General features: G+C 45.9%; 2 protein-coding genes across 6 annotated transcripts in view; both read right to left on the minus strand.

The window, feature by feature from the left end:
* LOC139760889 (vesicular glutamate transporter 3-like) overlaps positions 1–151 on the minus strand; it is a 12506-nt gene extending 12355 nt beyond the window's left edge. Inside the window, exon 1 of the mRNA XM_071684631.1 lies at positions 1–151. This exon is cut by the window's left edge and continues 10 nt beyond it. Within this exon, the coding sequence (XP_071540732.1) occupies positions 1–6 (6 nt within the window). The 5' untranslated portion in view covers positions 7–151.
* Positions 152–20310: 20159 nt separating this feature from the next.
* LOC139760890 (uncharacterized) lies at positions 20311–47709 on the minus strand. 5 transcript variants are annotated; one of them, XM_071684633.1, is made up of 10 exons: positions 47613–47709; positions 46815–47013; positions 39259–39493; positions 36745–36879; positions 33655–33772; positions 29285–29415; positions 28273–28350; positions 26122–26248; positions 25761–25916; positions 20311–21665 (listed from the first exon to the last, which is right to left on the minus strand). In XM_071684633.1, the coding sequence occupies exons 2-10, from the start codon at positions 46832–46834 to the stop codon at positions 21532–21534; spliced, it is 1134 nt and encodes a 377-aa protein (XP_071540734.1). In that variant the 5' UTR covers positions 46835–47013; positions 47613–47709; the 3' UTR covers positions 20311–21531. The 5 variants fall into 5 exon arrangements, with proteins under 5 accessions (XP_071540734.1, XP_071540736.1, XP_071540733.1 ...); XM_071684635.1 differs by having other exon boundaries at positions 36745–36849; positions 47618–47706; XM_071684632.1 differs by having other exon boundaries at positions 47618–47706.
* Between the last annotated feature and the right edge of the window lie 24380 nt (positions 47710–72089).

The raw sequence follows: 72089 nt of genomic DNA on the forward strand, positions 1-72089 counted from the left end.
GCTCATGGTCGTGAGCGATGAGTATGTTTTCCCTTGGAAAGACCGTTGACACGAGCCGCACCAGTGGTGGAAGCCGTCGTGCCGGGCGATGAACTAGCGGTACGATCGATATTTGACCCTGCAGAGATACACGTCGCCAAACATATCACACAAACGCAACGAGATCGGCCAGACCACAGGCAGAGGAGGACTCCTGGTATCGTGTGATAAGATTAGGCTCCCGCCATGAACAGCCCTCCTTTCATGTAGTACACACAATGGGTAGTAAATATGTCATGCTGGTTTTTCTTTATTGTAATCAAATCCGAAAGGTGCAATTAGCGCTGTTTCTGTTATATTTCTCTCCTGTGTCTCCCCTGATGATGTGATTATTACACGAAAGTGCACTTGGGAACTTATCGTGTTTCATTTTCCCCGTCGTTAAAGGAATACGTAAGAATTTCCAGTAAACATAACTATATGAATCTAAGCGGCATAACGGATAGGAATTATACCGAAGGTACTGACATCAAAAGATAATCTTCCACATATAAAATAAATTGTATGTTATTCACTGGCATAACAGTGTTCTAGTCCAGAGAGAAGGAAAAAGTCCCTCCTGTTTTTGTCGTATGGAATAAAATCATAGAAAGTGGCACAAAGGCAGCTCAACTTCACCACAATATAGAACCCTGGCAGCAATTTTTCCCACAGCCAAAATGTAATTTGGTATCTGGTATTGGCAGGAGGAGGGCTGCCCGGATACCATCTGCCTCCAACAATAACCCGCTGTCGGCAATTCACAAAATCGGAATGCATTTCCCGCAAGGACATGTATTGGATTTGGCATCAAAGTGCGTGGTTAAGAGGGTAGCCTTCTGACATTAGTGCAGGGAGGTGGGGGGGGGGGGGGGGTGGTCACTGAAGGGTCTGGGATAAGGTGCGGGGGGGAGGGGTAATGGAATGGGGGAGAGGGATATGTGGTCACTGGAGGCAGCAGGATTGAGGTGCCGAGTAGGGGGTGTGAGGGAGTGGAGGGGGTGATTATTGGAGGATGGAGTAAGGTGGAGGGGAGAGGTTATGGAGAGGAGAGGGGTGGTCATCGTATGCTTGGCTAGGGGTAAAGGTGCGGGGAATGAAGAGGTGAGGGAGTGTAAAACTCTCCACACGTACAGATACATCATCACAGTCATGAGTACGTTCTTTTTTAACTTTGTATTTGAGTTTTCAATTCTTAAATAATTAATTACCATCTTTGCCTCAACATTCTTCTTAAAAATGATAATGACATGGAAGATAGTATTGTAATAAGGGTGAATTAGTGGGTGACTTCAAGTTTTCGAAATGTAGTCTGTTCCAGAGGACTGTGTTATAAGTGCCGTGTTGGCATTATGTAGTAGAAAGTTGTGTTATAAATGGTGTATAGGCATTATGTAGGAGAGAGCTGTGATATAAGTGGCGTGTGGGCATTATGTAGCAAAGAACTGTGTTATCAGTGGTGTGCGGGCATTATGTTGCAGAGAACTGCGTTATGAGTGATGTGTGGGCATTATGTTGCAGAGAACTGTGTTATAAGTGATGTGTGGGCATTATGTTGCAGAGAACTGTGTTATAAGTGGTGTGTGGGCATTACGTAGCAGAGAACTGTGTCATAAGTGGTGTGTGGGCATTATGTAGCAGAGAGCTGTCATATAAGTGGGGTGTGGGCATTATGTTGCTGAGAACTGTGTTATAATTCTTGTGTGGGTATTATGAAGCAGAGAACTGTCATGTTAGTGATATATGGGCATTATGTAGCAGAGAAGTGTGTTCTATATAAGGTGTGTGTGTGAATTCCTTTTCAGGAGAGCTGTGTTATAAGTGATGTGTAAGCAGTATGTAGGAGGGAGCTGTGTTTTAAGTGTTGGGTGGGTATTATGTAGCAGAGTTGTGTGTTGTAAGTGCTGTGTGGGTATTATGTAGCAGAGATGTGTATTGCAAGTAGTGTGAGGGCGTTATTTAGCAGTAATGTATGATGGGTAGCATACCAGTCAAGATAAATTGTTTGAAATAGTTTATGTCATAGTTTTACTCACATGTTAGCCATCTTTGGAGAGACTCAACAATAAACGAAAAGATATTCTAGTGTATGTGTCCCGGATGTGCAATTGCGATCATTGCTTTCCTTTCCTTTCATGTAAAAATTACTACAGCAACATCACTTGCGAGAGAATAATCACATTTATAATATGTGGAAGAAACCGTTTGCCTTCATATACACTGCCTTTAGGATTCCAGTCATTGTGTTCGAAAATGTTATGATAAATCGCTAAGTAAGGAATAATTAGATTAAGTAATTTTCTACGTATGATTATTCTGGTTCATGTTGTATACGTAGAGTGTACCCTAACATTATAAGATTCTCATTTTCTCTGAAGAATGTATTTATAGGGGTAACTATATTATTAGTTTTTCCCCGTAAATAGATAATATATGTAGGTTAGTTTGTGTGTAAGGTGTTGTAACTCTTATTATCCCGATTGCCTGTCAAGTTTTAGCATAACAATGGTCTGATAAGAGTAAACGTTGTCCACCTCTAGCTAATCACTGGAAGCTGACGAAATGCAAGGAAATATAAGGCAAAAGTGTTGTCATCTTCAATATGTAATTATTGTATTATTGATAAACATAAATGAATAAGTAAACGTTCATTAGACTATTTATTTGTGTGAATATATGAAGGTTTAGCTGGATGGTGGGTGCGATATGTTGACCTAGATATCCTCTGTCTCCAAATTCTTGAATAGTATTCCCTCCTGGATAATATGCGAGTATATACAAGCCAGGACCAGGCTCCTCTTTTATGATACTTTTACATCGTCATACTAGTGGTATCGCGTAACAGACTTCAGTGCCAATAAAGCTTAATGTAAGACTTTATGTGCTCCAAAAGTTTGGCTTCGTGACGTTCCTGTACTTAGAAACCTTTGACATTTTTCCTTTTATTTATTTTTTTTAATATTGTCGTTGTTAACGCTTGTGGAAGGCGACCTATACGTATAGTCGATACCCTACAGCTGGTATTGTGCTCCCGCTGACGCCGCCAACGGAAGCAAGAGTGGCAGTAGGACCGTGTGTCCTGACTCCCCTGTGTCTGTGGTAACCACAGAGTCTGGGGGGGAGAGTGATATAGACAGGTGACTAGACCACTCATGACTGAGGTTGGTAACGTGCCCGGGTAACGTGTGTCCTAAGTGAACACCTTCCCTTTATTGGTTCGCTCCGTCAGGATATTCGAAAGCACCGTGTTACACAGTACACATCCCTCTCCCTACTCCTCTCTCACCCACGGAATGATAATTGCCTCAGTCTCAAGACTCGATGCCTAGTGGCCATGGACGATTGTCTTAAGGCTTGAAAGTACATTAGTAATCGCGTTTGATGGTGGTTAACCATCTCTGTCAGTGATACGTTAGTTGCCCATCAAGTGCTGGAGGTGTGACACAGGCTCTGGCACCCGACCTATGGTGTAGTGCCGCACGTAGGGCTTGATGAGCCGGCATGTGGGCTTCCACAGGGGTGGGATTTGCACTTTATTGCTGGGAGGAGAGGGTGTGGCTGAACGGTCTTTGGGGGGAGGGTGTGGCTGAACGGGCTTTGGGGAGAGGATGTGGCTAGACGGGATGTAGGGGAAAGGTGTGGCTGAAGCTACTGGACGGGGTATATGGAGGTGTTACAAAGGAGAGGGAGGTGTGAGAGAAGAATACGTGAGAAAAATGAAGGGATGGTTGGGTTAGAAGACCAGTGTATAATAGGAATACGAGTAGGGGTGAGGATTGGGGTGGGGAGTATGAGAGAATAACGTGTGAGAGCAGGGTGCACAAGGGAAGGAGAGGGAGTGCGTGTGTAGAGGAGGTGGAGTGGGAGTGTATTTGTGTGGAATGCATGGGTAGAGGGCAGAATAACTCCTCTACGTATTGCACATTTACTGGGAGTCTGGTCGGTCACATGTCGACTCTAGTGGCGTCAAAGGAGCTACAGAGGTGAACACCACAGTCATTAAACTACACCTGTGGAGAAAAAATGATTTAACTCAACGTGGTAAAGAAATCTACCCGAACCTAACTTTATCACACCCAACCCGTGAAAACGCCTAAACCTCACCTTACATCATCTGATATAACGAGGTGAATGTACCTAACATATAACCTAACTTAATCTCGTTTAATCTAAAGCTATATATATATATATATATATATATATATATATATATATATATATATATATATATATATATATATATATATATATATATATTCTCGAACGTATATAAAACACCCCACGTTGTTTTTCCAGAGTTGTTTTGTTTCCATGTTTGGCGCCCTCTAGGCACTATCAAAGCCGGCTTCTGATTGTTCATTTATTTTGCATAGTCCCATTGTATGCATTCTCTGTAAAAGAGATCCTGTGAAAGTCTATGTGTGGTGAGGGGGGGAGGAGGTATGTGTGGGTTTTTGTACGTGTGTGTTTGGGACGGAGTGCTAGACTGGGAGAGGGATGGGTGTGTGTGTGGGAGATGGGGTTGGGTCGGGGCGTATGTGATGTTACAGGAGATAGGTTGGGACTGCTTGTTCATGTCTTTGTATGTGTTTCGTGGACGAACTGAAGCGGGCTGTAGAAATACTTCCAGGATGGTGATACAAACGTGAGACTTGGCAGAAATGTCCCTTAAACGCTGCTATAAAGAATATAGTAGCCTCGTAAATACTTCCCATCGCCAAAGGGACTCCATATCATACCGAGGTACCAGCTTTGATGTATTACTCAAACTAACTTTCTTGAATGTTATGGAAAAGCAACTTCATATAGGAAGCATCGTCTGGTAAATTCAAGGTAATTTAGACTTGTCATAGGGGCTTGTAATTGGTGAAAATTAATCAAGCAGATGTAGCCATTGATTAATATTTCGTAAGGGGTAATGATGGGGTTTATTTACGCACTTTCACCAAGGGAATGACTTTGAAGGAAAACTGTTTTTAGAGGAGAAATTTTGATTACATGTTGGGTCGTGGGTAGATATGCCCGGGTGAGTTAAGTACTTCACTATTGGTAATGCTGGTTCTCTCTCTGTCTCAGGCTAAGTGGTAATATATGACGTCAGCCATGACTAAATGGTTTAACGTAGCATTCATGTGTGGTGAGTGACTCTCGCCCCATTGTTCCTTCTTGCGGTGCTGGTGTTATAATGTTATATCATCAACAGAGTCAGTGTAATGCATGTGCATTTTGAATTCATGCTGAGTGGGAGTAACAGTCTTCCCACACACACACACACACACACACACACACACACACACACACACATTAAGGTAAGGCACACATGAGCAGTATCATGTGAGGGTGCTGAAATATGGTATGTAAAGAATGACATATACCTGCAGGACCCGATGACGATGCGATGTGAGGAAGGTTGTCTTTGCTAGGAGCCTTTATGTGCTGTGGGCACTGCTGGTACTCCTCCACCACTTGTCTTACCTCACCTCACCTCAACACCTTTGACATACGGGTTCTTCACCACACGTTCGTCGAAACTGAACCTCAAGCCTCCTGCAACAAACTAGGTTAGTCTTCGTCTGTTTTTTTTTTTTTTTTATCTCTTTAAGTTTAAGTGTGAGCGTTCGAGTTCCGTAGCGACGGTTTGCTTGAAGGCGAGAGAATCGCTTGTCCATTTTAGCACTACCTACCTAAGAGTAGATAATGCAAATGTATTCGTATTAGTGAAGAGTCGACTTCGTATTTAGCAGCATATCTCTCTCATGTTTAGAGAAACGACGAGCCTTTCCTGAACAATGATATATCTGTATATGTTTTTGTATGGGATTTGGGTGCAAGGTTGCATAATGCTGTCGTGATTACTAAAGCTGGTATACAAGGCGAGCCAAGTTCTTTATGGGCCCACGTCCAAGTATGGATGTGAGAGAGGCCTCTGTTACCAGGTCCTCACACTCTCCAGCGATGGGTGTGAGAGAGGCCTCCCATTACAAGGTCCCCACACTCTCCATCACTAGGTTCCCATACTCTCTTGCGATGGGTGTGAGAGAGGGGAACCTCCATCACCAGGCCCCCACACTCTCCAGCGATGGGTGTGAGGGTTAAGGGAACCTCCATCACAAGGAATCCGTACTTTTCCATGTCCTCATCCGCCTCTCTTATATTCGTTCTGTTCTTTCGCCTCTCTTCTGCAAAGACATGAGGCGAGGAAACAATGGGAGGAACCCATTACTCCCCACAATCGTGGGTGAGTGCGGAGGAGGAGGAGGAGGAGGGAGCAGCGCTCCGGCAAGGAAGAGAGGCAGGGGGGAGGAAGCGAAAAGGTAGGGAAGGAGGGAGAGTGAGGGAAGAGAGGTAGACGGAAAGAAGAGGAAGGGAGGAAGAGAGATAAGAATGGATGGGAGAGAGTAAGGGAACGTAGAGGGAGGGGAAAAAGGATTTCAGAAAGAAGGAGGGATGAAGAAGGAAGCTTGAGTGGAGAAGGAAGAAACAGAGAAGAAAGAGGAAAAAGCATGAAAGAAGTGAGGAGGATGAAAAGGGAAAGAAGGAGAAGGGGTAATGAAGAGAGGAATGAAGAAGGAAGTAGGGTTGAAGAAAGGAGTGAGTGGTGAAGGAGGGAGGGAGGGAGCGATAATGTAGGGAGAGGTAAAGGAGTAAGTAAAGAGGTGAGGGAGGGAGGGAGGGAGAAGTCTGCAGCCTGCACGGGTAGCAACACCTAACACGACCAGAACTTATAATCGGTTATTCTCTTGTTGGACCGACAGTGTTGGGCTCGCTCCCCTCCTGTGTGTGTTGGGAGAGAGAGAGAGAGAGAGAGAGAGAGAGAGAGAGAGAGAGAGAGAGAGAGAGAGAGAGAGAGAGAGAGAGAGAGAGAGAGAGAGAATAACTAGAGTAGAACACACACACACACACACACACACACACACACACACACACACACACACACAGGAAATATGATAACTTTATATTTAACATCGTAGTCACCTCCTCCTCCTCCTCCTGCGCCTGGTATGATAGCGGTATGGGATTAAAACTCGCAGGGTGGACGTGTCCGGCAATATATGACCATGTCGGCTGAAGTGAGGCGTCCGTGTCCTCCACTTCCTCTCCACCCACGTACACACGAGTGCTCGCACATGCACATGCATACAGTTTTACGTTTTAGACGCATTCAACGGACGGACACGTAGGATGTACACGCGGACATGCATACAGTAACGCGTTAATCGCTGTAAAACACACACACACACGCGCTAACCGCTGTACTTAGCTCCCAGCCTTTGCTTATCTGTTGAATCTGTCTTTCAATACCCCAAGCGTGCCATTTTTGTGACCCATCACTAAGAAGGAGACCCCCAACTAACTGTAATTATCGTCCCATCGCTTTCACATGTGCTGTCTTTAGAGTTATTGACATCCTCATTAACGCTCATAAATAGAAAGGATCTCATCATTCGCTTATCTCATAATCACCTGCACTGCTTTCGCCGTTTAACGGACCATCTGTGTAAGACTCGCCTCTGGTCCTCCCGCCTCTGTTTTTGGTGAATATCTTGTCATAACCTTCGACATCTTCGAGGCATTTGATAAGAATTTGGCCCATGTCCTTGGTTTCCATATTAAGTTCATTTGGCTTCAGTGCCTTTGTCTTTATGTTTTGATGCGTATCTTCCATTATGGTCATTCCATCGCGGTAGTTGTTGATAGAACGATTTATTTTGATAAGGAGATCAAGGCTGCCCTAGTGGGCGGAGGAAACCCGTGTGCTGTATACTTTCCTGTCTCGGTAGGAATGTTGCTCAACTCTCTGGACTTAGCTCGGATGATAAAGATCATTTCTTCTTCCATGATATAAGACCAGCAGCTAAGACTGTTTTACTGCGGCTCATGCTTGGGCAAGCTGATGCTCACTCCGCATAACTTGTCCGGTGAGAACCGATGTGCATTATGGGTAAGTTAGAGCAAGGACGTATATATTGATCAAGCTGTCCAACTTGTGCAGTTAAGCATGCTGAGCAGCGGGGCGACCGGCGGCTCGGCACTCTCTACTCTGCGGCGCTCAGCGCTTGCTGCTGCTGCTGCTACTGCTGCTACTGCTGCTGCTGTTGCTGTAGGGAGTTCACTGCAAGTTGTTAGTAGTTCGGTAGACAGCGGGTCAATAGAGTGGATCGTGTGTGTGTGCGTCTGTGTGTGTGGTATACTGACTGGCCGATAGGAATATAGACTATCTGGTTATATATATATATATATATATATATATATATATATATATATATATATATATATATATATATATATATATATATATATATATTGTAGATTTAAGAGGAAGGAAAGGGTACGTGTAGAAGTTAATGGATGCCTCGATATATTGGTTGGACCTTATCTCTCTGCAGATCACTGCCAAGCGAGCTTTGACCCCGTCAACAAGTACGTGATGACTAATAAATTAACAGTAATTACACAGCCTGGTAATGACTGTAATTACTCCACCTATCATATACTGATAGCCAGTTTTTTGGTTCACGTTTCTGGTGGAATCGGCGTCGATAGCTTTCACGAAACTGTTTCCCACCGGACATCTTACGTAGGTGCGCCGGGTGACGACCATACAGATCCTGGAGGTAATTGAATATGTGTGTGTGTGTGTGTGTGTGTGTGTGTGTGTGTGTGTGTGTGTGTGTGTGTAGCAGAAGACGGCAGCTGAGGGACGTGTTGACTGCTGACCCTTTGAGCCAGGCAGTCACGGTGAATGATCAAAATGAATTTCCAGTAACAGGTGCCCCTTCGAGCACGACCTACCTCAGGACCTTGGTAAGTGATAAGTGTATTGTCGGCACAGACATCTGTTTGTACTGCTGTGTTGATGGCCTGCGGTGATGAGACATTTTCTAGCGTGCTTCATTCATCTCTACCGAGACGTGGTTCATGGTGAGGGTCCCGTTCTGCCTCCCCCGAGGTGTTGGATGGGTGAGAGGAGCCGTGAATGTTGGGGCTCGTTCTCCCATGATGTGGTGGGGTGAGAGGAGCCGTGAGTATTGGGGCTGGTCCTCCTGAGGTGTTGGGTGAGAGGAGCCGTGAGTGTTGGGGCTGGTCCTCCCAAGTTTGGTGAGAGGAGCCTTGAGTGCTGGCACTGTGAGTGCTGGGGCTGGTCCTCCTCACTCACAACTTTTCACCGTATATCACGAGTCATTTACATACGCGCCATCCCCAGATGAGGCTCCACCGACAAAGTTTAAATGCTTGCGTCTTTCTTTGTTTTATTCCGCGTGGCTGGGTGTCGGCAGTGATTGTCTGGCCGCCGTACTTACCACCACCCGCCACCGTGGGGGTGTGTATCCTCGGTACAGTGGTCTTGTGTATAGTGGAAATAGAAAGTAACCGAAGGACTGATGCGAAATATACAATGTACATTATGTAGATGTGCTAATGTGTATGACTCATCAGTATGACATACAGTGAGTATATATATATATATATATATATATATATATATATATATATATATATATATATATATATATTTTTTTTTTTTTTTTTCATACTATTCGCCATTTCCCGCGATAGCGAGGTAGCGTTAAGAACAGAGGACTGGGCCTTTGAGGGAATACCCTCACCTGGCCCCCTTCTCTGTTCCTTCTTTTGGGGAGAAAGAATACTTCCCACGTATTCCCTGCGTGTCGTAGAAGGCGACTAAAAGGGAAGGGAGCGGGGGGCTGGAAATCCTCCCCTCTCGTTTTTTTTTTTTTTTTTTTTTTTTTTTTAATATATATATATATATATATATATATATATATATATATATATATATATATATATATATATATATATATATATATATATATATATATATGATGTGTGTAATGTTTTATGTTTAGCACATACATCTCACTTAATCCCCACTTGAATGATACGTGTCCATCATTCATTTCGTATCAGTCGGTGTCATCACCCACCTGACATACATAACACATAATATATATCATACTGTTTCTTACTTATGAGTCAGTCTTCTGTAAGCTCCGTGTCATTATATAGATTTATGTCTGAGTCATTACGACTCTTTACTCAAGTATTGTCTGGAGGTTCACATGGTACAGATCCCTCACGTCTGTTAGGTCATTTTTACATATACTAGCACGTACCGTACGTGCCTGAGTCTGCTCAGTGTGCCTACCATTCTGCATAACCATCTTGGGCGCCGTAACTGTTACATATATCGGAGTAAGTAATCCTCTTACCTTCCTGCTGGTGCTCAGGTGTGCATTTTCCCCTCCCAGACTTGCCACTTTCATAGTCGCCTACGGTTTATGTTAGGTCACAGCGAGATGGGTTGTGTCTACGTACATTCAGAGTAGAATTGTGATCCAGTTACATCTGTTGATTCCCTGTCGAGGACATTGCTTCCTCATTTGGACGTTTAAAGATAAGAAGGGAGTGTCTCAAGTGAGAGACCATTCCTCTAAAGATACTTTCCAAGCGTCTCTTAAATATGAGCAGATGGCTGGTATTAGATAGCTAATGTCACATCGAATTTACGTTTTTTTTTTCCCTCCACAAATTCCACAGCTGAGCATAGTCGGTCCAAGGTTTTGTTATTTGTTATTCTTATTTACTCGGCTGTGTGTCCCAGTCTGCTTTTGCAGTGTATGACGTGTGCAGACCAGGATCCACGCTGAACTCTTGTGACGGAATGTGAAGTCAGACGCAAAATTTCGATTCCGCTGCTCACTGGCTCGAACCCTTTGAAGCTTAGGACTGTACGACATCAAAAAGAAAAGATTAGTTAACAGACACACATTTTACAACATAGAAGGGCATCTGGAATATATATATATATATATATATATATATATATATATATATATATATATATATATATATATATATATATATATATATATATATATATATATATATATTAGCAGTGATTTGTAGTAAAGACATCAAAGGATGAAAATATGCAGAGAAAATGCGTGCAACAAGACATAGTGGAGCTTTGAGATAGAAGAGTGAGGTTTTGGAGCAGTTTTCACTCACATGTCAGGGTGAAGGTGGGTATACATTCTCCTCATTACTGATGATGGTCACGAGAGTTTTCGTTGAAGGCTGTGGGAGCCCGTATGGGCTCGTTGCGGTTTTGGTACCCTAACTTCAACTCGGGGACAAGGGATGCCTGATGAGAGATGAATGGCGAGTTAACTTCCTCTCGAACTGCCTGGCGACATTCAGATTACGACTGGAGACAGTCTGCGAGGTCCTGTGTGTTCAGTGCCTCTTGATAAGCGATGTTGGGAGGGTCCGAAGACGGTCTTGTGGCTCGAATATTGCCGTCGGAAGACACTGTACATTCAGCTTGTACGAAAATGCTGTTTACAGCAGTTGGAGCGTGTGGGCAGGGATGCGTACACAGATGTACTCCAGAACACTGTGTCGTAGACTGTTGAGAAAACTGAATCTTTTAGAAGTAGATAGCAGCAAACCCTGTAAGAAAAATAGCGCACCACCTTGGTGTTCATGTTGAGATCGTTGGAATTCGTGGACTGTGTCCACTTTTCGCGCCGAACAGATGAGTCGGCTGTCACATGAAAAGATTTGAATGTTAATATGAGATAGAGCTGTAATATCCAGAGTGTATATTATCTGGCTAGCGTCTGACAAAGACCCTTTGTAACCTGCGTATCCCCTTTTTACGCTGCCGATCACAGGATGAACAGGAACTGCACAGTAAAACTCGACAAAACTGAGACTATTGCCATCAGTGTATCTCTTTTAATAATGTGTCACTTCTTATATATATATCCAGCGTTTCCCCGCGATTAAGATCGTAAGGTGTTTTTCTTCTGTAAATCGCGGTGTCTGAAAATAGGAAGAAAAATATACAAAAAGAAATTGTTGGAGGCCACTGCTTACTGATCCCCCTAGTTGTTATTGCGGAGTTTTAGTCAGTGTCACAAAAATACCGGACGAAACTTTTATTTTTTTTTATATAAGTTGAGAGTTGCGTTGATTCCCAGGCTTAGTGGATTTTAAAGAGTCGACGCGGGTGGCAAATGAATTCAACTTGATAACATCATATATATATATATATATATATATATATATATATATATATATATATATATATATATATATATATATATATTTATGTAACCGTCAGGTCTTTGAAATGTGTTTGGCTTAACAACTTGTTGAAATCTTAGCTATGTAGCGGGGAACGAAAGGACGACGACTGTGTTGTACGTTCCCTAATCTTGGGTGTTATCACTTTATGAAGTAGTCATGTATCGGTTTAGCAAGAGTTGAACGAATGTGGAAGAAAGTGAAGTGCCACACCAAATACAACCACGTCCAGTCCCAGAAGCCTAAAACACTCCACTTCCTTTAAAGAGTCATCCCTCTTGACACCATCTGTTTCACCCCACCACCCTCCTTCCTCTCCTCGTTGTTCTTCATATCCTTACTTTGAATGATTTCTTCCCACTCTCTCTCTCTCGCCTCTCAGTCACTTTCCCCAGACTATCACCGGCTTCTGAAGTTCCTCTTTTGAGTCTACCACCAGAGCCGTGTCAACAGCATGGGATTCACCTCCCATGCCCCCTTCCCATGCATACGGCAGACCCGCCCCTCACTCTAAGGTCCTGGCATTTTCCTCCCTCACCACACCGGTCAAAACAGATTAAAGTCCGCACACCTTCCTGCGTCTTCAGAAATAGCATATTTTTTCCCTCCCCAGTCAGACGTTTTGTCCGTGCCACCACCCTCCCCTTCACCACTCTGCCTTACGCCTTAGTAGCTAGATTTAATAGAATTCAATCCCTGTACTTCGAGGATTCAGTTTTGTCCCGCTTGCCTTCGTATGAGAGCACTTCACAAGCATTCTGCCAGTCCTCATGCACCTCATCTTGGGTCATACAGACGTTGAATACCCTGAGTGATCAATCGACAGCACCATCACTCTCTGTTGAGAAATCAACTGCAATCCCTTCTGTACCTGCTGCTTTGCCACACCTCATTTTATTCGAAGCTTTTGATACCTCCACCCTTTTCACCCAATCACTTACTAGGAGTTTTTTCACTCAACATATCACCACGTCCCAAACACGTAATATCCCCCTCTTTTTTCTAACACGTTCAACAGTCCTTCAGAATATTCACTTATATATATATATATATATATATATATATATATATATATATATATATATATATATATATATATATATATATATATATATATATATATATATTACCATGTATCTAACTCTCTAAGGTATATTTGTAGGATGTGGCGCACACACACACACACACACACACACACACACACACACACACACACAGTCGTAAGCTACAGCTGGTACCAAGAGAATCTCATTTCGGAAAGTTACCCTCAGGTAATTAGAGGCGAGTTGACTCCTACCCGATTCATCCCGTATCTTATTATTGTTTTGAGATATCGAAAACCTTTAGAGATAGAAGAAGCAACAGGGTCGGAGCAGCGATTTAAAAAGGCATGCTGAATTTCACCTCTCTCGTCTTTTGTTAAATTTTCAAGCCAGTCTTCCCTCCCCCTTTGATAATCTTAAGACTTTGAACATATCATTTTTGACGGTATTTTCTTTTATTGATATTATTTAAGATACATATTGGTGAAAACTGTGAAAAATGCGTATCAGTTCCGCGTCATTAGACATACATAGCTGTTATTTCTGTCGAGCGGTAAGAACTAAGCCATACCAACACCAGCATGCCTCCGTAATGTTAAGGTTGTCATCAAGCTCTCCTCTCTCTCTCTCTCTCTCTCTCTCTCTCTCTCTCTCTCTCTCTCTCTCTCTCTCTCTCTCTCTCTCTCTCTCTCAGCCGTTCATGGCGAGTCTCAAGAGTGAAGTCAAAGCCACCGGAGACACAAGACAGGCATGTCAAAATCATCCAAGGTGTCCATATGGCTTAATCGTAGCTGATGATGATTTTGAGACACTTCAAGGCATTGGATGCGCTAGACTGGTTTTCCTGCCGAATGCCCCGGTTCTAGGAGGTGACCTGTGTGGTTTTACATGTTGATCCGTGTCTGATAACGCTACGGTTGAGGAGCTCGAACAACAACGGCTGGGAGAACGGGAGGAGGTTGTGTTCCTCTTTAACAGGCGACGATATTGGAGGTGCCCGGCAGCTGAAGCGTCCACTGACAGCATCATGTTCATATAACGGTGAAATTCGGAGCGCTTCTGTATTATTGTAACGCTTCAGGATCTCGGACTTGACATGATTCGCGTATCTGATTAGAAGCCCTTGGGGCACGACAGTATCCCTGCCTGACTACTGTTTTAGCTATGCCTCAGCCTGTCTACCCTGCTAGCTATGCCTCAGCCTGTCTATCATGCTAGCTATGCCTCAGCCTGTCTACCATGCTAGCTATGCCTCAGCCTGTCTACCATGCTAGCTATGCCTCAGCCTGTCTACCATGCTAGCTATGCCTCAGCCTGTCTACCATGCTAGCTATGCCTCAGCCTGTCTACCATGCTAGCTATGCCTCAGCCTGTCTACCATGCTAGCTATGCCTCAGCCTGTTTACTATGTCTGATGTATGGACTAAATTCCTTCCCTACTTTTAGGGATGAGTGTCTACTTGGCTGAGACAATGCTGAAGGACTTGCAACACTTCCCCCAGTTTGTAAGAGTGATAGTGATGTACATAGTTTACTTGCAGGAAAATGATATCTGTCCATAAAAGATTTTGTGTCACTTTAGCTGCAGGTGCTGCCTTTGGGTTATATAAATCCTTGTGTCACTTTAGCTGCAGGTGCTGCCTTTGGGTTATAAATCCTTTTGTTATCTTTTTTTTTCAATCACAGGTACGCTCGTAATTCTTAGATATAATTGAACACTCGCTTTTGTGTCAGTAGCTTACATTTCCCGTTGTCAGGATGTCTTTGGAGTAAACCGTGATATTATACTTGTGGGTGCCCCATCTCGTGTGTGTGTGTGTGTGTGTGTGTGTGTGTGTGTGTGTGTAAGTGCACCAACACATCCCGGGAGATGTGCTGATGAACACATATCCCACATCTGAGTTCTCTTAGGATTTTACCCATCTGGTGAACGAAATGACAGAATGACGACTTAACTCCAGCCTCCAGATGGAAAACATACATACAGGATCTGTTTCATGTACAAATTTATGGTGTTAAGAGCGTGTCTAATTTGACATAATTTTTATAGTATTTTTTTTATGTTCGTTTTCTTTAATAAGCTCTGTATAATTAGAGAGAATGTATATTTAGCCTTTTTTTTTGAACTTAAAATACTATGTTGAAATCATAGAATGTAATGTAAAGTAGTATGTGTTTTGTTATGGCTCTCATTTACATTTCTTATTGTATAGTAATTTATTTTTTTTTTTTTACAAAGTTTCGCTTACGTCTCATTTCCATTCGCATCGCCATAGTTCTCTCATTTCTCGTGCTCTTATCTGTGTCTTGCTTCACCCCGCTTGCCTCTTCCCCTGCCCGTGACCTCACCAAGCAGTTTTTTTTTTTTTTTTTTTTTTGCACTGAGGAGAAAAGAACACTGGGTGGTTTCGAATGTGCCGACTTCTAAAGTGTTTCGCGCTGGTGCTGTCACCTTATCTGTCGGAGGGCGAATGTGTGTGTGTGTGTGTGTGTGTGTGTGTGTGTGTGTGTGTGTGTGTGTGTGTGTGTGTGTGTGTGTGTGTGTGGCTGGCAAAGTCTCTCTCTCTCTCTCTCTCTCTCTCTCTCTCTCTCTCTCTCTCTCTCTCTCTCTCTCTCTCTCTCTCTCTCTCCACTGTGTCTCCTGCTTCGTCTCATGGGTTGCACGACCACTCTCCCTACTTTTGGACGTTCTTACGCTCTTTTGTCTTTGATTTATGTTTACTGAAACAGCAAGGGTAACTTAATGCCTCAGTTAAGGCGATTGTATTTACGATTGTATTTGTGTGTGTGTGTGTGTGTGTGTGGTATTAGGCACTGCACGATTTTTTTTTCCATTGTTGGTCGTCGTTTCTCTTCGTCGTCCTCCTCCTCGCCGTTTGCCGTGTCCTTCCTTCTCCGTCAGGACTCAATCCAACGCAGCTGTAGTGCTTCTTCTCTCATATATGCCTAGCGATCCTCTCTCTCTCTCTCTCTCTCTCTCTCTCTCTCTCTCTCTCTCTCTCTCTCTGGTCCTTTCCTCCTTGTGTTCGAGGCCCCACCACCGCCCCCCGCCCGCCCCCACGGCGTAGAGGCGCGGGCGTGCAGGCTCCGCTCCCCCTGGACTTATCATTCCTGCCTCAGGCTATATCCTGCTGCAGGAAGTTGGTCCAGGTTCCTCCCGTCACTTCTGATAGGAAATTTACATAGAGTAGCTCACACAGTGCTTCAGCCACCACCACCACCACCACCACCAGTGGATCACGTAGGACACGCCGCGTTAGGTGTTCCATGGTAATCGTGGCGACATAGATGGAGCGTGTGTATAATTTAGAAATATAAAGGGTTTTGAAACGTAGTTATTGAAATAAAGAAAGGTGTTTGAAATAGTTGGAGCAATAAAGAAAGGGGGTTCTGAAACGTAGTTGGAAAAATAAAGAAAGGCTTTTGAGACGTAGCATAATGCCAAAGACTGCTTGAATCACTGAACTGGTCGTGAGAAGAGAGGAAAAAAGTATAAGTACATTACTTATATCTTTCATACGAGATCGCCTGGTCACGAGGTTTCATGCATGAGCGAGGTAGCGTCAGGAGCATATGAATGAGCCTTAGAGAAAAAGATCCTCGCTTGGCTCCTACCTCTGTTCCCTCTTTTGAAGAGTACTACAGAAGGGGAGGGTTCCCAGCCCCTTACTCCTGCCCCTTGTAGTCGCCTTCTACGACACGCAGAAGGGTCGCACCGTCGCCAGTCTTACAAGGATATAAAGTGGATAATCCTTGTGATAACGAGTGATTGGTTCCTATGCCGGAGTGACAACAGTTGGTTCCTCATCACAGTCAACTGGGGCGCAAGGCTCGTCACAGCCAGCACTCTAGTGCAGCGAGAGTCTCCTACTCTCACTCCTGAAGGAGATGAGTAAAATGAAGGCTCGAGTCCAGGAAGGTTTTTGCAAGTCTTATAAGACAAAGAAAAACTTGTTTTAACCCATCGATCTTCCAGATCAACGTGATACCGGCGGTAATTTTTTGCCGAGTGGTGCACCGTTGTGTTGTAGCTGCGTACAAGGAGCTTCCATGACCTCCAAAAGGAGCATAGAGTGAGTAGGCCGGTAGTGTGGAGGAGCCAGGAGCACTACGGAGTCTGTGAGGAGTGGCGCACCGTTGTGTGTTGTAGCTGCGTACAAGGAGCTTCTATGACCTCCAAAAGGAGCATAGAGTGAGTAGGCCGGTAGTGTGGAGGAGCCAGGAGCACTACGGAGTCTGTGAAAAGTTAAATAACCTACCAAACCTTTTACGAGGGAGAGTGGTGCCTTGTGTCGGAGGAGGTGATAGATAATAAGGAATTAGTCTGGGCTGGAGTCAGCAGATCATGAGGTATGTCATGACGGTTATCTCCCCCCCCCCCCTTTTTTTTTTTCCCCCTTTTACTTCTGCTGACGTAGCCAGCCAGCTTCCTGATTCGTGGTGCGGTTAGAGAGGTTGAATGGCCGTAGACCGGAAGGTCGGGGGGAAGCTGTCATGTCCTGATGAACGCCGATTATTGTTTTACGATGGGGTTGGCTGCCACGGGAGTTGATGATGCCGCCACAAGATCCCGGGAGAGGGAGGGAAAACCATGAATGTTACAGCAGATACATACGAGGTGATTGGGTATAGAAATGGGACATCTTTAGATGGGAAAAGAGGATGGAATGTCAAGGGGGGGAGAGAGGAGGAGGAGGAGGAGCGCTCTGAAGCGAATGTAGATTGCTGGTTTATTGAACAAAGGAATGAAAGTAAAAGTGTTAATTTGCATGTTTGGAGAGGGGTTGCTATCAGGGGTGGTGGAGCCTACTGCGGTGTGTGCCTGTGATACACTGGACGGGTGTTTATTAGAATGCAAACGGTTCATGTTGATGCTCGAGAGGGTGGACTCGAAATTAAGGGAAGGGACGGAGTGAGGCTTAATGAAATTCAGAGGAGTCAGGGGTACAAGTGGTGAGCGGTTGATAAAGCACACACACCTTCATGGCGAAGCGGAGGATTAAAGGACTGGAAGGGAGGCCATTGACGGGGGAAAAAAAAAAGACGATAATGGTAGGTGGTGTAGGGTAAGGGGCCTCTAATGGGGAGGAAAAATGTCACCTGTGATTGTCTTCTGTGTTGAGTGATACATCATCCTGGTGTGGCTGTGGGAATATCTGCTGCACGTAATGTCACATGACTTCATAAGTACTGCATTACTGTCCGCAGGTGGGAAGTTAGGTTATATCATTTCGTATATTATCCTGCAGACAGTGTGTGTGTGTGTGTGTGTGTGTGTATTGGAAATGTAATGCCTGGAAATATATATATATATAATTCTATTCATGGATTTTTTGTACTTATAGTAATCTGCTACTGGTCATAATGTATTTGTTGTGAATTTCCTTTGAATGAGTTGAGAAGAGGATAGACGAAGTATGACATAGAATTAAAAAAAATATGAAATTTAAGTCTGATTTAAGATTTGGTGAGCGTTTGAAAAGTTTGGCTGTTGTGTACCGCTGTGGGAACGCACGGGGTGAGGGAGGTGTCGGGGTGTCAGCAGTTTGTCAGACACATTGGGTTGTAGAATTCAGAGGAACATATGTTGTTCATCCTTAACGACATCCAGAAGATAACAAGCTGTTGTATCTCCCACTGATACTCTCCTTTGCCCTTTGTCTGGGGAGGGAGATCGTGTATTTGATATGATTACGAGAGAGGGTGAAAAAAAAAAATGATGTGGGCTTTGAATAAGAAGGGCTGCAGGTCAGATATTTCTTACTTCCCTGGAAATGGAATAGCCTACGAGACGAGACGGTATTTAGCATTCATTAGTCTTGGAGATGAAAAGCTGTAGCTGCTTGGAATTAGAATCTCCCTGGCGTGAGGGTGCTGTCATCTACGAGGGTGCAGAGGGGCGAGGCCATCCCGTGACATCGAGAAGTACTTACGTTAAGGCGCATGAGACGCCGTTCCTCGGCGCTCCATTAATATGTACAGCGGAATGCACTCAGTGCGCATAATAGGGGTTGCGAAGGAGAGTGAATGGGAGCGAGTGTGAGGAAGGGAGGCGGGGGTCTGTCGCCGGTGTCACAGAACACGTCAGGGCCAAGGTGGAGGCTGCTCCGGACGGCCTAAGCTCAGGTGCTAGTTTAAGGAAGTTGTTTTAAGGGCTGACCATTCACTGCCCCGCTGGCAGTAGTGTAGGTGCTGTACCGAATACTCGCGTAGAGGATGTGTATAGTTGGTCTCGTCGTAACATCTTGAGTAAGAAAGTACGAGCCCCTTGAGGCATGACGATGCGACCCATGGGAATGACGGACTGGGCCCTGTGCTGACCCATAAGGGTCAAGGTCATAGGCCAGGCCATCGTAAGCAAAGGTCGTGACCTATGGCACCGTGCGAAGTATCCTTATGGAGTTGCGTATCGTAGAGGTTCAGCACAAAGGACGTGTTTACCTCCTTAAACCACCTACTGTTTTCGGTTCACCACCTTAAACCACCCACTGTTTTTAATCAAGTGAGACTATTTTTAATCAGGTAAACCAAATTCTGTTGCATCTTCCTTTAACGACCATTCCGTTCACTCCTAAGTCTGCCATGACAGTAATCAGCAAACGGTTCATCGACTCCATGCGCGTGGATGGCCCTTTGAAAAGCGCGTTTCTTCTTTCTTAAAACGGGAAAAGCCTCCTTCATTTCGGTCTTCTCTAGTTGAGTGTGCTTCTTCAAAATGATTCATTGAGAGTCGTCAAATGGTCGACCAGACGTCACCCAGATTATCTCGCAGAAACTGTAAATATTTTAATACAGAACCCATAGACAAGGGTCTTGCTACTAGACCTGAACACGAATATTGCATAAGAACAAGACAGGACGCCTCCCTTGTTGTTTGTCAAAATTCACTTTAGCTTTTGTCACGTAATTGTATAACTTTCATAGATCACATGTGTTGAGATAGTAAGAAAACAAGAGGTGGCGCCCCACCTTAACTCCATCATTGTCAGGTAATTCTGTGTCCCCCAACCCCAGCTTTAGCTTTCACAGCCCACGACACGTCCTGATACTTGAAACGTCAAAAGCTTTTTTACACTTACACCTGCTTTGTTCTAGGTGTAAGTGTATACACCTGAGGAGAATGAAAACAGCTGAGTAAAGCTTTTAGATATATCTTATTTCAAGGACACAGTAGGACATTCTGGATGAGGAAAATCAAGAAGATTAGCATAATGTTACTTATTGGAATATATATGGTGTATGTAGATTCTGAACATCTTGTCATTCTGTCGTGAACGGGCTTTCTCTTGCCTGAAACACACTTTTGCTGTCGATTCTCGCGTTGCATAGGCTGGACACAGCCATGACCTGGGTGTTTGGGCTTGTGTAAGCGGGTCCTTAACAAGTACGTTTCTACGTCCGTTCATCTATACCCATGTAGTACTCAGTTTATTTTGTTATTTTATTTTCTATTCGGCTGGATACCGTGGCCACAAGTAGGTATCTGTCGTTCATCATAGTGCACTACGCAGATTAGCCAATGATAGAGATTACATACACTAGGTACTGAGTTGTTCTTTCTTAAGGGGAATAAGTCGTATGGTGACTACAAGTAAGGTGGCTAAAACGTCACTGACTCATCAGTGCTGCATCACACATTTCTGTGACGAGTCTCACAGATAGGAAACACACACACACACAAACAAAGCCACCAGCGCACAGCCTCCCCTCCAAACACCGACCTTTAACTTCCCCCCCTTCACAAATACAAATTCCCCGCTTATCACACTCAAACACACAACAGTGTCCCTTGCACACACAATAACAAGTGCTGCCTTCTGACGTCCCGCTCTTCCCCCTCCAGGTTTTCATCTCTCTCTCTCTCTCTCTCTCTCTCTCTCTCTCTCTCTCTCTCTCTCTCTCTCTCTCTCTCTCTCTCTCTCTCTCAGCCCATTCACTCTTTCCACCCACTCCACACACACACTCTCACCACCTGACTCACTCACGTCCACTCACACAACCGCGCTGTCGTACAGACTCACACCCATCCATTCCCACTCGCATCCATAGAAGAAAGAAAGAAAGAAAGAAAGAAAGGAGGAAGCAGTCCTACCCTCTTAAATCCACACTCATGTGGTCCCTTCGTTAAACATCGACAGATACTTCTCTACCATGGTTTTACTACCACCCCCCCACACACTCTAGACATAAATGGAGACTCCACACGGACCAGCGGCAACAACAGCAGCACTGGGAATGACCAGCAGGAGCAGCCGCAGCAGCAGCGGCAACAGCATCATTCATTAGCAGCAGCGGCAGCAGTATCTAGTATTAGCAGCAGCAGCAGCAGTAGCAGCAGCAGCTGCAGCATCGGGAGCTAGGACAAGACGCACACGCCCCGACGCTGGACAGCCTTCTTGCGGCAGAAGCACTTGAGCACAGCATCACGCCCCCTCTGGCAGGAGGCGGCCCCCAGGTGCCGCGGACAGCCGCCCTTGGTGCACCGCCCACCTGCGACAGGAGACACGCAGTCAGACCTCGTTAGTCTCACCTGCGGGAGGAGGCGCAAAGACCCAGACCTGTATACTTGACGTCACTGACCCTGACAACACATGCACGTAAATCCTCAACACACTAACAGGGTTATCAGCTCTATGACCAAGGGGACTGAGCTCTTCAGAAGGAGGTGACACATGGTGCCCGGAATACAGGGGGATAAACGTGGAGGTATTTATGATGGCCTACAATGTTGTGTGGTGGAGTGGGAGGAAGCAAAACTTTGAAGCAGTGACTATTTATGTCTGTGTCTAGGCTGCTTGCAACTTCTTTGTCAGCTAATTTTAGAGGTTGAGGGTCAAGGTCATAGTTGATTTTAAAGGTTGAGGGTTAAGATCATTGTTGATTTTAAAGGTTGAGGGTCAAGGTCCTAGTAAATTTTAAACGTTGAGTCAAAGTCATAGTTGATTTTAAAGGTTGAGGGTCAAGGTCATTGTTGATTTTAAAGGTTTAGGGTCAAGGTCATAGTTGATTTTTAAGGTTGAGGGTCAAGGTCACAGTTGATTTTAGAGGTTAAGAGCCAAGGTCATGTGTGAATAAATGTTACGGAATGCCTTTGTACATAGTACCTGTAAAGACTTGTGGACTGATTTTTGACGAAACCTTAGCTACACACACATACACATACACAATACACTGAGTGCTACACCTGATTAATTTTTGGAGGTAATTGGGTCAATGGTTAAGGTCTTGAGGTGATATTATCGTCAGAGAACTACAGAATTATATGCACGAGATAGAAAAGGAGTATATAGATTTTGTCAGATACAAATGGTTTCTTCACCAAGAATTTTATTTCGAGATGAAAAAAATTATCAAATTTACGGATAGGTTTTTTATTAGAATTTTTGTTAGATTCTTTTTTTTTCATTAGTCGTGATTCCATGGTCCCATCATGGAGGGTCGATGGTGATAAAGGGATGGGATTTTTTTTTCTGTTGTTGATTTTGATTTTATTATGATACACCTGCAGCTTATCATGCCAGGATACCACATGTCGACTGACCTACAAGGAGTAGTAGGATGAACGCCTCTGTCTGGCGGAGCGGGCTGTTCTATCCGGGACTCGAACGCGCGTTCGTGTGATACAAAACGTTAAGTCAATCACCAACTTGCATCCTGATCATAGAACGTTCACTTGAGCTCGACAGCAGGACCCTTGGCCAAGGAGGGCGATGTGACCCTTTAGGTAACGACCTGGACCACAATGGTCAGGTCAAAAAGTCACCACGTGCCGATGGGGTCTACCTCCCTCACAGGCACACAACCACGGGGTTGTGGACCGTCGGCAGAGGAACTCCAGGTTTTGTTGTCAGGCTCGGGATCATAACACAACAGGATCCTCCGATCCTGATGCTCTTGGTAATCAAGGTTCATGTTCTCTCAACTCTTGCCGAATTCTGTTCCGACATGCGATACTGCCAATGATATAGATATTTTTTTTTCTTCCCTTCAACGTAAAAGCACTTACAGACGCATCAGATATAGCAGTCCTTTGTACGCCGACCCACTTTACGAACAAGGATGTTATCGTGGAAGTGATACTGTCCCGTACTTCTGGACACACGAATGGCTGGGTGTAATTACGAGAATATAATTGCTTCTGGTGACAGTGTCAAATAATTACCATGACTATCCCGCTGCAGGTGGCCAGTTTGTTAGTCCTGACGAGAGCTTTTATGGATTTTGGCTTCACGTATCTTGCCATTCTAACTCTTTATCCCCGCTGGTCTCATGTAATGCCCTGGCTGTAGTTTTATGGGCTAGTCGTGAAAATTAATGGCGCCAATACTGACTGCGACAACTTTTCCAAATGCATTGGATAAAGCGAGTGTGATGTACATTCTCAGATACGTTAGGGATGGTGAGTGTGGGAGGTGGTACGAGGGCAGTGGGTCAGGCCGGGCTTAGCGGTAACTCGCTGACCAATGCAGAGTTATATTACACGACATTTCGTGTCGTGTTTTCCTTACATCTGGATATAGTCTTATCTACCTTCAGACTGCACTGTGTGCATGGCAGTGTGCAAGGCGTGTTTTTACCGATGCTGATTCGTTTCAGGTGCAAGATAAACTTTCAGTCCATTTTTACCTTGAATACACTGTTGTTCTGGGATCAACTTGTTACTCTAAACGGGAAAAATTGAACGGCTAGAAAAGAACTAGAAGCCGTATGTCAGTTTTAGAATTTGAAGGGTTTGTTTACAGTAAAAGAAAATATGTGCGCATCTGCGAACTTTTTTCTCTTTTTTTATGGGGAGGCAGAAAGTTGTTTAACTATACTTTCTGGCCAAGCTTACAAAATTGATGCTGTTTTTCTGCAAGTTATATCTAAACAAATGTTTTTTTTCTTTCTGTTTAAAGTTAGTGTCTGACTCTGTCTTGCAGAGATATACCCTATTTATGAATAGAGTTCTAATGATGTCAGTAGTAATAGCGGTAAGAGACAATAGTATAGAAATAACAGGCTAAGAACAGATTCTTTTGCAAATCTAACACTGAACCGATTCATCTTATTCATCATGACATTCCCACAGCCGTGAAGATTATTACGAAACAGAATCCATCCTTCTCACACTAGACACTACAACTCCATGACATTTGTCACTTGGTCTCTAGTTTACAAAAGAAAAAAAAGAATATATATATATATATATATATATATATATATATATATATATATATATATATATATATATATATATATATATATATATATACTTCAGGATAACCCCAGGTGGTCTTGACTACAATGATACTCGAGAATAGTTATAAAGTCAGAGGCTTATACACCTTTGTTCTGGTTTAGTTAGGAGAGATATTATGAACAGGTACAGCGCCAGGAGATAACCGGGAAAACCATTCCGACTCGCTGTGCTGTAAGGGTCGGGGATAATCTGGTAGAGTTAGTAGGGTAAGAGGCTTAGACGTGATCAAGGTAAGAGAGAGAACGCTGAGGGTCGGATGTGCGGAGTTGTAGCTCAGGACAAGGATTCCTTAGTTCCGTAGGGTCCAGGGAAGACCTGATGCACATACCTCGGCGAAAGGGATGTGATTAGGGAGAGCGTTACCCGTCTATAATCAGGAATACTGGAATGATCCTTTGGGTAAACCCGAGTGATTGATGGGGTCAAGGAATGTATGTTTAGAGTAAAAGAATAATTACGAAGGTATCAATAGAGACATGGAATATTTAGTATGGTTAGGGTCAAAGATGCCAGGCTACATACAGGGACAGTGGTATCCAAGAATAGATGGGAATCAAGGTTATTGCAGCAGTATAAAGGCTGTAATATCATCCGGATGAAAGATTCTCGGAACAGATTAACGACAAGTATACTCAGTTTAGTGTCAGACAGTCAGGTATATTTGGGGCAAAGATGCCCATCATAAGAACAAAGATATCAAGCGTAGCTGAGGAGAAAGAAGATACTACTGTTTAACGAATTAAAAGAACATTTTCTGATAGATAAGGATAGGTATAGCTTATAGCAAGAGATGCGCAGCCATTCTCAAGGTCATAGATACGTCAGTAGTGGTAGAATTATAGATGAACAGATGGTGTCTACACACAGAACACCGAGCAATAAACAGGTACATATAGGAAAAGGTGGAAACAGAGGCTCCCAGGTGTGGGTAAGGACGAAGGTATATCACACAGACCCGTGCGAAGAATGATGTTCTTATCGTTGAGTGATTAAGGAGTGTAATTATTTCCTTTAAAGATGAAGTTTACTGTAGTATGTGGTTGACGTAAAGACAAGGTGTCCGTGCGGTAGAGATGTAGAATGTGGTATACAGCGAGCCTTCGACCTTTTGTCTTGTGGCGGAGATGTAGAATGTGGTATTATTTTGTCTCGTGGCAGAGATGTAGAATGTGGTATTGACCCTCTGAGATCGATGGTACTATGTATACAGTCACCCTCGACCTCCACGTATGTACGTGTCAAGGAAGAGGAGGAAGAGGAAGGGAGGTGTGCCCTCAGGTGCTGTCCTAGTGCCGGGGTGGCACCTAGGGGAAGGGGGCGGGAGGAGGGCGTGGTATACTGACCCAGTCTGGGGAGGCAGCGGCCGCGGAGGTCGATGAACTGGTCTGGGTCGCACGTGCACGTGCCCACCACCTCAGACACCATGAACCTGCAGAAGCTGAACTTGTTCACGGCGCGGCACTGGGCGTCGTTGTAGCACATGGCGCCTACACCGCTCGCTGCCGGCACACAAGACAGATTGGTTATATATATATATATATATATGTATATATATATATATATATATATATATATATATATATATATATATATATATATATATATATATATATATATATATACGCAACTTATAGAGGAGAGATATTAGATATTCCGTCATCATTACTGGTTAATGAGTTGGTGATGATTGGGGGAACTACTCACCGTGTATACAGGCCAGGTTGAGGTAGTTGGTGAGGGGACTGATGCACGTGCACACCGAGTTGTTGCAGACGGCATTGGGCGTGACCACCGTGCACTGGTTGTCTGACGTGCACTGCCCGCCCAGGATCTGCGGGTCCCATCACGGTGGAGAGAATGATTACGGAGGGTGAGGTGCGGGGTGGAGAGAGTGGTTACGGAGGGTGAGGTGCGGGGTGGAGAGAGTGGTTACGGAGGGTGAGGTGCGGGGTGGAGAGAGTGGTTACGGAGGGTGAGGTGCGGGGTGGAGAGAATGGCTACGGAGGGTGAGGTGCGGGGTGGAGAGAGTGGTTACGGTGGGTGAGGTGCGGGGTGGCGGAGGTGGGTGGACTCGACCCGGGGGATTAGGACGGTGAGAGGGAGTTTAGGGGGGGGGGGGAGAGGATATCGTACGTGGAGGGTGTGTGGGGGAGCCAGAGACGCAACAGGAGGGATGAGATGAGCAAGTACAGCGATGAAAACCCATCATTCAGTAGAATTTGCTCTGGTATTTTGAGGAGTAGATTATACAGCAAGACCGGTAAACCGGTAACGACCGCTGATCGGTAGTTAGCCAAGAACATGCAAGCAAAAATTTCATGCAGGGATATACAAGACAAGGACAGCCAATGGTAGGGTAACATGTATACATAACCAACACCTGACTACACATCACAAACAAATACATACCCATATACCTACGAGTTACCTACGTAAACAAGCAGTGTGTACCGAAACAATCGCCTCCTTTGACGAACAACAACAACAGACCCGGTCGCTTTACCCTCCCTGCCCGGGTCGTTTCCGAGCGACAACACTGACCAGTAGTGTATACATCGGTGTGAAGGTGAGCGGGTGAGGCTGTTTGCTACACGTCCACACCAAACCTTGTGCTACCGCTTCGCTTATTATGGGATTTTAATACATTAATAGAGGTAAGAGGCTTTTGACAACTAATGGAAAAGACGTTTGCCTTTTTTTTTTCTAATGATTACACGGTGGAGAAAAAAAAAAACGGGATTGTCAGTGATCAGAATACATTTTGACTCGCGTTATTATTAAAACTGTTGACGCTGGGTTGTGGGATAAGGGAGGAATGTTTGCACAGGCAACAGACATATTAAGCCCGGATTACTCTGTGCCCTGACCACTGTGTGGACTTGGCCACTAGTATTTCTCATGATGTAGCGTTAATGTTATCACTGTGTTGGCTGATCACTTGGTATTTGAGTCTTAATGAAGACATTCACAGTCTGCTTTAAGTTAGATGGTATTTGAGTCTTAATGAAGACATTCACAGTCTGCTTTAAGTTAGATTACGAATATTAGAAAATTTTAAAAGTTTTCTATTACTTATGTAGTACACATTCTTATGTATAGGGAAATGTTGAATACTTGTTTTTTAATACTGACTACTATTTCTATCGTAATACAGTCATTCGATTGTTAGCAATACGTTATGCGATTGTCAGAAGGCGAGACACAGACCCATATAGAAAAATAGTCGCTACCACGCACACACTATTTCTCAGAGAGCTGCATGAGGATTGTATTCAATAGGAAAATGATTTACATACAGTGACGTTAAGACGAAGTATCCCTGACGCTGCAAACACGAAAATGTGTCGTGTAAGAGAGTAACACAAGACGTAGAATCTTTTCGTCATACGAAAGCCAGGTACAGTGAAAAGCTTCTGACACCTGTGTACTAGAGATACGAGTTGCGTGTGTTGTGGGAGACGCTGGAGGGATACGTGTAGACGGTATAAGCAGAGGCACAGTCAGCAGCATATTGACGACATGCAAGCACAAACGGATACGGACGCATGATAAACGGATGCAGACGCGTGACAAACGGATACAGACGCATGATAAACGGATGCAGACGCATTACAAACGGATACAGACGCATGACAAACGGATGCAGACGCATGATAAACGGGTACAGACGCATAATAAACGGATACAGACGCATGACAAACGGATACAGGCGCATGACAAACGGATACAGACGCATGATATACGGATGCAGACGCATGACAAACGAATACAGACGGAAACAAACGGCCACAGACACGTAAGACAGACGGATCCCGACTAGAAGAAAGGGGATGAAATTACACATGTAAGGCTGACCTGTGTTTCCTCGCAGCCAGTGGGGCCCCAGGTCCTCGGGTACTCACAGATGCATTCGCCCCCGCGACACACCGATCGCTGCAGTGGCAGTGGGTGGCAAGCGGTGAGTCAGGCATCGTAATAGGTCAGATTTCAATGGGTGACAGCTAGTGTGCCAGGCTCGTGAGAGAGGCTCTCTCTGGCTATAGGTGTGGTAGGTGATTGTATAGGTGGGGGACTAGTGGTTAATAATTGGATATTAAAATGTGTGACGACGGTGGAGTGTGGCGAAAGAAGGAGCGTTTGGCTGAGTTGGCGGGGGCGCACAAAAGAGGGAGTGTGGCGTGGCCGCAAGTGCAGTACATAATGTAAGGGGGTCACTGGAATCTACTTAGTGTTATGCAAGAATCATGGAACAGACTGGCGAGTTGGAGGCTGCGAGCGTTGCAGGCTACCTCACTCTAGTGCCTCACATTAAAAGGAATGGATTTGTGTATGCTCATGCGTCGACCCAGAGTCGTCAAGTTAACCTTAAAGCGTTAGACTTTCTGAGTTGACGTTGGGTTTCTGTGTCTTTGAAGAGCAAGTAGTATGTCACCTAATGTTCATAGATTTGTTTTTTATTATGTGTGTGTAATTGTAATTTTAACCTCAAGTTAAGATATCAAGATAGATTTGGACACGGCTGCAGTCTCAACAGTATTATGCTGTAGGGGAAGAAATGGTTAGATTTCTCATTTGATATAAAACCACGTTTATTCGACATATTAACAATGATATTGATGAAGATGCTATATGAAGAGGCTAATATGATGTGCTACGTTAATCTATGACCTGATATATTACCCTTTGACATAGTCAGTCGAGTGGTAGACGTCACTGAAGGCATCATCACTTGGGAGACGATGCAGGATGGACAATTTTACCTCGTCACATATTCACAGTGAGACCTGTTATAACGGCCATCGAGGCTAGTTAACGTGCCACGACCAGTATCACTAGCATAATCCACGACCTAGTGAGTCCAGCTCACCTCAAAAATGCAGTCGGCGTTGGAGACACACTGGGTGAGCTGCGGCCCGGCATTGTTGGGTGAGTGGGTGATCCACGTCCCCGAGGGCGGCTGGGTGGACGGAGGCGTGGTGGAGGTTGTGGTCACGCTGCCTGCAGGGGGTGAGACGGGGGAAGATGATGTACACTGTGGTACTGTCGGGGTGCATGTCGGTCGAACGGTGTGGGAGACGTTGCATCATGAGAATATTCAGATGCCGGGGTTAGGACTAGAGGTTTGGTGCGGTGGAAGTCAAGATTACGCACTGTGGTGTCTGCGGTAGATGTGGTGGTTTTATACACAGAATTTGAGGGTTTATGCAGCAGTACCGTATAAGGTTCAGGTGAAGACAGATATGAGAGGGACACACTGTAGATTGCCCGGCCGTGACGATTGTCTCGCTAGCGTAGCAAAGTTAGTGTAGTTTATCTTCTATTTTTATGATTTCTTTTTAGTATTGACAAGAATAGGCGGTATAAAAGTTGGACCCAGTGTGTGGGACGTCGTATGTTGATTTTGGGCGTGTCATATGGGTCTCGAGAGATTGGGTGCTAGCCAGCCTGCAGCACATCCGGATGAACTGTCAGGGTTCGAGGAATCTGCCTCGTGATTCACTTGAGCTCACCCGACCTGGACGATTTGTTTTGGCTTGTTCTCTACCAGCTGGGGCGAGGCATGGCTGCCTCCCATGTTAGGCCGGGAGGGGAAGGTTGGTGGCAACTGTCATCATTGGGGAATTGATTAGCTATTGTCTGGAGAATGGTGATGTGGGAGGGATGGAGGAGGAGAGGACCTGTCCCTCTGTCATCACGTGGGAGGTAGGCAGGAACGCCCTGCTGGCTTGGGCCTCTCCCTGACGCTACTCCTTCGGGACGGATGGACTTTGATGTTTTTCCTCATGTTATTGGGGGGGGTGGGCGACCTGTTGACCTGCTGTCATGGAGAGCTAACCTGTCTGGGTATATCCGGCTATAATCCCACTGGGCTGGGCTCAGGGCTATATAGTCTAACTTGGGAGACTTGTATCTAGGCTGGGGAGAGAGAGAGAGAGAGAGAGAGAGAGAGAGAGAGAGAGAGAGAGAGAGAGAGAGAGAGAGAGAGAGAGAGAGAGAGAGAACTTTTCTAACCTGAACCTCTGACATGTAGAGCCAGCCTTGGATTTTCACAAGGTACATGGAGAGAAGACGTGTTCCATGTGGTACCTATTATGGCAGGGGGAGGGAGAATCACTCAGGGATGGCCAGGACGCAGCATGACCTTGGGCAGTGGGGTGAAAAAGGGGAAGAGATACAAGAGAACGGAGGTGGCGGCGCATCCTTCTGTAGTGGGTGGCTCTTGGAAGGGCGAGGTGAGTGATGGATAAAGGGGTAATTGGCATATATATAAAAAGATGAATACAGTACGGTAGGAGTTCTAGTCCTTTATTGAAACTTTAAATGTTTCACTCAAGAGATCCGCTTCATCAGGTGTATATGATTTGTATACAGTATATAGTGGGTTCTGAAACCGTGAATTTCATCTGTGAAACATGTAGTGTAGGGTAAAAGTTTCAGTAAGCCATTTAGACTCCTGCTGAATTGTGATTATCCTTAAGCTGCAGGAGCCTCATTAAAGGAGGGTTGTAACATTAAAGAAACATATAGTTTACCTTAAAAGTTCAAGTTCTGGGGCAGAATGCATTATTCACCCGTAGTTTAGCATCTGTCCAAATTGTATGTCATGAATTTGCATACACGTACCCATGAAGGTTTGTTAATACCATTAGGGAAAACTTGATGCATATATTTTTGTCATTGTTGGCGAAAGGGTCGTCCCCTCAGAGTCCCGAGCCTTTCTAACCCACAAGTCCTCCAAGAAGGAAGAGATAGTGCCAGACTCGTCCCCTGTGAAATTTTTAGATTCTTACCAACCCTCGCCATCCAGTCCCCACCGTCTACCGTCACCCTCTTCCCCCGACACACTTATGACTTGTAGCAACTCTTGTTCTCGCTGGGTCGCGTTCGCTGGCCACCAAGCGGCCACTGCCTTCTGGGGGAGTCTTCTGCCCCTCGAAAGTCCAATAACCATCGGGAGGAGTCCGCTGCTCTTACAGGAGGAGTCCGCTACCCCACGGGAGTTGTTCGTCTTCCCTTGAGGGACTGTTAGCCCTCGGGAGGAGTACGCTACCCCCCTCAGGAGTGACACTCCCACCGGTTCAGTGAGACGCTCCTCCTGAGATGTGAAAGTATTGTTTTCTCCTAACGGGGAAAAGGTTATTATTACCCCATAATGTCCGCGTCTGCCAGGAAGGGAGAGATTGAAAAAGAGGAGCCCGCCAACCAGTACTGTTATATTCCGAAATGATAATGTAATGAATGAAGATTGACCTCAAAATCTCTTGTCCAGATAACTTGTCATCAAAACGGAATGATTGTATCTGTAACTTCTGCAGAAGGCGCGCGAGAAAAAAAAAAAAAAAATGACGTCAGGAGCGCTCTGTGTTTGAAGGGATGGGAACAGCTGCTTTAAGAATACACAATGTGAAGGGAATTTCCACGTTGGTTGGTGGAGACTAAAGGTCTGACGTGGTGACCATGCACAGTATCATGCCCTCTCGTTGGGAACACTTCCACTGTCATAACTCCTGGGCTTCCGCGACTCGAGAAGCCACTGAACTTTCGGGTTTACATCAGGAGTAAAAAGAATGACTTTTTTTCATAGTTTAATCTGTGAATATGCCTCTGACAGTATCAAAACCCAAGGGAATTCATTGGAGTTTTTAGATTTGAATTTTTGAAGACTTGAACGGAACTGCTGAAGTAATGATATTTTCATGCTCCGGAGACCCTGAAGTCAGACGTCAGGCGAGACGGAGCACAATGACGGAGGTGTAATCGTAGACGAGACTTGTGTTAGTGTAGAGGACGCGATCGCAGGAATATCCCTACCGTAGAGTTTACCGCGAATGTTCCTTTTTTTTTTTCCCCCTTTTTCTATATGAATCGCAGGCATTTTTACGATAACCATTGGGTTAAAGAACAAGCGATCTTCAGGCGTTACATTAGCGTTAATCATCATCGTGTTTAGCTAAGCCTTCAGGATCCGAAAGGCAGATGAAAAATACGAAATATAGGAACCCGTAAAATGTGTAAGAAAAAGATTCCCACTTGTCAGAATTGAGAAGCGGAAGAAGGCCAAGTCATGACCAATGGAGCAGAAACTTCACTCGACGGGAACCTCCACCTGGGATTGCCCTCCACTCACACCCCTGATCCTGGACTTGCAAAGCTATATATATATATATATATATATATATATATATATATATATATATATATATATATATATATATATATATATATATAAAACTTCAGCGTTTCCCTTGTGAGGTTGAGCCACGAACCACAAGGAATGGCTCCATTTGCTCACGTCTTCTCTTTAGCTGTCATATATAGAGCCACAAAACCAAGAGATCCCTATCCACAGCCAAGCCCTACAGACCTTTCTGTGGTGTCCCCTTCCATCAATAAATCAAACAGCTATGGTGACCTTCTCACACTAGGCCTTACATCAGACCCATCTTCTTACTCGCGCACACGCCGTGCTCTATAGATAGAGACAATTCAATACTTCTAGTTGCTCTCTTCCCACGCCATATGGCGGTAACAGTTATCACAAAGCACCTTCATGTACTCATACATCAGTATTGGAGCTGCGCCTCGTTGGTCCCGATCTTCATAAAATTCTCCTATGCTGTGGAGTTAGCATTGCCACCGCAAGTTGAAACACCAGAAAGACTGGCAGAATGTCAGTTAATTTTGATTTTGTGAAACTACTGCAGAATCCGAGCAGCGCTTAGCACCGTGCGAGTCAGGGAGCAAGTGGCCAAGACCCTACAAGTTCGATCAGACAGCGATTAGAGTTCAGTATTGTTCATGGTAGAGGAGGCTGTACAGCAAGCGTTGGTCCTTGTCAGGAGTGGATTGACCCGAGTCACGAGAGGCTAGCGTCGAGGTGTCAGGGATTGTGGTGATAGGCGAGTGAGGATGCGGTGGGAGGGAGATAGAGTGGGATTAATGTGGGAGGAAGAGGTAAAGATAGGCATTGGGGTTAGGGTTGGAGAAGGAGAGGCAGGGAGGATCGGAGGGTTGGGGAGTTTGTCGCGAGAATTTTGAACGTCGTGAGGTACGAGTCTGTCAATTTTCTATCGACTGGCAGTCTTAGAGTTCACAGGTAGTGTTGGGAGGGAACCTTACCTCATCTGTCTCTATTTCTGTTAGTCTGTCTCTGTGTCTGTCCGCTTTTATATCTACACACACACACACACACACACACACACACACACACACACGGAGACAGACGTCATCACGTACTGTGGTTGAGAGTGAGGGCGCACATGAGCTCGTGGTGCTCCGGGAAGCGGGTGCAGTCGAACTTGGAGGGCCAAGAGAGACCCAGCTCCGTCATCATCTGCTCGCAGCCCTCCCGCGCCTGTCGGAGAGAAAAGGGGCAGGGAGGGAGGATGTTAGGACGGTAGAGGATGTAGGAGTGGGCCATACAGGTAGAGGAAAGGTGTGAGGGGAGGAGGACGTGGGGAGGAGTGCAAGGCGTGGGGAGAGGTGGGGGACAGGGGCCAGCGTTGGGAGGGGTGTAGGGCAGGGATGAGCGTGGGAGTGGTGGCAGGGGAAGGTGGAGGGGGTGGACGTAGTAGGGAGGGGAAGGTGGAGGGGGTGGACGTAGTAGGGAGGGGTTAAAGGCAGGGTTGGACGTGAGGAGGGGTGAAGGGCAGTGTAGGGGGAGGATTAATACCGGTTTAGGTCATGTGTTGTACAGGAAATAACACACTGAAATATATACCTAGGGAAAATACTGCGAAAAATAGACACAAATGCAATTATATGTAAGAATTCATTTCACAGAGAAGTATTACAGTATTGGTAAAACTATACAGAGAACATTTGGTTCAGAGAGAAATAGTATTTGTAAAATGTTACATGAAATAATGGATTGTGTGTGTGTGTGTGTGTGTGTGTGTGTGTGTGTGTGTGTGTGTATGTGTGTGTGTACTGGCTGGGTTTGTGCTTGTATGTGTACTGACTAGGTCTGTACGGTACGATATTGCACCAGAGTACATCAGCTCCTGTACTGAGTGTACCACGATGCTTGCCCATCAGAGTGTGGTCCGATGCCGGCCACGGTACATCATCTCCAGTATGACACCAACCACGATAGTTGGCCATCAGAGTGTGGCCACAGAGAGCGTATATTATATACTCACTTGGAAGACTTACCTGGGCGGCTTTACTAACGTTTTAATGTTTTTATTTTCAGTCACCTTTGCAGGAATCGGTACGTTTTATTTTATCGCTCGAACGTACGATCATTGGCTTATCCCTGTTAATGTATTGAGAGAAAACGAGAGAATAAGATCAAAATGAGAACGAGATGATAACGTGATGAGACAACCAAGGGAATCGTAGAGAGCGAGACAGGGCGAGAAGTCGAGGCGGAGAATCACCTTCAGAAAATGTGAAGGCGAGATGGTAAATGAGAGGCTGATTGATGCAGTGTGGGGAAGGGTGAGGCAGTCATGCGGGTCATGAAGCGTCGGCTAATGACTCATAAAAGTAAGTCCATGAATATGAAGGCTTATAATGGCTCATGATGTATTCATTATTCCCTGATCTTCACGCACTGAAAACTCATATCAGATCGTAGCTTCCGCCCAAGTTATACATTTCATTAGCAAGGTACAAACTCTTGAAATGTGCTTTTCCATTTTACTTTTTTTTTTTTTTTTTTTAAATTTGTGAAGTGCTTAAGCGTAAAATTTTGTTCAGTACTAAACCTTAGCATTTTAGTACGTTCCAGACACGACATAAAGTTTTGTAAAGTGGTGACGTCATAATGGTGCTATTAAGAGCCAAATATTATTTGACGAAATCTATCGGGTCAACAGTGAACTTTGTTACACTTGCCCCTGCGATGTCTGGCCAAGCGTAAGCCAGGTAACCAGTTTATACACCAATCCCTAAAGGGAAGGACGAACAGCTAGGTTGACTATGGACCGACTGCCGTAACCAGGATTCGAACCTGTGCGTTCATCCCCGTCGGCCCTTGAATTCCTTACGTTCAGCAACTCTACTCTAACGGCTGCACTGTACTTTGTGTCTTCGTTGATGGTGTGTGTGTGTGTGTGTGTGTGTGTGTGTGTGTGCGTAAAGTACGGGGAGGGAGTTTTGCAATCGTAGGGCCCCATTTCTTGAACTTTCTCATCAAAGTGACTTGGAAACTTTGTTTTGATGAAATTACGTCTCACTATTTTCCCCTCTAATGTAGACAAATGTTTGGCCTTTAACTTCTCTGTGTAGATCATCTCTCTCTTCAGTCTTTATTTCATCCTTGTTTTCCTTCTCTCTGTGACCAAACGTGAGAGTCAGATTCTGTTTTTAGCCAGTGATTTGATGAATGTTTCCTTATCCATGTAATATTTGTGAGCAGAGAGCTTGTGTCCTTTACCGTGCTTCTCACAGGAGAAACCCTGGCAGTATATCAGGTATGATGTCGTCTCCCAAGTCCCTCTCTCGCACACAGGTATAATGCCGTCTCCCATCATACCTAGGTATGATGGCATCTCCCAAGTCCCTCTCTCGCACACAGGTATAATGGCATCTCCCAAGTCCCTCTCTCGCACACAGGTATAATGGCATCTCCCAAGTCCCTCTCTCGCACGCAGGTATAATGTCTACCAAATCCCTCTCTCGCACACAGGTATAATGTCGTCTCCCATGTCTCTCTCGCACACAGACTCCCTGCACCTTCTTACAGTCGTGCTGAACTGAATGATATTTTACACCGGTGTTCTAAAGTCTGTTTGTTTAGTCCTTTCTACTTCTGTTCTCCCTCATATAGAAAATATTAATTTTTCCCTCTCTAGTCATCAACCCAAATATTCAACACGCTTTCCTGTACATCACGTGGTCATGCTTGTTTGTCTATCCCATCGTTTGACTGACACTCTGGTTTCAGATGTTAATTGGCAATTTACACAGTTCTCTTCTCATGTGATTTTTCTTTAGCTGGAAATTATCATAATGTTTGTTTGTAGCGAAATAAAATGTTTTGAGGTCCATTGACGTGGGTGAAATAAAGGAAGGAACGAAGACATTGAAACGTTTTTCTCTGTACGAAATAAAGATATTTTCCATTCTGGGAGGCAAGTATCTGCACTTCTCACACTGGCTTATTATTGTACTCTACCCTGGCAGATCCCCAGTCTCACCTGGGAATCCAACGCTCGTACCCGGCCCAGGGAATTGGATGGGGGGACTCTCCCCCAAACCCCCTAACCTCCCTTAGCTAATGAGCTTGGCTGCGCCCCGTGTGCCACGGCAGAGTTGGGAGTGGGGGGCGGGGGAGGGGATGTGTATGTCTTACCTGTTTACAAAGGAGGTGGATCTTACCTGTTTACAAAGGGAGCGACAAGGCGGCAGGTGGAAGCCGTAATTGGTACAGACGGGCATGTAGAGCGCACACAGGAACTCACGCATCACCTCCGAGCACTCCAGCTGGCGTGCAACAAAGTTACCTTGTGGGTGCTGGCGAACACAAATGCTTCACATTAAGTCGAAAGAAAACAATTGACTTGTTGTATCGATGCATGGATGGCTAGAAGGGCTCTGAAATGCTAAGAAGTGGGACTGTGGCTACAGAGAGGTCGCAGGCTGGCGAGGAGAGAAAGTACAAGTATCTATGGAAAGCCTTTGACTTAGGGAGAAAGAGACATGCCCGGGGTTCATACAAGAAATAAGATGAGAAAATAAGTGAGAGGAATAATTCTGTGCTTTTAACTCGATGATGAACATGTAGGTAGTTAGACATAAACGCTTTCACAGCAGAATTCGTATCCCATCACAGACATACAGCACACAGCTTCGAATACAAGCCTTCCGCCACATGAGCAATGTGCCATCACACAGCACACGGCTCCAGCCACATCTCACAACCCTCCGCCACACAGCTTTCTACACAGGGGACACAGCCTTCCACAGTATCATAGTCTCCCACCACCACAGCACTTGGCTCTAACCACGTGGGACATTACCTCTTACAAAGTTCACAGCTTCTCTTTACACAGCACAGTCTGTACACCAAATTACACAGCACACACCTTACCACAGCATATCGTACCGCACATCACATCCCACCACACAGCACACAGCCCGCCACATCCCACCACACAGCACACAGCCCGCCACACTGCACCACACAGCACACAGCCCGCCACACTGCACCACACAGCACACAGCCCGCCACACTGCACCACACAGCACACAGCCCGCCACACTGCACCACACAGAACACACTCCACCACATAGCACAGCCCGCCACACAGCAGGCACCGTCGAGACACTTCGGCCTGACTGCCAATTCATGAAAGGAATCTTGCCCGCTCAGCGAACATTGATTTATATCCCTCCCTTTTTCTTCCATCCCTCATCTTTTCCAACGATTCTGTGCCTTTCACCCGTGATTTTTTTTTCTTTCGTGTATAGCCTTTCCCATTTTCTTAGGATATGTCTTCCCGAGTTTCCCGCCGTTTTGAAAATTTCTACTTTACCCCGTCCATCAGAAAACCATTTTCCAGTTATTCTCGCCTCCCTTATTTTTCTTTCTCCTTGTCTCCATTCCAGCATTTTTTTCCCCCCTATCTCTTCTCTCTATCTTCTCCATCGTTATTGATTGGTAGAATAAATCGCGTGGTTTCAGTCTAATGAATCCTTTCCCGAGGGGAGATAAAAAAAAGTTTCCTAAACGAAAAATATTGAAGGAGATGGTAGAGACGATTTCCGCTTCGGATTATCTGCTGCGTCGAGTTTCTTTGTCGGGGAAGGCACGATTTATGTCGGCTCTTGTTTGCTAGCCTTCAGACGACGCTTTGCGCAAAAAGAAAAAAAAGCAACAAGGATGTGGACGTGAGCGCCCTACTTATCTTCCCAATGTGGAGAGAAAGTTTGTACAATAACATGGGAAAAAGGAACTACTTTCGCCGGCGGAGGGAACGGGCGGTTAGGAGGAGGAAGCTTAGAGCCAAGTTGCAGTGGTTCTCGAAGCTCGGAGGTGTAGTCTGCGGCCGTCGCCTTACATCCGAATGTGTTCGTAGGTTCACAGGAGTTTGGTCATGCGGATCGTCCGGTCTGTAGCGAGCGGCAGTACTTTACTGTGTGTACCTCACCATTTATATGTAGTTATATGTTCTAGATGTTAGCTAAAAACGGATACACTAGACGTCGACCAACGGGCCTACTGTTGGTTATCTTTCCATGGCATGTACTCCATCATTTCTTAGATCGTTATATTTAACACCATAATTTCCTTGGACATCATTGTGTTTATCATTATTTCCTTGGAGATTGATATATTTAGTATCAGTTCCTTGGAGAACCTTATATTTAACCCCATTATTTTTATTCGGAGATTGCTATATTTAACACATGCTTTTCCATGGAGTGTTATATCTAACTAAATAATCTCTTTGAAGGTCGATATTTTAACCCCATCTCTATTTTCATTGGAGATTTTTCCTTTCGATCGCCCGTCGCAAATTTGTCTGTATTTAGGTAACTGAAACAACTTCCTCCGTACGGGAAAGGTCGATAAGTCCGCAGATAAATTGGCGTAAGGAAAAGTAAATGATTTACCATAAACTTTACGAGGTTGTGCGACCATTTGCAATCACGAGCCGCAAGCGAGAGGAGTCGCCTTGTGTGGGTGTACTATGCAGGCTGGTGCGTGAGGCGGCCTGGGTAAAAAAAAAAAAAAGTATCTACGCTACACGATACACCCGTCACTCTAGGCGCCAACCAGAATTAGCGGTTATGTGATGTATGTTCTCCTCTCTCTCTCTCTCTCTCTCTCTCTCTCTCTCTCTCTCTCTCTCTCTCTCTCTCTCTCTCTCTCTCTCTCTCTGGCCTTACCTCTATGAGTGGCAGGAAGGAGAGGAGCTCTGCTGAGGCCAGATCCTGCGACTTGTGGTCCAGCAGGTTGGGGAAGAGCGTGGCGTGGTACCCGAGCCCCTGGCACACGTCCTCCTTAAGGGCCTCGCATGGCCGGGAGTCCGAGTACTCGGGGTATTCCGTAGGGGTAGGGGCAGCGTTGGCACCGGCCACGGTCGTCGCCAGCAGCCACGCCGTCAGGAGGCACCAGGCGCGCCTGAAGAAAGGCGATGTTAAGAGAGGGTGTATTGACCTGGGGGGTTAGATACGAGCCAGGTGTGTGTGTGCGTGTGTGTGTGTGGTGTGTGTGTGTGGTGTGTGTGTGTGTCTTAAGAGTTGTATATTAGGTATCTAAGGTGCATATGTATTTGAGTAAGTCCGCGTGTATGTTTGTGATTATGTATATTTTTGTATGTTTGTTTCTTTGTTTGACTGTTCATGTGCGTGATCATGATTGTATACATATACGCTTGAGTGAATGCATGGTGTAGTGTAATTTTGTATCTGATTTTGTTTTGCGTGAATTTTGTTCCCGTGCGTATATGTCATTATTCATTTTTTTATGGCAAGAGTTGTGCCAGGCTGACATGTCATCGTGACCCAGCACAAGCTAAAGCAGCCGTCACCACATACATTGTCACCCAGCTTTTTCTTTAACCTCATGCCATATTCGGCTTCCTTAAACCCTTTGATAAACATTATGAGTCACAGGGTTTGCGGTATATGTATGTACTACTCTTCATACCTACAGTATGTGTGTATACATCCTTAATGTATGTGTATAGGAATCAGGCCATGGCATACAAATAGGGTGACAGAGACGTGTATAGGCATACATGTATGAATAAGAACAAACTTACATTCATATGCACATATATACATACACATACAGAGGGCCCTTGTGTGTCCTCGAAATCACCTTGCCTGGCAGTCCCTAGGGAGTAAACAGTCTCCCAGGTTCCCCCGCCCTGTGAGTTACGGCGCCATTGCTTACGTCTTTAGGAGATAAATATACACCTTCCTCTGTGTTTGTATGGCCCTCTCCTCCCGCCTGGGCTCCTGGTGGTGTATGGGCCTCTACTCCCGTCTTGGGTTCCTGGTAGTGTATGGCCCTCCCCTCCTGCCTGGACTCCTGGTGTTTGTGCTGGGTTCCCCTCCGTCCTAGGGTCTTGGTGATGTGTAGGCCTCCCCTCCCGTCTGCCAGGCCCCTGGCGGGCTGAAGCCACGCCTCTTATCGAGAAGTTAAACAACGACCGGGGCATATTCGGCCGTCGGATGAAGTCGTATTAACCGCCCGCGAAGCCTTACAGATACACAGGTTACACAGCTGCTGCTGGAATAGTCATAGTGCAGCTGCAGACATCATCCCGCTGCCAGAGAATTGGCGGGGAAGCCGTCCCGAGAAGCGATGCGGTTGTTATCAAAACATCCGGGTAACTCGAGTCCTGTAGTTCACCGGAGATGTACGTTCGTGGCCACACGGACGAGCCAGACCATATTTACGGGCCGATGGAGGTGTTGCATGGGTAGGGAGACGGACACAACTGCTGGGAAGGAAGTTACTGGAGGAGTGGTGAGTTTCGGGTTACAAACTGACCACAACAAGCATGAGTGTCAGTCTTTCGCATATCATCGGTGGGTAAGCTTAGGCTAAGCCATGTATGCGTCTGCTGAATCTTTCATGTTTAGACTCTCTCTCTCTCTCTCTCTCTCTCTCTCTCTCTCTCTCTCTCTCTCTCTCTCTCTCTCTCTCTCTCTCTCTCTCTCTCGAAGCTTTTTAATAGGGTTAAGCCCCTCTTAACGTATTGCTGAAGTCAACCACGGAGAGAGAGAGAGAGAGAGAGAGAGAGAGAGAGAGAGAGAGAGAGAGAGAGTTCCCTGAAGTTGGTTGTGATCGCCTTGAGGGAGTTTCGGTTGGAATTGCGTTTCACTTCCGATGCGCTGGTTTCTAGTGTGTTCGAGGCAGGTCCGTGTTGGGCACGTCTGCCTCGAGTCTTTGTCTGTCATGCCTCACTTTCATCTCCCTGGCTCGTCCCTATTACGCCACATGTCCTGCCTCTGTGTCTGTGTGTGTCAACTCTTTATCTCTGGATCTGTCTGTCTCTCTCTTATATACATACAGAACATACACAGTTAGGGATATACATATGTATGAATTTTCGGTATAACATTAAGACTTGAAATGTATACGAGGTTAAGAGACGGAGAGGCAAACGCGAGTGTAAGACTCTCCCCCCGTTATACACTAGTAGTGATTACATACAGGAAACCACGAAAGCAGAGGACATAACAGGAAACTGGGCTGGAGGTATTTCAGGAAGGAGGAGCGGAAACATTTCTACAGCGAGGGAGTAGTGGTCAGGTTTGGGAATTTAAGCATGAAGTACATGGGGGGGGGGGGGGGTACCACAGCGGAAGTTCCACGTCTGTGATTGAAAATGTAAGGGGCTTCGTAGGAGATCGGCTCGCTCTCTCCCCACAGTATACATTTAGGTCATGACAAATGGATACTTCACACACACACACACACACACACACACACACACACACACACACACTTGCCAAGGTAACTTTGAGTACCATTTGCCATAGGGCAGTGGTGGTGTGTAGAGTTCACACTCATATACATAGAGCAAGTGACCATCCACGAGGCATACTAGGTCCCCACCGTCCGCACGCTCTCTTCTGGGTCCCCACTGTCTACGCGCAGTCTCCTAGGTCCCCACCGTCCGCACGCACTTTCCTAGGTCCCCACCGTCCGCACGCACTCTCCTGGGTCCCCACCGTCCGCACGCACTCTTCTGGGTCCCCACCGTCTACACGCACTGTTGGGTCCCCACCGTCTACACGCATCTGCTGGGTCCCCACCGTCTACAGGCACTCTCCTGGGTCCCCACCGTCCACACCCACACCCTCCCCAGCTCACAATGACCTTGTTAAATCCTCGACTGAACATCTCGACTGTTGCTCTCATTATGGTTTATTATTGTGTTCCTCCACTTTCTAAAGGTATTTTTCCTGATAACTGATGCTTCAAGCACATTGTCACGTCAGCACAACTATGCCTTAGGTTCCAGCGGTAGATGTTGACGTTATGATATAACAGTGTATGTTGCCACGGTGATTTACCAGTAGATGTTGCCATAATCGTTTACCACTAAATTTGCCATAGTGCCCTGAAATGTGTTAACGTTGCCACATTTTATTTTTGAGATTTCGTAATCACTGGCAGTTGGTGATATTGCGAGGGTAAGTGGTGATGTTAAGTAGCGACGACTGCTGGAGTTAATGGCGATGATGTTGGTAGCTGCTAGGGTTAGTGAGGGGGTTTGCAGGGCTATCACTGGTAGTGGCTGTGGTCTTGAAGAAGATAAGACTGATAGTGGTGGCAGAGGTCATCGGTCATGGCAACGTTGCAGTGGCGGTGGCAGAAATTATGGAACAGGTCATTACGGACGAGAGAGAGAGAGAGAGAGAGAGAGAGAGAGAGAGAGAGAGAGAGAGAGAGAGAGAGAGAGAGAGAGAGAGAGAGAATTTAACTGGAAAAAAAAGTGAGTCGTTTCAGTCCCAAGTGCTTGCCCTTGGGAAGCTCTTGCTAGTACACCACATTGATAATAATGTCCAGGAATGTTCACTTGTGCAGCACATGTGAACGTTGTGTAGGAAGAGGCGTCTCGCATTGTGTCGTGGTGCTGTCGCACAGTGGAGGGATGAGAGAGTGTCAGTGAGTTTGTGTGTGTGTGTGTGTGTGTTGCTTGCAACATACACTGTACAGTAATGGGTCTTATTCCTTTACCGATATTGCTCTGTTCCTGACCAGCCTTGCCATATATATATATATATATATATATATATATATATATATATATATATATATATATATATATATATATATATATATATGTGTGTGTTTGTGTGTGTGTGTGTGTTTACGTGATTTTTATTACACTGTCTCCCTAGAGTTCAGAGATTATTTCAGACCCGCCAGACTAACTCTACTTTTGTCATGTTTCGAAATGAGTATTGTCATATATATATATATATATATATATATATATATATATATATATATATATATATATATATATATATATATAATTTTCCATCATATCTAATGTTATAAATGTACGGGAAACAGAAGTGGACATGGCTTGTACTTGCATGGCTGGTGTGTACAGGAGGTGAAAGGGGGAAGGGGAGGTTGCTCGTGTGCTGCACCGCTGGTGTACAGCGTGTCCGGTACGTGTCCTGTTCACTGGGACACGTCATCGCTTTTATGTACGTGTCCTGCTGGAGGGTTTACACTAATATATCGATTCCATATTCGAATCCCTCTTCTTGATCATATTAAAGTGTAATGTACATGTATTACATTCTTCTTAATCATATTAAAGTGTATTGTACATGTATTACATTTCTTCTTGATCATATTAAAGTAATGTACATGTATTACATTTCTTCTTGATCATATTAGTGTAATGTTCATGTATTACATTTCTTCTTGATCATGTTAAAGTGTAATGTACATGTACATTTTTAGGACTGGTATGATTGTACTGTAACGTGTACGTGATGTAGCACACGTCTGGGTGTGGAGTGCGACAGCCTGAATCAGCTGGACGGGCCAGCACAGTTTTACTCTGCCTACAATGCAGCAACCTTTCGGGGTGGGTAGGGTGTGAGAGAGAGAGAGAGAGAGAGAGAGAGAGAGAGAGAGAGAGAGAGAGAGAGAGAGAGAGAGAGAGAGAGAGAGACGGGCAGTAGAAGTAGTCAGCCGCAGGAACTCCATTTTTTCTTTTTTTTTTATTAGTAGTGAGATGATCCTGACCACTAGCCAGGGTTGGCCACTGAAGAGAGGGGATGTAACATCACGTAGGATTAGTAGCGTGCAGCCGGAGTAAGGCTGGTGTCCTCTCAACCGTACCATCAGTATCTAAATCTTTTAAGAGAAGTCGTGACAGGAAATACCTGTAAGGGCAGCAGTAACAGCAGTCAACAAACACCCACCTCCCCTCAAGAGCAGCAGTAACAGCTGCAAATGTTCTTACAGTAGCAGACAACAAACCCGTGTGCAGGCAGCACCCAACATATAATCAGGACCCAGTAGCAGCATCAAACGAAGTGCCTTGTGTATAGTAGCAGCTGAATGAGCTAAACCTCCCCCCCCCCCAAAAAAAAAAAAAAAAAAAGCAGTCACAACACATAACTCTAATTTTCCAGTGCAGGAGAAACGCAAACACTTACAAGAACGGTGGTAACCACAGACAAGGAGCTCCCATGAAATCGGTAACAAGAGGAATCCAAATATTACCAAAGACACTATCAGGCAGCAACGAGAATGAACACCTCTCGTGAGCTGTGACGGTAGCAAATAACGAGCTATCAGACAAGGCAGTGACGGAAACATCAAACTGTATACCTATATATACCCTTAAGATCACCAGTTTTCATGAACAGTAGACTACCCTTTTGAGAACGACAGCAGACCCCCTGGCGCCTTGGAGGAAAGCAGTAGCCACGAACGATAGACGTCTGTGATAAGGGAAGACAATAGGCACCATCAAGGACGGTTGGCCTCCCTCAGGAGATACAGTAAAATCATCGTTAGGAACAGCAGCAGCGCCAAAATAGACATAGTGGCCATGAACGGTAACCTCCATAGTCAACAGTCCTAGAGGGAAGGAGCGACGGACAGACACGCTCCGGAGAAACATAAGCAACAAATAGATAAAAGACCTGGAGGGAAGTAACAAAAAACTAAAAGCCTAAAGGAAAACAAATTCAACAATTTGAATAGCGTGAGGGGCGGCAGCAACAACAAATACAGACCGTCACAGGGAGTAGCAGCAACAAATACTGACCGTCACGGGAAGCAGCAGCAACAAATACAGACCGTCACGGGAAGCAGCAGCAACAAATACAGGCGTCAAAGGAAGCAAGTGGAAGCAGCAATAACAATTCGACAGTCCCGCTGAGGACCACTGGAAACTATACACCACACGGCTCCTCATAGACGAGCAGCAGCAGCAGCAAGTACACAGACATCTCCTAAGAGCCGCCTCTGCAGCACCATTAGCGACGGATAAGCAGCAACAACAGCAGACAAGCAGCAGTGAGAAACCAAGAAGCCCCTGGGAGAGCAGCAGTAGCACCCACCATCCATCCCCCAGGAAGAGCAGCAGTTATGAAGAACAATATCTCCCCTCTATATAGGCGAGTACAACAGTTGAGTACAAGCTCTCTGCATTAGCAACAATAACAGTGGACTGGAACACCACTTCCTGCGTGAAGGGCAGCGACAGAATCAGCGATCTTCATGATCTGCTGCTGCAGCAGCAGAAGCAGCCTCATAGCCTCCATCACGAGCAGCAGCGAGAACAGTCCGACGTGAACATCGGCTACAACAGTAAGACATCTGTCCACCCCCCCCCCCCTCCCAGAGAGCCGCAGCAACAGCAGACGACAATTCCCCCCCCCCCCCCCAAGAGCTGCAGCAACAGTAGACAACAAGTCTTTACCCCCCCTCAAGACAACATAAACAACAGCATTACGTCCCCTGGTGGTAAACAACAGACAGTAAGCCCCCTGGTGGTAAACAACAGACAAAGCAGCTGTTTTCTAGAACAGCTGCTTTAGAAGACAAGACGCTCTGTCGAGGCAATCTTTTACCCCAACAACGACAACAACAATAACCCCCCAACCCTTCTGAAACAGTAAATGCAACATACAGTGTTCAGTCCTGGCGAGAGGAATATCAACAACAGACATGCTCCGTTACTAAAGAGGAACAACAGTGATAAACAGGGGTCCCTTAAAGAGCAACAACAGTAACAGACTCAGCCCGTTAAAGAGCAACAACAACAGTGACAGACACCTAGCCCCTTAAATACCAACTTTAAACAACAGGCACCTAGTCCATTAGAGAGCAACAGTAGGAACAGACATTGAGCCACTCAAAGAACAACTTACCAACAGACGCCAAGCCTTTTAAACGGAAACGTCAGCAACGGACACCATTGAACAACATGAGCAACAGATGCCTAACCTTTTGGAGGGCAACATCCACAAAGGACAATAAGCAATTGGTAAAGCAACAGCAGGAACAAACAGACAAACAAAAAATCCCAGAAACTTTCGAGAAGAGTTACGGTAATCACATTATGGACTTCAGTGGTGTATTGGTTAACGTTCCTGACCGTGGCGCATGCAAGGGTCGAGCGCATAGGTTCGTATCCTGGTGGCGGCAGTCGATCCAGTCAACCCATATATATATATATATATATATATATATATATATATATCGTTAATGGGATGGCCTTGATTAGGACCTCAGTGGCCCTTGTCGTCTCGGCTAACATAGAAGAAAAAGGTATGCAAGCAAGCGAGACAAACATTGCTAGACGTAACAGTTAAAACAGAAAGCTCCCAGAAGAGCAGAGGGAGCAGTGGAATAAACAGGCGGCTTTAGGAGCAGGCCAGTAGTAGCCAGGAACAGGAGGGCAGCAGAGTAAAGCTTATTGATTGCAGGATGAGCTTACCCGGTCATCTTGGTCGTCATGGGAACAAAGTGACGACTGGTTGTTGACGTTCCCTCCTATTTCTCAGTCAGCGTCTGACGGCATGTATTGCTTGACTCAATTTCGTGTCACTCACTCACTCTCCAACTAGGTTTTCTCTCACATGTAACGTGCAAAATGTACAAATTCTTCAAGTCAGTTTTCAGAGACCAGCTATTTTCTAGGGGGAAAAAAAAGGCAAAATGAAAAGAAAATCGTGGCTTCATGTGTAATCTTATCGAGTTTTTGTAATATAACTTACTACACTGTGAATTTCGAGTTGAATTTTTCCAACCTTTGTTCTTAATTTGATGTAATCTTTATCATGAAACTGTGTTGGGGCCGAAAGTTCGTGGTTCTCGTTGTATTCTAACATATCTTTCTGTGCTGCTGTGCCTCTCTAACTCCCGTACAACAATAACTGAAATTATCATTCACGCGGCGCACAAAAGCCTGATTTCCATGATAAAGCTGCTGACTCTGGCTGTGGAGTACATTGTCTGCTGGCCTTGGTCGAGTTAATTCCTAGCTCTGGGCTGAGGCTGGCAGTCCGTGTGTGCAACTTAGTTCGCAGCAAGTTATCACAAATTGCAATGTAATCTTTTCCAAAGAAAGAAAAAAAAAAAAAACAAGTGTCTGTCTGTCTCGAAAACACCTCTAAGAATTTCCACACCACCAGACAGTTTTATTGCTGCAGATTCAACGACGCACGGCGGGAGTCTTAACTTTTGTTATCCTGAGAGAGAGAGAGAGAGAGAGAGAGAGAGAGTGATGGAGAACCAGACAGGCGTGGGTGGTGGTGGTGGGTGGTGGTGTTGCTGGCGGCGGTGATGTCGTGTCTGCCACTACAGCTATCTATCACTGACTGACTCCTGGCCAAGTGTAGGTGCTGAGGACATTTTTACCAGACATCCCCCCCCCCCCTAGTGCTCCTGTACTCTAACTTGGCAGAGTATTGCCATATGACATTCAACTTGACCATATGACATTGATCTAGTTCGTTACATATTTCTCCTACTCTCGGTAATATTTTAACAGTAAAAGAGTATTTATGTACGGTGGGAAGTCCATAACCCATAATGCAGTTTAATATAAAATTCTGAAAATAAAAATAGTGTTAGTCCGTCCCATAACTTAGCGAGATAGGGGATTAGATTAGAATTGTTCCATAAATTTCCTTGATTCACTTTGTATGCCAGATCAAAATTGTGTAGTGGAGTAACGGTTCCAAAAAAAAAAAAGAAAAAAGAAAAAATACACGTCCAGAACAAAATGAAATAGATATTCGGGCAAGTAGATGCGTCCATTTTAGTTAGTATCACGTGCAATTAGTTCGAGAGCAGGCAGTACGGCGAGGTATACCAATGCAGTTCATAATAATAAGGGTCATGATCGCGTTGTGCTCAACGGTCGTATCGTCGTGCCCGTGTCGTTCAGTCGTTCCTAAGGTGTCGTATCGTAGTGCTGGAGAGTCGTGCCTACATGCATAAGTGTCGTATTGTCGTGCCCAAGTGTCGTATGATAATGCATATGCAAAATTCCGAAAAAAACAGATAGAGAACCTGAAAACAAGCAAATACCACACGGACATATGTACGTACGTCTGGCAACAGTGGCTGTCACTGGGTGGAGCTGACCCAGAGACCTGCTGCCTTACATATCTGTTTATTTATTTCGCCTACGCCGCTTTTACAGCTTGTTGACAAGGCTAGGAAAACGTTTGTTAATCCGAAGAGAGATATTCTTTTTTGAGTTGAATTGACGCATTGGAAGCTGATGTTTTGTTGTTTGAAGTTCAGAAAATATTTGTATTATTATTGAAAAAATATGTTGTCGCCTATGTTACGTAACATTGTGTATTTATAGTTTACTGCACATTATTCTTTTTTTGGAGGGGGTCACACTACAGATTAATAATTGATAAATGAATTGAAAAAGAAAAGATTACAGGAAAGTATTTTCAAAAGTATCGAATACTGAAAGCTGTAATCTTTTGTGTAGCCAATCTGTATAACGGCAAACTTTACTTACGCGAAAACACTCACATTGATTTTTAGTAAATATTTGTCTGTAAATGTATACGAGCACACGTGGCAACTTGTGCTAGTGTTCACACACACACACACACACACACACACACACACAGGAAACTCGCACGTCCAGTTAGGTTCAGAGACTGCCAAGGTAGTTATGTATGAGGGAGCAGATTAACTCTGGTCTGCACAGAAGAGATGGGATTTCCAAGAATTCAAAGAGAGCGCCAGGGAGACATTGTTTATCTTTGGTTAATTGAGTTTTGCGTGAAATGAATAAGGAAATCTCTGGTATAGAAAAAGAGTTGATTACATATTCTCAAAAGTTGTGTGTGATGTGTGTGTGTGTGTGTGTGTGTGGCTTGAGTTACAGCAACCCACATGTACGTGCGACAGAAGGTAAAGCCAGTAATCTAGGCCAGGGATGGAGACGTGACAGCCGCTGGAGCAATGGCTCACTGCGCCTTAGTAGCTTACCCAGGCGATGACCCTCACGACCATATCTACCTACGACTTACATGACCATGTTTACTTACGACCATGCCTACTTTACGTAACCTTCACGACCATGCCTGACCTTCACCCTCAGCCAGCTTCACTTTCCTGTTGGTAACTTGCTTCATCAAATTGGGTTTTGATAGGACTTCGTGAGACCACTCGTCTTCGGGTCGGTGATGGAATGACACACATTATTTTTTTTCTTTCCCCGTTAAGATTTAGTGGCTGGGTATTTACGTCAACTGCAAACGTAAAGTCCATTGTAAAATATAGTTCTATATTCAAGATGAACTTTCAGCTCTTCGTTTATATGATTGCAGTATCGTGCAAGAATGCTAGTCAAGTCTGAGTTCGAGTTGCTTCGGTGACGTTACGGCGGTGTGGTGATTCGTTCGTCGGGGGTTCTCGCTCGGTCACCTTCGTTGCTGTAACACAAGGGAGAAAATGAACACCCCCTTAGACCAAGGGTGTGTTCTCGAGGGGTACTTGGGCCTGCTGAGTGATCGGTCCTCTGGGACCCCTCACGGTGGCCCAGTGGTCTCAAGCCTCAGGTCATTTAGCCTCTCAACGTGGGTTACACACACACACACACACACACACACACACACACACACACACACACACACACACATAATTTGCAAGACACCCTGTGCCGTTTCAACCTCAAGAGATCCTATTCTTTTTCAACGTATATGCATCAAATGCCATTCGAACTGTAAGACTTCCTGTACCGTTTAACCTTGTGTATCTCTCGAGGTAAGATGGTGAGCATGTACAGTATCACAGTCCAGAGAGGGGAATGCGTACCGTCCTCCTTGTGGTGCAGCATCATATGGATGACTGAGGGCGCTCAGTGGCTTTACCCACGTCCCAGAAACGCTGACGAAAAAATAATTTAACCCAAATCCCCAATTAGACATCGTTGCTCTTTTCAATACAAAATAGATTTATTTTGAAACAGACATCTTTGCATGTCTTCATGTGAAAGAAATGAAATTTACGTAGGAAAATACCAAGTGGAATATAAAGACGAGGAACGAACATTACCAAGTGAATATGCCGTAATTAGTTTGGAAGCTGAATTACGACTTTCCAGATGTGCGCAAGGCGTGCCTGGAGGGAATACCGGGACAGTGATCAGTCTAGACGCAGTAAGTTTGTGTAGTTATAACTTGGTGTGTGTTGTGAGCCCCGGCAGACTGTCTGGCCTGGCTGTGGCTTCTGCTCTTGTGGTTCTGTGCGCCTTATTCTGTCTGGCTGCTACTCATAGCGTTCGTTCCAGGCTGGGGTACCACGGGGTTTGCTGAACTTCGGTTGGATGTGAAGATGACACACGCTTTTGGGGGTAAGCCTTGTAGAAGGGAATAAAGGTAAGTTCGGGACGAAAATGTAAGAGCCACATGATGTATCGTTGGTGAATTTCTTGTCTTTCTTCGTCCCAAAGACTTTGTTCCGATTTTTTTTTGTGGAACAGACTTAGAATGATGGTGGGATGTCTGAATGCTCGATGTTATTGCACAGGTCGTGTGCAGTTCCTCCGGATCTTCACAGGGAATGGTTCGGGTGCCATATCCTCGCTGGATCGCGATGGTGAGGCGCTAGAAGACCTGACTGATTGATATAGGTCACCTGGGTTGACCTGTAGGATCCGGTATCTACGTATTTCTCCTCTCTCTCTCTCTCTCTCTCTCTCTCTCTCTCTCTCTCTCTCTCTCTCTCTCTCTCTCTCTCTCTCTCTCTCTCTCTCTCTCTTTTACTTACTTTTACCTTCATCCCAGGCACTTGTAAGACCCCTCCTATAAACCCCTCTCAAATTTTTCAGATTCCTTGAAAAAAAAAGAAAGAGACCCCCCCAGCCAACAGTCTGGAAAAATATTCATAGCTTTATCTCCAGCAGCCTGAACTTGGAGGAACTGGATTTTTTTTTTTTCAAACCTTTATATCCTGGGTGGTGAATCTCGTGACCAGATTATTAAGAACATTTAAGGCATATTTTTCCACTCCTCCGTGCACTGAGAATCTCTGAACCACTCGAGGTGGATGCCGGTGATGCAGAACATACACTATTTGAAGTTTCCCTGGCGTTCAATTTTCCCAAAGGCTGCTAGCATCTCCTCGACTTACCCCAGCCAAGGAAGGTTTTTATAGTAAGGATGGAGGTGTGTGTGTGTGTGTGTGTGTGTGTGTGTGTGTGTGTGTGTGTGTGTGTGTGTGTGTGTGTGTGCGCGTGTGCGTAGTCGTACACAGAAAATTAGCTTTACCTAGGCTGGCTGTATGGTGCCACCGTCGGACCTCTTTGCCATCAACCTGACTGAAAAATACTGTAGGTTTTTTTTTTCCCTCGGGTGCAAAGCATCCGGCTGTGGCCCAGGCTTCTCGTGATGGCGACCCATCTCACAGAACCACCCCAGCTCAGAGCTTGAGGTCGGCTTCACTCGCACCCATCTCTGTCTGTCTGTCTGTCTGTCTCTCTCTCTCTCTCTCTCTCTCTCTCTCTCTCTCTCTCTCTCTCTCTCTCTCTCTCTCTCTCTCTCTCTCTCTCTCTCGCTCTCTCTCTCTCTCTCTCTCTCTCTCTCTCTCTCTCTCTCTCTCTCTCTCTCTCTCTCTCCTGCATATACATTCATAAACCGAGTGGAGCTGTGGCGGTTTCGGAGGGGGCCTTGTTGGTCGATCCGAGTGTTGGAGAAAAGGGGGGGGCGCAGCGGTGGGATTGGAAACGCCAGCATGATTGGCACTTACTGCCAAGAGGTGGGCACTCTCACTGAGGGATGAGGCTCGCTCGCGCGTGACAGCCGCAAACTTCACTGCCGAGGGGTTCCGTTCCACTTGCCCGTTTGTGGCTTACCGGGTTGCGCTGGTGGAGGAGACACGGCTACTGTCGCTGCCCATAGTAAGTGAGATGGCAAATGAAGCTGGCATCCCGCCTGTTAGCATTGCTACCATGAAACTGTTGGAGGACTTACACACACACACACACACACACACACACACACACACACACACACACACACATACATACATGCACACTAGCCTAATAAGCCAGGGACCCATACATCGACCACCCCTGAGAGTGGGATGAACACCTGGGTTATGTGTGAGTTAACTGCCGCGCCCAGGATCCGAACCCATGCGGGCGGGCCCTTGCTGACCCATTGTCCTTGTGTGTGTGTGTGTGTGTGTGTGTGTGTGTGTGTGTGTGTGTGTGTGTGTGTGTGTGTTTCCAACTGACTCGACTAACTTCTAATCATGGAAAACTGGAGTGACACCCTGACTAAAACATGTGCCTCTGGTATTAATGGTTCCAGATTTTCTTTTGTTCAACCTCTTATGCTGCATTTTCTTGTCATGGATACACGAACTTACGTTGAGAAAAAGATCGAACTTGACGAGTATAAGAATAACATGAAATAAAGAAAGATGAAATCGCGGAAGATATATCACTGGAAAATATAAGTCGTAAAAGATATTAAGAGAAAAATGGATAGAAGAAACCTTCCCCCAGACGTATGGGGCCAGGATTGCAGCAGCCTCGTGTTGAGCCACACATATACATTTTCCTCTGTCGCGTTTCCCCGGATTGGAAGTCTCACACTTGCTGGGGATCTACGAGCAACTTTGTCACGCTTCTGTAGACTCTGTCTCGCTTCTTTGTTCCCCATGATCGATTGAAATGTATTATGCCTTCCCCCCTTCCCCCCCCTCTCTCTCTCTTCTTTTTTTTTGTGTGTGTGTATTTGTTTAGATGGTGGATGCGGCGCGATGCCTGTGTTTGTTTGAGAGAGGGTAGAATGGGACTAGGGGTTGGAAGGTTGGATGAATGTACGTTCCAGTCTCTCCCTCTTCCATATATATATATATATATATATATATATATATATATATATATATATATATATATATTTATTTATTTATTTTACGTATGTATGCAGATCTGTACACTCACCATCTTATAGTCTGACCCATGAAATGATATTCATGAAATTCAGCTTATGAAGCTCGAGGAAGCATTAATGTTAGCCATGCGTCTGGTGTGTGGACAGAGAAGTGATTGCAAAGCTTGGATATCACATTTTTTTTATTTCTTTTTTAAAAGCTATCTTCGAAAATACGAAAGCCTCTATTACAAATATATGAATGAACTCGATATTTTTTTTGGACATATTGATCGTAATGAATTGTACTTTTTCCAAGGAATAAGTTACGAACAGTAGAAATGTCATGATGATAAAAGAGCAGAAAATAGGGTAGTATACAGTGGTTAATGAAGACTGCCTTATATCTAGTTTTTCTAAGTATCTAAATTCAATCACTTCCTTTTTTTTTTGATGAATTAGAAACTGCTGGGTTGTATTTACCCCCTATCGTTTGTTATATTTATATCTGTTTGAATCACTGTAAGCACAGTCCATAACGAACCGAATTATAGATGTTCATGGTAATTTGATAATGCTGCGTCGCTATTTATTTCCTCGCTGACGAAGTGTGGTTGATAACATGTTTTCGTACGCTTTACCCTGAATAACTCGCTTGTTACAGGAAGATGGATTACTTTCCCCTGCAGCATGATCAGCACTAACGACACACTAAGTAGCAAGAGACAACAGGGCTTAACCCGACATTCTGATGCAAGAATGGACCTGCAACCGATTGGAGATCCGCCGCTACCAACAGTAAGGCATTTTACTCGTAGGAGATCGTAACTAACTCGTCTCTACTTCGCGCAGAGGCTTGTCTAGATTACTAGGATCATACCTGTTAGACCTAGCAAATGACGCCGTCTCTGCTTTGATTACGCCATCAAAAGGGGGTATAGATTTTTGCGCCTCCGGTGCGATATCCCTCTCAAATACGTCCCTCAGGCTCTAATCACAGCCTTGGAAATGTGGTGGCGCAACCATGAAAATGGACAAGATCTTACAGGAGAATTAGACCCTGGAGAATTAGACCCGCGACTATCAGTTAAGGAAATAGACGAACAGCACGCCTAGCACTAACAACAGCAGCAGCATCCCGGACGCTAACAACGGCCCCCCTATCACAAAGAATCATACCCAAACAACATTAAAAGACATCTCTGCGAGGGGGAGGAGGAGGCCCAGCTCAGCGACAACACTGGAGGTAAACAACAGACCTCGCTCCTGAAGAGAGACCACATGGGCAACAACACCAGCCTCTGTATCAGATCCTCGCCCCTAACAAAAGACCCAGGAACACAACAGCGGACAGACAGCAGCGAGGTGGTCCGTTCCTCCCACCCCTCCCCCTCTGTGGCGCGGCCGGCAGTCGCTACTGGTCCGTCTATCTCAACCGAGAGAGTTTAGCTGGTTGTGTTAATCTAGTGTTGCAAGGCCACACCACCATCCCTAGTAATTGCCCAGTAAGCCAGGAGCCCCCGGCGCGCCACACCGCTAGTCTCTTCATAGTCTCCTATTGCTCACGGTAATGGTCAACAGAACCATCTGCAGCCTATAAAACTGGCCCCCGGGATTTCGCCTCCGCCTCAACCAATCAATAAAGGCCGTTGTGGAGTGAAAGTAGAAAACTTTGGCATCTGTTGTTAGTTTTCCATTCTGTTCCACCTTTTTTTTTTATCATGTATATAGTCAAGGCTTCAGTCGCGGGACTGATGGCGTCATCCGGGCTCCAGGCCAAACGGGATGTGTAAAAAAGGGATAAAGATATGATGTACATAACCAAGGCTGAGTATAAATAAGATATTCCTCATATCTGTAAGATATAGATTGAGGGATTTTGAAAGATGGCCAGCTCTTGCAGGGCTGCCAGCTATGACTGCCTGTAGCCACCTGTTCAGTTTCCTCAGTTCGTCTATGCCACCTCTATGACAGAACATGCAACACGAACTTTTGTTGTACTATCCATTCTTTTAATTATGACGAACTTGAACATCTGTTACCATTTTTTTTTTTGTTATTCACAATCAGAGTTTGCCAGAACTGGGGTCAACAGTAATTACCCCTCCCCCTGGCCTGAACTGCTGTTATTGTATTTCAGATGTTTCACTGAGGGGTCGGGTTGTTAGTGGTGGTTCGGGGGGAGCGGGGAGGGGATTGTCCAAGTGGAGCGCTCCTGGCTTCATATAGCAATTAAGCCTTGTGGCTTCGTCTTATGGGAAGCTTGGTCTTGCGCAAAGCCGTCAGCTTCCTCCTGCAGGATAACGTTTGAAATAACGGCGGCAGAAAAAAAAAAGAGATTCTTTTTATTCGTCATTAGCGAACTTGTTCAAGTCAGAAGTATTAGCCTGTCTAGTACGATTGCAACGACCCCGGAACACGACTTGACGACGGCCTTTGAGCACGACGCAACGACACCTTGAGGACGACGGTACGACTCCCTGGACTCTGACCTGATCCATGAGAGTCAGGTCCAGGTCCACGTCGTGATATCCAAGGGTCGTATTGTCGTGCTCAAGAGTCGGACCTTCGTGCTCAATGGTAGACAGGAAAGGTAAGGGGAGAGGGAAGGGTAGGGAGGGAGGGAGGGATTGACGGGGAGGAAAGGAAGGGTAGAAAAGATGGGTAGGGAAGGATGAAGGGCAAGGGCAAGAAGGGAGGGAAGGAGGGGGAGGGCGGGAGGGAGGAAGGAAAGGGCGTGTAGTGTAATATGTGAGGTTGGGGGGTTGTCATATCCGGTACACTGTGTGATGCGTCTGGTTCCCTCCCGTACCCTGCCCGCCTTCCTCCCTCGCTCTCTCTCGCTCTCACCTACCCCTCCTCTCACTATCCTGCCCTCTTCTCTCCCTCCCTACATCACCCGTCCTATCTTTCTCCCCCGCCTTGCTCTCTCTCTCTCCATCACTCACCTTATCCTATCTCCCTCACCTCGCTTTCCTCTCGCCCACTCCACTCCCCGTGCTCTTCATACCTCTCTCTCTCTCTCTCTCTCTCTCTCTCTCTCTCTCTCTCTCTCTCTCTCTCTCTCTCTCTCTCTCTCTCTCGGTTACTAGGGCGGGTGTCGGCCAGGGCCAGCCTCGCTAACACAGACATCACTCGCGTCGGTAGTTCTCGGTTATAATTCATTGTCACTGTTCTCAGTAGTGTATGATGGATGACGCACATATTTATATTTTTTTTTTTTGAGAAGGGATGTTTGTTGAGAGTACTTGCGGGGTCACATGGCAACTCTGTGCCTGTTGTCATGCGCCTTAGGGCCACAGTCGTTGGTACTTTCATCATGAAACGGCATGAGGCGCAGCCCCAAGGGGAAGCTGGCGTTCATCCCACGATAAGGACAGGTTTGGTTGGTATGTCTGGCACCTAGCGAAAGCCTCCTGTGTTGGAGGACTTGTGGAAGCCACACCGCAGTTGCTAACTCTTTGTCCCTCTTTCCTCCCATACGCACATACTTCCTACCCCAGGAGTCCCCATCTATCGAAGTGAGCCTCCTGCAGCGCTTGGGACGCCGGCCACACGAACCACTGGTTGGGGGGCAGAAGTCATAAAATGAGAAGTTGTTTGATGAGGCTGTCTTGCCAGTGCTAATCTGTCGTAACCTGATTGGCACTAGGTAGGCAGGTGCATATTTATCACCTGTTCTCCTGCGAAAACATTTAATCAGACACATCTGTCAGGTTCATTTATAAGTGAATGGAAGTGTTGTGTGCAGGTTGGTCTGACTCTGTAACTTGTTCATATATATATATATATATATATATATATATATATATATATATATATATATATATATATATATATATATATATATATATATGTATTTTTTTCAAAGATATGGGGAGTATTTGACCTAAAGATTATGTCGACCATCGTCCAGGTTGTCAGTCTAGTTATAGTTACACAACTTCTTTGCTGCAACGGGCAATTTGTTGCAAGCCTGTCACTCGCTTCGGCTGACATTCTCAGATATTGATCATCACCGGACTTTCGGCAGAGCTTCATAATTTAGTGCCGGGTCTCGTGCATACGTGATGCGTTGTGCAGGACAGAGCCTCAGTCCGGTGGATTCCGGACGTCTCCGAGCGTCGTCATGTATGTCCGAGGGGGAGGAGGTGTCTCCAACGCCTCACCTGCTGAGAGCTAATTTGTCGTGAGACTTCCACCTGTTGTTGTAATTACTCACTGCTGGTATGGACAGCGCGTCAGCCCGAGTAATGAGTTGGTTGCGAGTGCGTAAAAATCCATCAAGCCGTTCGAGTGTTCCTGGCATGACCTGATTGGGTCTCCAGGGTTTCCGTAAGAGCCTCGTGCATCAGGCAGATGTTATAGTGTTGGGGGGCTCCAGGTCATTCGCACGTCATCCCTGTGACCTCTCTCTCTCTCTCTCTCTCTCTCTCTCTCTCTCTCTCTCTCTCTCTCTCTCTCTCTCTCTCTCTCTCTCTCTATCTCTCTCTCTCTCTCTCTCTCTCTCTCTCTTGACTGAAGAGATACGTCTGGATTTGTGAATTATTTCGTATCCGAGTGGCACGGTCTCTCTCACCACTGTCGTAGCTATGGGGGGAGAAAAAAAAAGATGAATGGGTCAGCTGAAGGTTCTAAGGACAGCCCGAAGGAGGAGGAGGAGGTAGAATCTATGAGATCTGCTCATTCAAGTCATGAACATGGGAGGGTCATAGATCAAAACCAAGAGCCGAGTACTCTAGGGGTCCTAGACGCAAATAGGCCTTCCATCAAGACGTATAGTTAACCAGACCTGTATACACTCCATACCGCAGCAGTGTGCGAGCGGTGATTGTAGTAGCGTGTCCTGGGGTGGATGGTGTGGTAGGTAGGGGTAGGTAGTAGTTACTTACACTCCCTCACACCTGCTGGTCCCTACCACCTCAACACAAGGCGATAATGGAACGACAATATGCGTCGACGCACCCCTCACAAGGACGCGAATCACGTACACCTGCCTGTATCAAGACTGCTCATTAATAACACTGTTTACGTCCATAGTTACAGGACAAATCAGCATTCCCATAGTCACGTGTGTTTCTCGCCTCATGGTGGCTCGTAATGGGTGGTGGTGGTGGGCAGCAGCAGCTACGCCGGGCGGTAATTAACCGTGATAGGTCGTTAGTTCTGCTGCAGAGGATTAATAATTTCATACCACCAGAACTCGCGAGAAGTGTTTACGTTGCTGCCCGCACCAGCCCGGTAACCCGATCAGAATTTCCAAGATTGTTGTTGGAAACTGCGGATCGGCCGGAGTTGAGCAAGTTGTTCTTTGTGGCTCGGGAGTCAGGAATCATCGTGGCTACAACAGGCTTCTTGCCGCTGCTGCTTCTCTGGTCCCGTTTAATGTGCGTTGTACCGTCAGCATTGTCTTGGGGGGTGGGGGTCTGGAACTGCCTTCACGAGGCTTGGCCACATCAGATTTTTTTTCCCCCATATCTCGAGAGAGAGAGAGAGAGAGAGAGAGAGAGAGAGAGAGAGAGAGAGAGAGAGAGAGAGAGAGAGAGAGAGGGGGGGGGATGGAAAACTGCTAGATCGTGGCAGTATCTGGTTTTACTCCATCCGTGTGTATTAAGCCACAGGAGTTCTCATATATCGCAAAATAACCAGGCATCAGGGACTGTCCCTGACACACACACACACACACACACACACACACACACACACACACACACACACACTACAACACAGTACAAATAGGTGATTATTACAACGGTTGGAGGATGTCACAAATGCAATGGTTACCCCTTTATTGTCTTTGTTGAATGTCCTCGTCCCGCATACACTGATAGGCCCCTTTTCCAGGGGGCCTCACACAAGCACTACGGGAGTCGGTGTTGTTTATACCAAACCTCCCATTCCCCGGCCACACAAGGGAGGGATGCGGTCAATATCTAGTGTGGCCGCATTGGAACCCGCCAACTATTGAAGTAGCTGCTGGCCATTCATAGCTGGGTGGAATCGGGGGCGGGACGCACGTGATCGAGCTGGAAACTGGACACCAAACCAAAGGTAGTGTGGTGGTACAACCTGCCCAGGCCCCCCCTACCACGCCTCTTGATTGTAATTGCGATTCCAATTGTTTGATGACGCGGTATGAGTCACGTCTGTCAACGTCGACAACAGTTGTGACCTAACTACAACCGATGTTGGTCAGTAATGATGGTAATGGTAGACAGTGACGAACATTATAATAAATGTAACAACAAATCAGGAACACCAGAAACAAGTAATTATAATAATGATAGTAATAATGATTATAGTAATCATAATGATTATGCTAATGATAATAATGATAGTGATGATAATGATAATAATAACTTAAACTATTACTAATGATAGTGATAATGATAAGATGAAAATAATAGTAATAATAGTAACAATCATAATGATTATAATGATAATAGTAACAATAATGAGTAGTATATAGCGATGGCAAGTATGACAGAATTCGAATTATAATGACAACAGTCACATTAATAGGGGTATAGTATATGATTGTGGCGAGAATGATAGAATTAGTCCCTGCCTTCGGCCAGCTGTTGCTTCCAATCTGTTCTTCTGTATGAAACGTATTTTCAGACGCCATGCAGAACCTGACAAGCTCAATTAACACGTATAATGCTACATACAAATCGATCTGCTTGTCCAAGTAATTCTGACATACATTCTTCAAAGCAAACACCTGATCCACACATCCTCTGCCACTTCTGAAACCACACTTAGAAAAATAAAAAAAACTGCCTATCGCTGAAGCTCTGCCAACCCTGAAATTATGACTGGTTAGTTCCGTATCCCGTGAACAAGCATGACTTTGAACGAAGAGTTCAGTATCTTAGATGATAATGAGTGGCGTTTATCTGCACCACATCTCAGATAATGCTGTGAGGGATGAGGTTTTTGCACGACGCCAAACGGCTTCCCCGTACACCACGATAACGAAGGTTAATTTGCCTGGGTGGTTGATTCCGTGAATAATACGTTCCTCGAACTCACTAGCTGGGAATTATTCCAAGACGATTACTTCCATTTAAGGATTCGATAGTGGGGGGTTGTTCGTCTACGTCACAAGGAGTAACGACGGTGAGAAATGCTTTAAAAGAAGACTAGAAAGCACTCGAATGCTTTTTAGAATTGTTAGGTTCTGTAGAAATAGTGAGCATCAAGTATCCAGAGGATAGGAATATATAGACCAGGGAAAGCGACTCTTAATTCTTTCAGACACTCGTAACAAAGAGGCCTTTTGTTCGGGCAGTGAAAGGGTTCAGTCATCCTTGACGAAATTGTCTTAGCGCAGAAATATTGCCGAGCGAAAAGGGGAAAAGTGAAATGAAATAACCTATACAGAAATGGGAAATACACACCGGAGCTAAAGGGAAATGGAACCTTTGAAGAGAGAGAGAGAGAGAGAGAGAGAGAGAGAGAGAGAGAGAGAGAGAGAGAGAGAGAGAGAGAGAGAGAGAGAGAGGAATACGGTGACAGGAACAGACTGAGGACTGGGAGAGTAAAGAGACAGGGGGCAACAAAGGGAAGGAAAATGTTTGCATGTTGTGTGTGGCAGCAGTTGTGATGTCATTTTCCCTCCGCCAGCTGCCGTGCCAATGGGCCTCCTCCTGCCTCGTGGCTAACGAGTCATTCTCATCCTCCTGTTCATCCTACTGTGTTGTTTCTTAGGATACGACTTTGTCCTTGACGTATTACCACCACAACTTAGGGATTCTGGAATGGATTAGTCAGTTACTCTAAAACGCGGCTGGATGAGGGGGATTGGCTTAGGCAGGTTTCGTTCTGCACAGGAGGTCAGGAATTGAACGGTCCGCATCATGCCTAGATCAGATGAGTGTCAGGGGGTCGAGTGCAGTGAGGAGGGAGGGAGGAGGGCCGGGGGGGTCACAGTGTAGGTACACTGTTGCCCGGCACACTGGTGGTGGGTGGCGACTCCTCCTCCCCTCCCTCATCCCTGTGGGTGGAGACATGATGTCCTTGGCTCGAATCCCGTTGGCGTCACATCTCAGCTCTGCTCCCGGTCGCCTCGTCCTCAGTCTGGCTACAGGATATACCCCTCAGACCATCAAGGTTTTCTCAGACGTTCACGATGATCATTCCATGGACGGACACAAGAGCTAATTAAGCTTCGGTGATCTTGGTTATCTTCTCTCCGTTGCCGAGGGGTTTCTTCGTGTCGTTAGCTTCGTATTGTAACTGTGCAAAGTATCTGCCAAACCACTGGCCATTTTTCTTTTTTTTTTGCAGCTGTTTGCTGTAGCCTTCCGGAAGGCATGAGGGGGATTAGCTGTAGCTACTCCTTTTTTCTTTTGTTGATGAATCACTTTGATTTTGTGTAGTTCTTCGGATATTGGGCGAATGATCATCAGTTTTAAGTCTAGGTGAGGTTACGTTCAAATTGGTACATGAAGGACAGACTAGGTCGTGGAATAAAGTCATGACACGCTCACCTTACTCATGGTCAACAGACTACAGTCTTCTGGTAAGAGGCTTTCTCCACGGCCTCTGTCGTTCCTGTGGCTTGATAGCCGACAGCAGTTGGCGTGACAGCTGACAGCAGCCTCATGGCCGTGTCTGCCCCAGTGGTCAGGGCCTGTGTATCCTGCAGTGGACCAAAGAAGCGCACACTGGAAGAGGAACTTCAACAGACGTGACCTGGGAAAATTGATAGGATTACCTCTTCATTATATTTGAACAGCGACTTTATGGCCGGTTTGAAATACCATGTTGATGATGTGTAGTAATTCACCGCTGATCACTCCACTGTCGGTGATTTATTGTATGAAACTGTCTCGTATTTCTTTACATTGTTTGTTATCATTGCGTAAAAACTTGACAAGAGTTATGTGGAGCGCAATTTGTATTTAAATGTTGCCGTTGATGGCTGATTGGGCGGGTGGGGGGGGGGGGTGTGGAGGGGTAGGGAGGGAAAGGGGGGGAACCAAGCCTCCTTGTTGTACAGGAAATAAAAGAGGAAAAAAAGAAATGATTAAATATGCAAGTGGATGCTGAGATGATCATCCCAAAAGTAGATAAATAAGGTGTGTGGGTGTGCCGTACGCTGGTTTAAATACTGTGCAGCTTTTCGTTTTTTTTTTTTTATGCCATGTTCATCTTTTCCGTATGACCTGAGTGGCGTGGGGGATGCAGAGGGGTAGCCGAGTGTTGTCCGTTGTCGTCTTCGTCGTCATCGTCGTCGTCGTCGTCGTCTTCTTCGTCATCATCTTCGTCCATTCGTGAATGCGTAATGGACATATCAATGTTGACCAGAGCACCGAAAGTCTTACAATTTTGACAAGATCACAGAAATTCTTACAATTTAATTTTTTTGGGGGGCGTTTAAGGTGTTTGTTAATACCTTTTTTTCACGTAAATTTTATAGAAATGTGATAAATTCTTACTGTAAGTAGGTCCATTACATCCATAGGTTCCAGGTTGTGGTCTAGACCTTTAACATCTCCGGAAGTCAGCCCTGGCTGAGTGAGGCTCGGGAGGAAACCAACAGAAAACGACGTTAATGTAGACACTAAAAGCCCGAGTACCCCCCACCCAAAAACGGCTGACATCTCTCTGCCGCGGCAGTTTGTGTGAATTTCCTTCACTAATCATCCTTGGGAGAACTTGGGCCGGCGTGCTAACTTTTCACCACAGCCACACGCACCCAGAAACATTCCCAGAAACTTCTGGCCGGAGTGCCGAGTTTGGCCCCTGCCAGATAAACGCTGCTGATGGCCCGCCCGCCCCAGGTATCTTGGCGACGAACAACTTAACTTTTTATATCGCTATTTTTCTTTTATTTTTTTCTTGGGTAGGTTTCGTTTCTCATTTTGTCTACGGGAGTTAGCGTCAGGGATTTTGTTTTTTTCTTTTGTTAGTCTTTTGTCTCAAGTGAGGCTTGTGTTACTAGGGGTGAAGGAGGGTATTTGATAGATGTGGTTTTCATGTTTTGGATGTTAGATAGATAGATAGATAGATAGATAGAGAGAGAGAGAGAGAGAGAGAGAGAGAGAGAGAGAGAGAGAGAGAGAGAGAGAGAGAGAGAGAGAGAGAGAGAGAGAGAGAGAGAGAGAGAGTGTTACTCGCCCTCGCCTGGTGGTGGTTACGCCGCGAGGGGAAAAGCCACCTTTGCCAAGGTTCTCTTTACCAACAGTGGACGTCGTGGGCGAGGACCTCCTTGCTACAGATGGTACCATCACTTCCTGCTCCTGCGTGGAGTGCAGCCTTGAAGATGCAGAAACCCTCCCGCCTCCCCCCAGTTATTTTTTTTTTTTTATCTTATCTCTGATCGGCTTTAGTTGAAAACATTTTTTTGCTTATCTAAAATACCCAGTTCCTCCGGACGGTTACCTATTACACGCGAGCCTCACGGCGCGATAACTTCTCCTGGGTTTAATAGACTTGGTTGATGGAGTTCCGGTGCTCCATCAGTGGGGGGACGCCAGCGGTGCACAGTGGCCCGTCAGTATGGCCCATGGCTTGTCCCTGTGGCCCCTCGCCCGTCATTGTGGCCCATGGCCCGTCACTGTGGCCCGTGGCCTGTCACTGCCTTACATGATACGTTCCCTAATGACGCCTTCTCACATGACATTTACGCCGTGTTTACACAAAAAAATTTAAAGCAATAGATGTCTTTTGGAAATGTGGTTCAAACAAAACCATACATTCGTTTCTAAACCTTAGATGTGCTTGCTCACTTCTCTAAGTCTTAAAAACGTATTAGCTCATCTGAAGTGACGCGTGCTGCTAATGCTAACATGTGACAAAACGCGATAGTATTTTTTTTCCTCAATATAACTCTTAACTCTACACGTCACTGATGTAGTCTGGTCGTGTGATGAGGTAGCTGGAGAGAACAGCGTTCCTCTACCTGTCATTACCGTTTATGCGTTACTGGGAGAGTTTATACGCTCATGTTGACCTCGTCTCTTAACCTTGTACATATTTTAGGTCTTATTTATCGCGCGCGCGCGCGCGCACACACACACACACACACACACACACACACACACACACACACACACACACACACATATATATATATATATATATATATATATATATATATATATATATATATATATATATATATATATACCCCAACTTACGCCAGGTACCCATTCATCGACCAGCCCCAAAGGGAAGGATAAACTGCTGGATTGGATGTTTGCCAGCTGCCCTGTGTGTGTGTGTGTGTGTGTGTGTGTGTGTGTGTGTGTGTGTGTGTGTGTGTAAAGTTTTTAACCATATCTTTGTCAACAGTTGCCAAGTCAAGTGTGCCCACACGTCCAAATCCTTTATCAGCACACCCACGTTGCATACTTTGACGTTGTGGTGCGTGATTGGATTGCAGACGGAGGGAATAGGAAGGAGAGGCAGGGAGGTGGCGGACGAGGAGGAATAGGAAGGAGAGGCTGGGAGGTGGCGGGCCGGAAGGAAGAGGAAGGAGAGGCAGGGCGGTGGCGGGCGGTGGGGTAATAGGAAGGAGAGGCGGGGGGTGGCGGCGGCGGGTGGGGACCATACTACGCGATGGCCAGGGAGGGACCTACCGTAGCGCCACCATTCGTATGTAACAACGCGAGGCACCGAGTGGTGTTGGCGGCGTCCCCCTTCAGGACCCTGTCGATGGTGGTGCTGTAGGTCTCATGCCTCATCAAGTCTCTCGCTTATGGCTCTACTCCTCCTCTTATCCTTCCCGTGCTCCCACCTCACCTTACCCATCTTCTCTTCTCCCCCTTGTCATCTATCCACCCTCATCTTTCTCTCCTCCTTCCACCTGGCTGTGTCGTTTCCCTCCCTCTCCTGAGTTACGTTCCTTCCCTTCATCTCGTCGCACATCTCATTCCACGCCCTACGGCTTCCTCGTCTTCCCCTGGGCCTCCATGCACCGTTGAGGCATCACAGTAAAAAAAAAAGAACTATTTTCTGCATTGTTGTTAGGCATTGAAAGCTTTTTTTTAGCGCTGTTGTGGCATCTCAGCCAGGAATTGCTATGTTTAATCCACTGATGAAGGGAGAACAAAGGGGAAGACGTAGATAATGCTGCCGAGTTTTCACAGTCTTGTCTAGTCATCAGACCGTCTATATGGTGGCGTCGGAACATTGCTTGCCGTTTGACTGCGTGTAGAACGAGCTCCAAGGAAGCCTTGGGTGGATACGTTTGCCCGAAACATCATCATCATCCGTACCTCGGCGAGGCAAAATGAATTCAGCGGAGGAAAGCTGAAAAGCTTTGGACAGTAGAGCTTTTGAGGGAACACCTTTGTATGAAATTTTACGTGTGTGAGTCTGGTTAAAGCCGTGCATGTGGGTGTCGTACATAAGAATCAGTGGGTCTCATGAGAACTGCATGTTGTTGCCCCCTCACTGATATGTTTCGCAAGGCGAAGAAGAGTGATCATCCTGAGAGAGATGACGTGCGAAGGAGTGTGTGTGAGAGAGAGAGAGAGAGAGAGAGAGAGAGAGAGAGAGAGAGAGAGAGAGAGAGAGAGAGAGAGAGAGAGAGAGAGGAGGAACCTCGGCCGCTGCACGATGCCTCAAACACGAGATATAAGAGAGAGAGAGAGAGAGAGAGAGAGAGAGAGAGAGAGAGAGAGAGAGAGAGAGAGAGAGAGAGAGAGAGAGGAGGTCCTCGACAACAGTGGACACGCGGCACCGTTCCGCGCGACTGGATATACCAAGTTGGTGCCAAAGATTAATGTGGTGGTTGAGGTGCAAGTGTGTCCGCTCTCACTGGCTGAAGGGCAGCTGGCAGCAGGGGTGTGGGAGAGAGGGAGAGGTAGGTTGCTAGGTGAGTGGAGCTGGGTGTGGCAGGGGGTGGGTGGGGAATACTGTGCCTAGTGTAGCGGGAGGCCTGGATTTCTGAAGGCAATGATGTGAAAACATGTACTGGGGAGAGAAATTGGCCGCTCGTACTGGGGTGTTTTAGGAGACTAGATAGTGCGAGTGCAGGGAGGTGAGGCAGGGGGATTATAGGACAGGGTGTAACAGGGAACTAACGGGCGAGGTGTACAGCAGGGAGGAGGACTAAAGATAGGTTGGCAGGGTTGAGCCATGTGAGGGACGGGACACGGGGAGGGTGGTGGCATCTTTTACCTAGCATTATCTGGGTAGGACTTGTGAATCTACTGCTGGCCTGGTGCTCCAGGGAAGTGGTCTTTAGGAACCTGTTTGTTACTTTCACGTGTTTATGTATATACCAGCTCGTACAGCTCTGTGGATCATTTTTTGGAGGTCAGGTCAGAAAGGCCATCTTCGACACCACGCTCTCGTCTCCACCAAACTATGTCTTCGTCAAAGCGTTTTACACACACACACACACACACACACACACACACACACACACACACACACGCAGCGTAAATAGATATAAGAAGTTGTATGATAGTGTTCAAGAGATGGGGCTCCATGAGTGTAGAACGTGTAGTACAAAGAGGTGATTACCCAGTAATGTATATGATATTCGTTCATTTAGTCAACTATGTCTGCCTGTGCAATTATATGTACAAACAACACAACTAGTTTCATAAACTAGCTGGACAGCCAGAGAGTGATGAACAGTTAAGTATAAGCTGGTCAGGTCGCCGTGAAAGAGAACACGCTACAAAGACTGGTGCACAGACGGGAGTGAGTTCAGTCAGGTCTTACAGAAGCGACGGAGAGTCTGGCCCCCAAGGCTGGACCATTGTCAAGACTGGAAGTATTGGTCCGAGAAAGGATAAGTTTTTATGCAGCTGTGAACGTCTGGCCCAGCCTCCTGCCTCACAGCTTCAGCGGGAGTCTTGCCGCAGCTGCAGTGGCAGTGCCTGCATGCTGTCCCAATGGTGGGGTCACTCAGGTTCAGCTGGAGGAAAGTGGGTCGCGGGGTCACTCAAGGTCAGCTTTAGGCAACTGGGTCTCGGGGTTCACTTAGGGTCAGCTAACCACAGTGGATATCAAGTTGCTCTCTCTCTCTCTGACCCAGGTTGTTGCCTTTCCCATCTGCCTCTCGTACACATAGACTGCTGACGTTCATGTCGCAAACAAACGCTCTCTATCTTCACCTTAGGCATAACAGTCGACATGTATCTTATCTCACACGATTCTGTTCTTAACTCTAGGTTTGCCTGCTGTGAGCGCTACGCGCTAGCACTGCCTAATTGTAAGATCTAGACACAAGTAATGATAGTCCAAGAGATCGGGCCGCACGAGTGTACAACTCTCCCCTTACTGTAAAAAAAACAGGTAATTACACACATTATGGCAGGATGTGTGTGAATAAAGCCTTAGAGATAGCCACACACGCACACACAGTTTGATAAACCCACACAACGTGCATCATTACACTTCACAACTGCCTTAATGTTTCTCCACTTTATCTCCCCCTCTCCACCCTCTTCTATTAACCCCCTGCTAAACCACCTAGTTAAAAGAAGCGGGGAGGGGAGGGGGGAAGGGGTCATCATCTATCCCGACGAAAGTTTTAGTTCTGGTTGGGTCGCCTCTCCTGTTCACGGTTTTCAGAACGTGGAGGCGAGACGAGCAGTTCTCGCACGTGTAACTCGTCTCCTCTTCATCAAAATGGTCCAAGCTTCGTCACACAGGAGGCCTGCTGATAACTGGCTGGAGGCATCACCCGGCAATTACCTGATTACATTACATTCTGCCAGTCTCTCTCTCTCTCTCTCTCTCTCTCTCTCTCTCTCTCTCTCTCTCTCTCTCTCTCTCTCTCTCTCTCTCTCTCTCCCGTAAAGCTGCCCCAAAATGCCGTATCTTCTCGTGATTTTGATGTACATTTGTGGTCATTGAGATTCCAGAGGAGTACAACGAAAATGATTTTGTGTGTTAGACAAAATGGTGTTCACTCTAGTTCTTGTCAAGTGGTCACACTTCATGAGAGAAGTGGTCATATGGCGCGGTTGCATCATCAGTGGACGGAGAGAAGTCCCATCAAGGACACGTTTGCTCCGAATGAGTCCATCTCTTCCCTGCTCCTGCGTGGAGTGTTGCCTCAAAAGTTGCCGTAAACCCCATAAAAAAAAGGGACTGTGAGGTTATTTAGGAGTAATTACGATATAGAATAGATGATTCGATAACTAGTCTTACGCACCACTTTTTTTTTTTTTCTTAATGGCTTCATCACTTATCGTTATATTTCAACGGGGGAAAAACATACACACACACGCACACACACGCCTGACGGCGATGGCGCTGGGCAAGTGATGGTGATGACGCCGCGGCAGCCGGGCTGGAGGGGGAACACACAGGAGGCAGGCGCGGCCCAGATTGCTGTTGACAGAGCAAAGCCGGGTAGAATTGTGCTCACCCTGATGACGTCATCAGCGTAAGTAAACAAAGCACTGTTTTGACGGGGAGAGCTAATGGCGGCCGCCCCTTGCCTTCCGACGGCCAATTCTAACCCACAATGCAATGGGCAAAGGCGTTTGTTTACGTGTTTGACGCGACGGAAGGCAAACAAGAGGGTGGGGGGTGGCTTCCCCCCTACCCCCCACACATCCCCATGCGCCACAACACCCATGATATATGGCTGCCCGTTCAAATGGAAATTATTATTAAGTGTTCGGAAGTGAGTGATGTCTGCGCCAGTGTCTGCGGGAGATAACGAACCACACGGGAGGGAAGGGAAAGGGAGTGGGGGCGATAAATGCATAAGTGCTGTTTGTTAAGGACTATAATAATCCCCGTACCAGATTCTCTCTCTCTCTCTCTCTCTCTCTCTCTCTCTCTCTCTCTCTCTCTCTCTCTCTCTCGGAAAGCTAGTTTGAAAATTTATTACAGGTGTTCTGAGACCTGGGAGCAGTAGCGTCCTGGAAGATATGATGACACTGTTAGGATGGAAGATACAGTATGGAATGCATGGCACCATACATACGTCAACGTAATGTACCGATTGTCGATTGTATTCCCTCTCTCAAATCATTACAATGGCTTTTAAAACTTTTTAACTGGTGTTAAAAAGTCGGTACTTGTGTTTTAAACTTCGGCTCATAATACGGAGAGGGAAGAGAGAGAACTATTTATGCAGGGAAGGTTTTGTTTTCATCCTTGGGGGGAGTTAGTTTTTAAAAGTCTGTAGCTTTAGGGTACTCCTTAAGTCTCGACAGAAGACGGTGAGACTCCTCAACGATCCGTAGGAGGAGCGTGGCTCCTCCTTAAAACTCCGTTGAAGGGCGGGACTTTCAAAGAGTTTGAGGAGGCTGTGTGGCTTTTAGTGCGGCTCGTGTGTACACGCTTTGCTAAGACTAAGGAATGGTTCTTTTAAGTCTCACATGAAGCGGCGTGTGTGGTTCCTCAACTCTCCACGGTAGGATTCCTGGGAGGATTGTGTGGTTGTTTTGGACTCCGCGGAGGCTGTGTGGCCAGTCCTGTAAAGACTCACTGGAAGCAGTTGTGGGTCTCTTAAGACTCCGTGAAGTACTGATGGGTTCGAAGGAGTCGTGGAGGGTTTGTGTGAAGTACTGATGGGTTCGTAGGGTTCGTGGAGGGTTTGTGTGAAGTACTGGTGGGTTCGTAGGGTTCGTGGAGGGTTTGTGTGAAGTACTGATGGGTTCGTAGGATTCGTGGAGGGTTTGTGTGGTTGTACCGAACACCATGGAGGGTGTATGCTTACCAAGATGCTATAGCAGGTATGTGGTTTCACGTTGTCTCCATTGAGTGAATGTAGCCACTTCAAGACGCCGTAGAGGATGGAGGTATGGTCTCCCGAAAATCCCCAGATGATGCATGGTTTTCTGTGACTCGACTTGGGGGTAATGTAGCTCCCTGTGAGCCCGTAGATGTGAGGCTCAGTAAAATTCCAGTGTCGGTTGCGTGGCTCACCAAAACCTTGTCGCATCCCACAACTTCACGGTGATGGTTATGGCTCTTTAAGGCTCGTGTATCTCTTGAAGGAAGTGGTCAAGTCTCTGTGGAAGATGTACGGGTCTCCGAGACGGTGAAGGGAGCGCTTAAAACTCTGTGGAAGATGTATCGTCGCATTAGCTGCTGCTGAGAGTGTGTTTGCCCAAAACTCCATAGAGGGGGTGTTGTTTGGCCTCCTCACCTGCCACATCCTTAGTCCTCCGGCCTTTAATCCCCCCTCCCCCCACCCGACCATCCCCATCTGCCCTCCCCCTTCCTCCATCCCTTCCGTAGCGTGTGGTGGGGAGGTAATCCCTCATTCATCATCTTAGGGAAATTCTTCATGAATCCTCGGCTTACGGAGGAAGATGTACTACCCCGTGGATTTCCAGGGTCACTTTGTGAGTCTATAGGGCTCTCAGGAGCCTCTCCTGGGCTCACGGAGATTTCAGGCCACTCCGGATGTACTTCGTGTACTTTTCGGACGTTTACGTACATAATCTGGAACGAGCGGCATCCTTCGGAGGTCTTCAAAGACCAACCCTTACTTCCAGATACTGAAAATGTACCCTTACGCTCTTTCAGAAATAGAGTATTTCGGAATCTACAGAGGCCGAAAGGAAGTTCTTAAGACACTTCAGAAATCATCAGAAGGGCAGTACTCTTAATGAGGAGGACATCTGAAGGGTGACCTTTTACCTAACACCCTTAAGGGTGAGGTTAAAGGCTCGGCCATCATCTTATCCAAAGGTCGCGTATAAGTGCTGGCTCATACAGCGATCACGGCAGATATTCGAAACGCTTCGTATTGACAGACGCACGTATGTCGGAGCTCGGTAAATTTCAGTGCTTTCATAATAATTTACATGAATGGTGCGTGTTATTGTTGGAATTAAAGATTTATGAGTAATGTATAACGGACTGATTATGAACTAAAATTTGCATGTTGTGTGATTTTAATGTGACACAGTTGTTCGTATATATGAATGATTAAATGAATAGTTGAATAAATGAATTGATTAATATGTATATGCATGTACACGTATATAAATATACAGCCTACATGTGATGGCTGTGATTAAGGGTCTCTGCTGTCTCATCTGCCATAACACAGGCTCTCGTCCAGTGTCTTTGGGAGAGAAGGGGAGACTTCACAGACGTAAGCAGGAACGGGGTTTCCATCGCTGGTACACAGTCTTGGACACGATTTTGCTGCTCCTCTCGCATCTATCCCACGGAATGATGCTGTTTTTATCATTCAGTCAGTGCTGAGTCTCAGGCATAAGATGTCGCCTTATGATGAATGAACTTGAGACGCATCCATGACCTCCCGGTAGTAAAACCATGACAGGGAATTGTGGAGACATACTTCCACAAATATAGCTCTCCGTAGTAACATACATAGCGGATTAACCTTCGCTTGGAGACTGGGTGTCCTTTTTTTTATATGGTTGGGCCAAGAGATGGATCAAGAACCGATAGTTGTCTATATTAGGCTATAGACGCCTAGGTTAGTCAGGCCGGGGCTGGAGTGGAGCTGAGTTACATCTGGTGAAATATGTATCGTATATGCTTTATACATAGCGCTCCGTCAGCAGGTTTTGAGATATGTGGCTGTATATTAACTATGAATCTGGGGTGTTTCACAACTTGTGCTGAGTTTTCTGTACGAGAAAAAGTAAGAGTGGGTTTAGGGAATTAAGAGTGAAGGACGGCACTACGCGCTGAATGATACAGTGTGTTGTATGTGCGAGGGTCACTGCAAGCAGTGAGATGTCTGCCGAATTCTCGTACGTCACTCGTGCAGGAGACGACCTCGATTTACCCGCTTTGAGCACGACGGTGCTACCCCAGAACTCGACGGTGCGACCCTAGAGCACGACTGTCCGACCCTAGAACACGACGGTACGATCATTGGTTACAGTGGTGTGACGTGTGACTTAAAACTTTCCGAGGGAGTAACATGAGGTAGG

Source organism: Panulirus ornatus, chromosome 38 (assembly GCF_036320965.1).
Source record: "Panulirus ornatus isolate Po-2019 chromosome 38, ASM3632096v1, whole genome shotgun sequence".
Taxonomy (NCBI): Eukaryota; Metazoa; Arthropoda; class Malacostraca; order Decapoda; family Palinuridae; genus Panulirus; species Panulirus ornatus.

Coding starts and splice junctions, on each gene's coding strand:
- LOC139760890 (XM_071684633.1), bottom strand. CDS start 46,834: ATGACGACCAAGATGACCGG. Junction 39,494..46,814: donor ATGACGACCAAGATGACCGG/GTAAGCTCATCC, acceptor GCCTTTCTTCAG/GCGCGCCTGGTGCCTCCTGA. Junction 29,416..33,654: donor CGCCCTCACTCTCAACCACA/GTACGTGATGAC, acceptor CACCCCCTGCAG/GCAGCGTGACCACAACCTCC.